The sequence below is a fragment of the Brassica napus genome, chromosome C9, assembly GCF_020379485.1.
Source record: "Brassica napus cultivar Da-Ae chromosome C9, Da-Ae, whole genome shotgun sequence".
NCBI lineage: Eukaryota > Viridiplantae > Streptophyta > Magnoliopsida > Brassicales > Brassicaceae > Brassica > Brassica napus.
The window spans coordinates 10,530,439-10,600,927 of NC_063452.1; the positions used below are offsets into that span (position 1 = coordinate 10,530,439).

The 70,489-nt window shown below is 36.6% G+C and overlaps 8 protein-coding genes and 1 long non-coding RNA gene across 11 annotated transcripts; 4 read left to right on the forward strand and 5 right to left on the reverse strand.

Moving 5' to 3' along the window:
• Positions 1–1,664: 1,664 nt before the first annotated feature.
• Positions 1,665–2,438, reverse strand: LOC111212920. The gene is made up of 2 exons (XR_002663168.2): positions 2,135–2,438; positions 1,665–1,975 (listed from the first exon to the last, which is right to left on the reverse strand). It is a non-coding gene; the product is annotated as an uncharacterized LOC111212920 (long non-coding RNA).
• Positions 2,439–6,008: 3,570 nt separating this feature from the next.
• On the forward strand, positions 6,009–12,037 carry LOC111212922 (protein SCAR4). Its single transcript, XM_022714560.2, has 9 exons — positions 6,009–6,582; positions 6,757–6,923; positions 8,554–8,677; positions 8,791–8,902; positions 9,015–9,079; positions 9,190–11,272; positions 11,368–11,454; positions 11,548–11,661; positions 11,750–12,037. Exons 1-9 carry the CDS (start codon positions 6,434–6,436, stop codon positions 11,798–11,800), a joined length of 2,952 nt encoding a protein of 983 aa, XP_022570281.2. The 5' UTR covers positions 6,009–6,433; the 3' UTR covers positions 11,801–12,037.
• A 141-nt stretch (positions 12,038–12,178) lies between these two features.
• Positions 12,179–15,228, forward strand: LOC111212921 (4-coumarate--CoA ligase-like 1). The gene is made up of 6 exons (XM_022714559.1): positions 12,179–12,310; positions 12,432–12,761; positions 13,298–13,876; positions 14,047–14,391; positions 14,694–14,761; positions 14,853–15,228. The coding sequence occupies exons 1-6, from the start codon at positions 12,230–12,232 to the stop codon at positions 15,079–15,081; spliced, it is 1,632 nt and encodes a 543-aa protein (XP_022570280.1). The 5' UTR covers positions 12,179–12,229; the 3' UTR covers positions 15,082–15,228.
• A 425-nt stretch (positions 15,229–15,653) lies between these two features.
• LOC111212923 (metacaspase-5-like) lies at positions 15,654–17,513 on the forward strand. Its single transcript, XM_022714561.2, has 2 exons — positions 15,654–16,740; positions 16,817–17,513. Exons 1-2 carry the CDS (start codon positions 16,353–16,355, stop codon positions 17,440–17,442), a joined length of 1,014 nt encoding a protein of 337 aa, XP_022570282.1. The 5' UTR covers positions 15,654–16,352; the 3' UTR covers positions 17,443–17,513.
• A 910-nt stretch (positions 17,514–18,423) lies between these two features.
• LOC125593389 lies at positions 18,424–21,324 on the reverse strand. Its single transcript, XM_048769947.1, has 2 exons — positions 18,987–21,324; positions 18,424–18,897 (listed from the first exon to the last, which is right to left on the reverse strand). Exons 1-2 carry the CDS (start codon positions 19,212–19,214, stop codon positions 18,784–18,786), a joined length of 342 nt encoding a protein of 113 aa, XP_048625904.1. The 5' UTR covers positions 19,215–21,324; the 3' UTR covers positions 18,424–18,783.
• Positions 21,325–21,688: 364 nt separating this feature from the next.
• On the reverse strand, positions 21,689–25,029 carry LOC111205623. Its single transcript, XM_022701736.2, has 5 exons — positions 23,340–25,029; positions 22,708–23,239; positions 22,536–22,635; positions 22,060–22,449; positions 21,689–21,980 (listed from the first exon to the last, which is right to left on the reverse strand). The coding sequence occupies exons 1-5, from the start codon at positions 24,955–24,957 to the stop codon at positions 21,774–21,776; spliced, it is 2,847 nt and encodes a 948-aa protein (XP_022557457.2). The 5' UTR covers positions 24,958–25,029; the 3' UTR covers positions 21,689–21,773.
• Positions 25,030–31,830: 6,801 nt separating this feature from the next.
• Positions 31,831–32,844, reverse strand: LOC111205876 (zinc finger A20 and AN1 domain-containing stress-associated protein 1). Of its 2 annotated transcripts, none has more exons than XM_022702227.2 (2): positions 32,638–32,844; positions 31,831–32,519 (listed from the first exon to the last, which is right to left on the reverse strand). In XM_022702227.2, the coding sequence occupies exon 2, from the start codon at positions 32,504–32,506 to the stop codon at positions 32,081–32,083; it is 426 nt and encodes a 141-aa protein (XP_022557948.2). In that variant the 5' UTR covers positions 32,507–32,519; positions 32,638–32,844; the 3' UTR covers positions 31,831–32,080. The 2 variants fall into 2 exon arrangements, with proteins under 2 accessions (XP_022557948.2, XP_022557949.2); XM_022702228.2 differs by having other exon boundaries at positions 31,831–32,536; positions 32,638–32,723.
• Positions 32,845–32,961: 117 nt separating this feature from the next.
• Positions 32,962–34,003, reverse strand: LOC106368861 (copper chaperone for superoxide dismutase, chloroplastic/cytosolic). 2 transcript variants are annotated; one of them, XM_013808924.3, is made up of 3 exons: positions 33,730–34,003; positions 33,424–33,644; positions 32,962–33,331 (listed from the first exon to the last, which is right to left on the reverse strand). In XM_013808924.3, exons 1-3 carry the CDS (start codon positions 33,923–33,925, stop codon positions 33,089–33,091), a joined length of 660 nt encoding a protein of 219 aa, XP_013664378.2. In that variant the 5' UTR covers positions 33,926–34,003; the 3' UTR covers positions 32,962–33,088. The 2 variants fall into 2 exon arrangements, with proteins under 2 accessions (XP_013664378.2, XP_013664379.2); XM_013808925.3 differs by having other exon boundaries at positions 33,424–33,638; positions 33,730–33,974.
• Positions 34,004–55,613: 21,610 nt separating this feature from the next.
• On the forward strand, positions 55,614–59,241 carry LOC106436626 (transcription factor bHLH125). Its single transcript, XM_013877584.3, has 3 exons — positions 55,614–56,014; positions 58,117–58,515; positions 58,945–59,241. Exons 1-3 carry the CDS (start codon positions 55,700–55,702, stop codon positions 59,002–59,004), a joined length of 774 nt encoding a protein of 257 aa, XP_013733038.1. The 5' UTR covers positions 55,614–55,699; the 3' UTR covers positions 59,005–59,241.
• The last annotated feature ends 11,248 nt before the right edge of the window (positions 59,242–70,489 follow it).

Below are 70,489 nucleotides of genomic sequence, written 5' to 3' on the forward strand. Positions count from 1 at the left end.
GTTTGTCCATTCTTAGCCAAGGTCGAGATCCATACACCCTAGAAAAATCTTAACTTTACTTTTCCCTTCGAAAAAATTAGAACCCGTAAGTGTTGGAATTGATCCTAAGTTAGCAGATAAAGTAGCTGAAAAGAGAACAAAATCCGAATAAATTACTCACTATCCGAAGAAATCAATAATAAATTTTAACTGATTATACTTCCCATCCAAGATACCAAATGTAACATCAATATCAAGTCTTTGGAAAGTAATATCGACTACTAGCGGTACTCTTGTTGTAATGATCAAATACTGATAACAATTCATGATAAACAATACACCTTCCTTTGGGCCGATTTATCATTCACATGTTAAAATCCATATAATCGTCACGTATTCACCATCACAGGTGTATGTTAAATTCGGCCAAACATCAAAACTTCCTTTGCGCCGATTTGACATCCGCATAAATATTGCACATACGTATATATGTAAACCCGGCCAAATACAACCTTCTTTTGGGCTGACTAAATATTCACATGAATTTACATACATATTTCCTTTAATAATTCTCTTAAAAAATCTTATTAAGAGAGGTCTTCCTTTGGACTGACATCTTAATTTAATTAATTAATTAAATTATTAACGATGCATAATCAAATTTATTAATTGATTTGAAACTGAATTTTATTCTTGCGCATACAAAGAACTAGAGGTCTATGAGCTCTTTATGCAAGAATACTGAAGCGGGAGAGTGGTTAGAGACATGACAGTGGGTGCCAACTTTCACACGTTACCTAGTTTCGAAATCCACCTAATGCGCTTTTTAACTTAATTAAAAGTTAGACGGGCCTAGCTTAAAGTTTGTTCCAAACTGGCCCAACTGATTTAAAACATAAGAAACTGGGCCAGACTAATTAAATTTGCAGGCCCATAAAAATTAATTAAATTAGAAACTGGTTACGGGCCAAATAACAAAACAAGCCTACCACGAATTAATCTCTAACCTAGGGTTTTCAGGATAACGTCAGACATGTTTTCTCAGCCGCCAAGACCCAAAAACGGATCTGAGAACAGTTCTGGAAAAAGTTGTTCCTTCAAAAATTCCAAAAATTTTCAAAATTTTTTTTAGAAAGTCATAACTTTATGTACAATATTTTTCAAAAATAAATCCATCAACTTTATTTAAATCTGAATTTAAATGTTTTTCACTAGATAACAACCAAAGATCTAGATCTAAACATGCCCAAAAATTCAGATCTAACACAGATCCCAAAATACTTTATTTATCTTAAACCTTAGAAAAAAAAATCAGATTCATTAATCTAATATTTTTACACAATAATAAAATCCGAATTTATATTATAAACTTTAAATAAATTCGGATTTCTTTTAGATCCAAACAGAAAATCAACATGCTGCTATGATACCAATTGTTAGATTAATTCTTTATGATTCATCAATATGAATCATTTAACCATATGATTCTCTGATTGAATAAACATAAGCGGAAGCGTACCTGATGTATCCATTACTTAAAGATCTGAAATTAGGGAATGGATCTTCCAAAGCAAACCCTACGTGACTTTATTTCTCTATTGATGAGATATAGAGAGATTCTGTATTTTCGGCTAGGATTGTCTTGGGAACCATAACCCTCTTTATATAGAGAATTAATTTCTAGTTTAGCCCTTCATTAAACTAGAAATTACTTAAGGTATCCACATATAAATATTTCATAACAATTATGCCCAAATCATTACTTTATTCACAATAGTGACCACTTAAATAGGCTAATTGATTAATGACCCTATCATATTTATTCCTTATCATATGTGACCCCACCAAATGATCTTACACTTCTATCTCCTCTGCTGTCAGGCTTCTTATGCCTCCTCCGCCATCAGGCTTCTTATATCTCCTCTGCTGTCAAGCTTCTTCTGCCTCCTCTCCCCCCCCATCTGTTTCCTATCCCCTTCTTGTTTTAAATCTGCATCTGAAAAAAGGAAAAACACTGAGAATATAGAAAATAAAAATAAAAAGAGTAATCAGGTAGAGAAGTGGTGAACGAGGAGGTGCAGGTGTTGGTTGTTGAGACAGTTTAGATTCACGGAGACAGATTGAGAGATAGAGGAGAAAAAAATGTGTTTTTTACCTTAGTGCATTTTGGTCTGTTAGATTCACTTTTATCGATGGTTGTGGTTAAACATAGCATGATCCGAGCCCTTGTATCTAATAGGCTGCTATGTTGACCAATCAGATCTTATGTATTTGATTTCCTATTTTTTCCATTGATTTCCTATTCTAATTTGTTTTTAATATATATAATATTTATGAAAATTTCGTAATTAAAGAATTATTTTGAGAACAAATAAGACTTATATTTAAAATTCTAAACTTTATTTTTCTTTTGGTAAAATATATTTTAAACTTTGTGACTGATATTTAATTAGGTATAGAAAATAGAGTTAAGGGTTTGTGAAATTGAGTTTAGTGTTTAATTTAAAATAGGGGTTAGTTTAAAATTTGAAACTGAAGTTTGGAAAAAAATATATTTAAAACTTAAATATAAGATTTAGAGTATAGATATAAGAATTAGAGTTTGGGATATAGGGTTTGAGGATTATATTTAAGATTTTATATTAAGTTTTGAATGTGAGTATATATTAATTATTATATTTTATAATTAAAATTAGTTAAGAGTTTAGAAGTTAGTTTTTATACTTTAGGGTATGAAAGGAAATAGGCTTTATATGCTATATGTTTAAAGTTTTGGATTAAGATTTGAAAAATAGATTTGAAAATTTCGATCTTTTATAGATATTAATTTAATGAATATTATAACTGAAAAGGTATTTTAAAATTAAGGCTTAAGGTTTTTAATTTATGATATGGAGTATATATATGTATATATATAGTATTTGAGGTTTATAGTTAGGTGTATATAGTGTTTGGAGTTTAGATTTAAGATTTGAGTTTAAGTTATGAAAAACTTCAAATCATGAATTTAGTTTTAAAGATTTGAGGTTAAAATATTGTGTGTTTTAGGTTTGGGTGAAGATTTTAGGGTTTAAAGTTCCATTTAGGGTTTAGGGTATCATATAGTCACGGAAAATTTGTGGCAAATTCATGGCTATTTGCAGTCATGTTTTAATATGTGACTTTTTTAGTCACGTTTTTAATTTCGTGATAATTTCGTGACATTTTTAGTCACGTTTTCCACTTTGTGACAATTTCGGGAGTAACTAAAAAATAGTCACGTTTCTTCATGACCATTTCGTGTTTATAAGCATTTTTTCTACTAGTGAGTGTAAATCGGAAGTACCTTGTACGTCAAAATTTCAAAAATAATTGTTTTCAAAACTGTAAAAATGAGTTTTTAGCCAACTCGAGTTTTTTCTCGAAAACAGAAAATGAGTTTTCTCGCCGAAACTAGAAAATCGATTTTTTCTGCCAGTACTAAAAAATCATTTTTTTCGCCAGAAATAAAAAATCGATTTTATCCGCCAAAACTACAAAATCAAAATTTTCCACCAAAACCAAAAATTTGATTTTTTTTTTCTGCCAAAACCGTAAAATCGAGATTTTCCGCAAAATCTAGGAACTCTAATTTTCCACCAAAGCTGCGAAAATGAGTTTTTTCGCCAAAACCGGAAATTTTAATTTCTCGCCAAAACCAGAAAATCAAGTTTTTCGCTAAAACCAAAAAATCGAGTTTTCCAGCCAAAACTGAAAAATTAACTTTTTCCGTCAAAACCGCAATATTAAGTTTTCCAGCAAAATCGTAAAATTTTCTGCTAAAAACGCAAAATCTTGTTTTTTTGTTGAACTTGAAAAATCTTATTTTTCGCCATAACCGTAAAAGTTAAATTTTCCGTAAAATCTTGATTTCAAAATTCCCAAAACAGCAAAACATTGTTTGAGTATATTATATATTTTTAATGAAATTATTATAATTATGTAAATCACATGCTAATATTATTTACTTGTGTTTTAAAAGATTTTATAAAATGGGCTAACTCTGAACTAACCTTAATCCAGCTCTTCAAACATGTTTAGTTTTAAAATATGATTAGTGCTAGAATAGGGTTGGGTTTATATTTTATAGGCCGGATGGGCTAAAAACCCCCTTTATAACATCCCAAAATTCAAGCATATTGTCTTTCATAGAAAGCATTGAAAATCTTGGGTTTCGTCAAAAACAAGAGTAGGAACGCAAATTTTACAATAAGATAAACCGAATAGCTATACAATATTTTATGTTACAAAAAAAAAATACAATATTTACATATAAATCAATAAAAATTCATAATACAAATACAAAAACTTTAGGAAAAAAACACTCGTACGAACATAAAGTGAAGAACCATAAGGAAAGCTTATGTAAATACCTCATTGTATGACAGTTCATGTTTTTCCAAAATCCCATGATATAATTGCAGAACAAAATCTGTAGGAGTTGTTTTGTTGTGATGTAGAAGCTCATGTTGCTTTGTATTTGCTTTTATGATAGAGTTTATTGAAGATTTGTTTGCATTTTTGTGAATATTGGGTGTTTTCATCTCACCTTCATTATTTAACAAGATAAATTAAAAGTAAATAATATAGATTCAGAGGACTATCGTGGATCTACCAATCTATATAAAGGATGTCAAAATGAGTTATAACTTATGAACTAGCTCAGCTCAGCTTGATTTTTCATAATCATGAGTTATATTTTTTAGGTTCATTTAATAAATGAATTTAATGAACAAACTTAAATTAAATCACGAGTTATATGAACGATCTTTAATGAACATGAACCAACTCATGAGCTTGATCATTTTTATACTTAAAATTATATATATCATATGTAAATAAGATAATTTCTATATGATCATATTTATCTTCTAAAATTAAAATGTAAATCCAAATTTTTTTAGATATATATAGAATATGTAAAAGAAAATTTTATATACCCATCATCTATCTTTAAATTTAGATGTAAAACAAAATATTCCTAAGAGACAATTTATAAATTACTCGTAATTATCTTACTTAATATTTTGTTTTACATTTAAATTTTATAAAACATAGATAAGTAATATAGAAATCATACTTTTAATATTATAAAACTTAATAAAACTTATTTTAAAATTTTATTTTATGATAATTAATTTTTTATATTAGATCGCGAGCTATCTCGTTTAGCTCATGATCTTGATGATCTAAGTTCAAGTTTTTACATATTGAAGCTCATCTAATAAATGAACTGAGCTGAGCTAACTCATGATCTAAGCTCACTATGAGCTGAGCTGAGCTGAGCAAGCTAGCTCATTTTTACACGTTATATATAAGGAGCATGTCACAAACACAAGCCTATGCCGTTGTAGTGTTTGGTGATCTTTTTTCACCGGCTTCAAAACCAACCTACGATGCGTTCCGCATAACCCTGCTAATTCTCAAGGTCAAAAAGATCTCATCTAATCCAATTGGGTCAAGTAATGGGCTGCAACACTTAGTATTTCTTTAACTGGGCTCAAGTCAAGTTAATCAGGCCTAATCATGTAGAGCTTTCCACCTCGACCATTCAATTTCAAATGGTCGTCATATGACGTTTGGCTTTCTAATGACACAAGCACGAATCATGCTCATCATCACTCATTAGGATAACGTTAACAATGTACCAACTATACTTTATACTAGAGACAAAGTTAAACGTAGTAATCATATAATCTTTCCTTGGAAGCGTAGGTGATACCACTTTCGTGATGCTTTTTAACTACAGTACCAAATCATTTTCCTTTTCAATAAAATACACAAATTAGACAGTCTCGTGACTTAACAAGTAACTCCATATACACTATATATGTATAAACGACTTTATGCTAATACTCCGATGGCATCTACAACCCATACCTATTTTTTCTTTTATAATTCCTATAAAAATATAGTAACTCTATTATAAGATAAGTTTTGTTCCAATAGTTTACTTTAATAGAATTATTTTATTTTTGTGGGAATTTTAAAGGAAAAAATAAGTTTGGGTTGGAGATGGTTTTAACCGTTAATTAAAATAATGTATATATGTCTGTTAGGAAGTCTGGTCATTCGATCTTTAATTAATTTAAAATAAATTCACACTTCTGATTACTATTCGTAATGAAGACAAAAATGTTTATAATAAAAAAACTTAGGTGAAGGTTGCTGTAACCATTGAGCTAACTGATCTCAACCACAGCCACTTGAAGACAAATAATTCGTGACAAATATATAATTACGTTGCAATAATTATAATAGATGCGTTTTATTACCTCTTATGATTCTAAGCAAAGTTTGTCGCTCTGTAAGCAAGCCGAGAGATACTACTTATTTGTACACTTATAAGTTTTATCAGTCTACCACGGAAGTTGAAGCATCTCGTTAATTGTTTCGTTTTAAAGTAATACGATTGTTCTCGGAGGTAGAAGCACTAATGACGTTGACGAGATACCAGATACGGAACGAATACGGCTTGGCGGATAAGGAGATCTACAGCGATAAGGAAGATGCTGAAGTTTTGCTCGAAGGTTCATCAATGGCCGGACTCGTCGGCCTTTTGCGCCAGCTTGGCGACCTCGCTGAGTAAGTTTCTTTCTTCCTATTGGCTATGAGGTGCCATTTGAGAGACCATTGGAGCTTTGTTTTTTTATCATTTTAGTATTTATCTAAGATATATTACTCATGATTATTTGAAACCAATGTTTCAACTCTGTCCTTACTTTCACATTTATGTCTCTATTCATACTATATAATAAGGTTTGCTGGTGAAGTGTTCAATAATCTGCATGAAGAACTAATGACAACTGCAGCTCGAGGACAAGGTTTGGCAGTTCGTCTTCAACAGCTTGAAGCAGAAGTTCCCAACTCAGTTGAGATACCTATTCTGTCTCAAACCGATCATTCAACTTTCTTTTACGATCCAGGCAAGTGATCTTACTTTGGCTTATATCCCCTGTATATTAATTGAGAAACATTTGAAAAGATGTAACTTCAATTTTGTAATAATTAAAAAAGACCTCTTGCTTATGTGTCAATCAATTAGGTAGTTAATTAGTCATACGTGTCAACCTCACATTGAAATTGAAAAACATGATGGTCCAATTCGATTTTTATATCTCATTAGAAACATTTAATACCAACTATATGATATCATATGATATTAACTAAAGCAAGGTGGCTATTTATTATATATTATTTCCTTAGATAAAACCTACGAAATTACTTAATGTGATTATGATATATATAGTAATTAATGATTTTAAATAATGAAGATTTGCTAATAATCTGTATGCTTTATATCATTTTTGTTTAATTTTTTACTATTAAAATAAATTACACAATTACATTGATCATATATTAAAAATTTAGATATTTTTGTATATGTTGTATTTTGAATTTTTCAAAACGAGTACAAATTACTAAAACTATTAAAAGTCTCACATAAACTTTTGTGATCAATGTTTTATTTTTTTTCTATAATAAGATACAATGATAATAAAAACATATAAATAAATAATTTTATTTTAATAGGTGTTTATGTTAATATATATATATATATATATATATATACTTCATATCGTTTAAATTTAATTATATATCATATATGATAGATAGGATTGATTGTTTTGATTTATTTATTCTAAAATGATTGCGAATAAACAAGAGCGGTCATTTAATTTATATGTGCAAGCCAATTTATTACATAATAGTAACTGATTTCTTAGTTATTTAATATATAATTATTATTTTATTATTTCATAATATGCAGAAAGATATAAAATAAGTATTTATTCTGCACAAGGCGCACATACCTAAGTATGTATCTCTTTAATAATTTTGAATCTTAAACATTTTCTAAATCTCAGGCCAAAATAAAATAAAAAAATGAGAATAAACTCAAAAAACAATATTTATATCGAGCAATAACCAAAACGACACAAAAATGAGAAAATATCGAAGATAGATAGGATTGACACGTGGACGTAAACTTCTCATAACCATAATTAACTTTTAAATTGCTAAATCATGATATAAAACCGAACTGACATAGTTTCATTGTAACCAAATAGTAGACATGAGATTTTTCGGCCTAAACGTTAGGTTTTTATGCGATAAATAATTTTTTGACCCAAAATATTTTTTAAAATGGGATCAGTTCATTAGTAAAAAAATTATGTAATTAACAAAAAAAGTTAAAAAAAATTTTTTAAGAGCCAAATATATTAATTCGATCAGTAATATAATTTTTTTTCCATACGATATTTCTTAAATAATTTTTATATAAATTTACCATGCGCAAGGCGCAGGTCTTATCCTAGTATAGTGTTATTGCGCAGGTCTTATCCTAGTATAGTATTATAAGAGCTATGAGGTGTTATGTTGATGGTATAATCATTTTATTTCATTCAAGGCAAATGGAAATTTTGTGTGGAATTGATGAGCTAAGTCATTGCACATCATTTTAAAATGTCAATTCAGCCTATTCTAGTGTATTGATATTGTTGATATTATTAGACTCCAGGCATAGGATTGATAGGTCATGCAATATTTCAGGATTGGAATGGCATTCTACTTTGAAAACAGAAGAACATCTAATTTCTCCACACAAGTTGCCTCATTGTATAATTGATTCATATGAGGAATGCCGTGGTCCGCCGCAGCTCTACCTTCTTGACAAGTACAATTTTCAGTAGATTCAAGGAAGTTTCAGAATTTTTCATTATAGGAAAACTTGGCTCACAAGTTTTTTTTTTGTCTTTTTTGTCATTTTTTCTGCTGTCTTTAATTAAGGTTTGATGTTGATGGGTCTGGATCATGCTTGAAGCGTTACTCTGACTCATCTTTGTTGAAGACGCTTGCTGCATCACAACTCAGCAAAGATGAGAGACCAAGCAAACCAAAGGTATTCTCTATTCATGTAACACATTTTTCTTATTCTGTATTTACTTAACTACTCTTGTCACTGGAATGCATAATTTGTGTATATTATGTGGTACAATATTTTTCATCTACAGAAGAAAGCATCACACATTAGTAATGGAGAGAGAACACTTGGGGATTCACAAACATCACATGCTAAGTGAGCACTCATGCTTTATGTTTAGTTTTGTCTCAAGTCACTACTGTTTCTCAAGTTCATATGATCAACTCTTTGATTTGGTGACACAATCTGCTTTTTGGATGGTACAGGTTGAATCAGCTCTTCTTAATGGACCATGCTGAAGATCCAGAAATCACAGTTAAACTAAAGAGAAGACATCTGAATGTACCTCCTCCAATTAACTCAAGCTATGGGACTGGTTACATGGAGAAGTTCGTGAAGAATTCTTTGCCCTACTGTGAAAGAGTTCATGAGACACTGGATCAGTCATCTTCAGCAATGGAAACTGATGAAGTTACAACATGCAACGTACGAGTAGACCTATCAACACCTTCTTTGGTTTATCCAAGCAATGGAGAGACTAGAAAAGAGAGGGAAATGGAAGCCATTGCTGATGATGAAAGAGAGGGAGGAGGAGCAATAGTTTGTGTAGAAAGAAGCTCTTCTGTGAACAATGACACATATGCACCACCTGCTTCCACAGATACGGAAGCAGACAAAGATGATGTGACTCAAACAGGGGTCCTGGCTTCTAATGTTTTGCACCACTCAACGGAGGAAGGAGCATCTGAAGGTGGGACCAAAGATGTTCAAACAAATGACGTTGAGGATGATCATTCTCAACATATTTTCAGTGTGGAGACTGGATCTGAGATCTCTTTAACCGGTTTAGTGGAAGACCAGTTCTCTTCCATAACCAATCAGGAGACAGAGAAAGAGCCTGATTGTCATCAAATTCAAAATCAGCATATTAGCACATTTGACAACTTTGAAGATTTATCTCTGGATGTTGATGCAGTACGTGACAGTGCTGTCCCAAGAGAAGATGAAATTATCTCACAAGATGGATATTCCGTGAATACCGAAGACGCTGGACACGTTTCAACTCTTGAAATCAGTTCAGAAGTTGAAACAATGATGTTAGATACTCCAAAAGATGTTCATACAGGAAACATAACCCCCTCGGCCTCATCTTGTCAAGAAGACACATTAGCCGACTCTGATGTAGCTGAGATATCATCAGATTCTGGAAAAGAGGATCCACAACCCATGTCTATCATTGCAGATGGGAGCAGTGAGCTTGAGGTACAGATTCTTGATACTCAAAGTGGCGGTACTGTATTTGCAGGTGATAACCAGGCCAGGCTGAACGATAAGGTCAGTGAGACCGTACCCGAAGTAGACTTGGAAACTATTGGTGATGCACATGAATGTCTTCCAGGTACTCAAGAATGTTTTTCACCTGAGTATCACATACAGACACATAGCCAAGGAGGGCAAGAGAGTCAATCTGAAACAGACTCAGAAAATACAACAGCAGAAGCAGCAGCCGAGTCTCTTCCTCCACAAGATGTTCCTCTTGGTGTTCAGTGTTCAACTTCAGAGGAAACACTAACATGCAACGAAAATGAAGCTGAAGTAGAAGCTCTTAATGCACCACACCAAGGTGATATCACATCATTAAATGGTAATTATATCCCTGAGTCTGTTCTCTCCATGGATCCGACTGATCAAGAAAATTGCTTGGATGTGCCTATGGCTCCCTTCTCCACGTCCCTCCATGTAACACCTCAGGAAGATCTTGAAATAACGCCTCCTCTCCCGCCTCTTCCTCCAACACAATGGTGGATGGGGAAGCTGGTTGATTCTGTTAAACAAACAGAAACTCAGTTCTCTCCAGTGCCATACAATGGGAACAACAGTTTCTACATTCACAGGGATGAAAACACACATAATGGATTAGTTCAAGGGACCGAGGCACAAGATCAGTCAGAAGCCTCAGTTACAGCAGATGAAAGCCACAATACTGATGTTGATCCAGTTGAAGCAGTGTTAATTTCAGCAAAAACTACTCTGAATGAACAATCTAAAGCAACCGAGGAGGAACAGTATCATTCAGAATCAGTTGCTTGGGAGTCACTACTCACACCTGAAGCTACACCAGAGGCAGAATCAATCCAAGGATTAGAAGCACTTGAGTGGTTTAGTCAGAACTTAAAAGAGCATACCAATCCTAACCTTACAAAGCTAGAAGAGAAACCTCAGCTTGATCATCCACTAGAACCACCAGGAGGAACAGAAGGAGATAATAAATCATATGAAAAGAATGAGAAAGTTGAGAAGCTTCCAAGAGACAAGGAGTCTCTTGTTCTTGGCATCGATAGAAGCATGGTGATTAATTACCTTAAATTTTATATCTCTATGGTTAGTTCAGTATTTATCTCTCTGACGTTAATCACTTGACTTTTTTTTTTGTTTAATTACAGTTGAGGAAGGTGTCTGAAAGAAACAGGACACAACTTGGAGCTCGAGTGGATGAGAATGATTCACTACTGGAGATCATACGCAGCAAGGTCAAACGCTCTATACTTATCTTCTTCTTTTTTTTTTCCTTTTGACTTCACTTAGTTTAGTATAAACCAATAACTGATAAAATGCATTAGCAGTCATTCAACTTGAGACCAGCAGATGCATCGGTGAGACACAACTTTCAAGTAGCTGCTCCCATAACCAACTTGAAGGTCGCTGCAATTCTAGAGAAAGCCAATAGTCTTCGCCATGTCTCTCTCTAACCTTATTTGGTTTAATTTGGAAAATTACATGTATAAAAATGAGAAAAAAGTTATTGATGTGTTAATTTTTATTTAGGCAATGGCGGGAAGCGACGACGATCACGATTCAGATAGCTGGAGTGAGTGAATGAGTCTCCATGCATGTAACCTGTAGATGACATATTGATCATACACATACACAATACATTTTTGTAATTTGTATAGAAGAAGTGTTAGCTTCTTCTCAGATTGAATTTTTTTTTTGTATCTCGTAATGTTTTTATTGCTCTCTTTCATACATATGCAATGTATGTCACTCTCAGTTTTTTACTTTCTTTATTGAAAATTTTCAGTTAATGAATAATTCGTCGTTCTAAGAACAACATTTCTGTGACTCAACAAAACTTCACCTATGTCTAAGAAAGGCAAAGAAGGACTAACCACTACTTTCCTCTTAATTACCAATATTGGTTTGTACACACATATGATATGACATGACATATGAACATTAGAAAATATCCTCCTATTTATAATAACTCTTTTGTAAGAACTCAAATCGAATTCAACTCATCTGAAAATGGAAGCTCGAAAGCAAGACAATGAACACATTTTCCGCAGTCTATATCCATCTGTGCCCATTCCCGACAAGCTTACACTGGTATGGATTTGAATTTGTTATTTTTTGAACAAAGAAAAACTCTTTGAATATGAGTATGTGGGCTTGGATTCGGTTTGTTTGACTATCCTAATGAGAAATACTTAATTTATTATGTGTTAAGCCTGAGTTTGTGCTCCAAGGAGTAGAAGAATTCACAGAGAATGTGGCGTTCGTAGAAGCTGTGACCGGTAAATCCGTCACGTACGGTGATGTAGTGAGAGACACAAAGAGGCTAGCCAAAGCGTTGACCTCACTTGGACTAAGGAAAGGTCAAGTAATGGTTGTGGTTCTACCAAATGTCGCCGAGTATGGGATTATTGCCCTTGGCATTATGTCCGCCGGTGGAGTTTTCTCTGGCGCTAATCCGACGGCTCTTGTCTCCGAGATCAAGAAGCAAGTTGAAGCTTCTGGTGCTAGTGGAATCATCACTGATTCTACTAACTTCGAAAAGGTAAAATACATGGGGTACTTTGTATGATTGTGTCTGTGCATATAAATGTTTAATTTTGTTCATGGTGAAATGTTGGTTTGGTTCACCATGGTGAAATCTTATTCTTGAAAATTTAAATATCTTCTATACTTTTATTTATTTCAAATTCGGGTTTGGTATAGTTTTTGTCTGAATTCAGTTTGAATTTGGACGTAAAATTACTAAAATACGATTTAAATAATATATGCAATATACTTGGTTGTGTTGTTAAAAAAATGCAATATACTTGGTTGATTCTGTTTGGTTGGACTAGATTAAGGTTTAGACCTGGTTTTTGGTTATATGTATTACTGAAGTTTTATGTGTATATATCATTTGTCAATTTGGTTCCTAAATTGAATAAATTAAATATATGTTTGATCGTAATTGTTCAAGCTCCATGAATTTAAAGACCAGTCCTAACTGGTCGGTTTAAGATTTGAGTTCTCTTTCCGGTATCTATTTTGGTTCTATTAAAATCTACTAACCCGCCTATAACATGTACTTATTTTGGACAGGTGAAGGCTTTGGGTTTACCAGTAATAGTGTTAGGTGAAGAGAAGATCGAAGGAGCAGTGAACTGGAAAGATCTTCTAGAAGCAGGAGACAGATCTGGAGATAACAATAGAGAGAAGATTCTTCAGACAGATCTATGTGCACTTCCTTTCTCTTCAGGCACAACAGGATTACAAAAGGGAGTGATGCTCACACATCGCAACCTAATAGCAAATCTTTGCTCTACTCTCTTCAGCGTCCGGTCTGAAATGATCGGCCAGATCGTGACTCTTGGTTTGATTCCGTTCTTTCACATTTACGGTATCGTTGGAATCTGTTGTGCTACAATGAAGAATAAAGGCAAAGTTGTTGCTATGAGTCGGTATGATCTAAGGCTTTTCTTGAATGCTTTGATTACTCATGAGGTCTTGTTTGCGCCTATTGTTCCACCTATTATATTGAATCTTGTCAAGAATCCGATCGTCGATGAGTTTGATCTTTCTAAGCTTAAACTCCGTTCTGTTATGACTGCTGCCGCTCCCTTAGCCCCCGAGCTTCTCACTGCCTTTGAAGCCAAGTTTCCTAATGTTCAAGTCCAAGAGGCAAGTTCAAAAGACCTAAAACCTTTTATGTTTTTGTTGTTCTTTTTTATTTTATTTATTATTATTAGCTATGAGGAATTCGAGCCAGGGCACAACGGAACCAAGTCCTTGTGTTTGGTCCTTTTTTGTTATTGTTGTTTTCAATCTAGGTTTCATTAATGTGTTAATAGGCTTACGGATTAACGGAGCATAGCTGCATTACTTTAACTCACGGTGATCCTGATAAAGGACAAGGAATCGCGAAACGAAACTCTGTCGGATTTATACTTCCGAATCTCGAGGTGAAGTTCATAGATCCTGACACTGGCCGGTCGCTTCCGAAGAACACTTCTGGTGAGCTCTGTGTGAGGAGCCAGTGTGTGATGCAAGGTTACTTCGAGAACAAGGAAGAGACGGAGAAGACGATCGATGAAGAAGGTTGGCTTCACACTGGAGATGTAGGTTACATTGATGATGATGGAGACATTTTCATCGTTGATCGCATCAAAGAACTTATCAAATACAAGGGCTTTCAGGTAACTTGATTCACAATTAATCTTAGCTTGGTTTTCTTTTCCGGTTATTTCCGGTTTGAGAATGTTATACTGAACTCCGTTTTTGGTCCAGATTGGATTTTCATATTTTTGTGCAGTTTTATTTGGGATCAAAAAGTTAATCAACGTCTCATTATGCCTTTAATTGTTTATTTGTGTCTACTAAAATTTTACGTATATGTGTTTGCAACAGTTAAAACCTTAAAGTTGGTTTGGTTATGGATCAGTCTTGTCTAAGTAAATCATTTACATGTCTAAAAACAGAGTTGTTTATTTTCCGGCAGGTGGCTCCGGCGGAGCTTGAAGCTATTCTACTCACTCATCCATCAGTTGAAGACGTAGCCGTCGTGCCGTGAGTATATATATTGCCTTCTAATTATTAAAAATTTGAAGAATGGTTAATTAATTAAAATAAATAATTTGGAATAAAATAATGAGCAAAGGTTACCGGACGAGGAAGCGGGAGAGATTCCGGTGGCTTGTGTTGTGATGAATCCAAAAGCGAAAGAGAAAGAAGAAGACATCCTTAGCTTTGTTGCGGCAAATGTGGCTCACTACAAGAAGATCAGAGCCGTCCATTTTGTGGATTCAATTCCCAAGTCTCTCTCTGGTAAAATCATGAGGAGGCTTCTCAGAGACAACATCCTCAGCATCAAGAAAACGCTATTCTAAGTGGTTGATTAACGGTTTGGTTATCCATTAATTAGTCGCTTAATTTAATCTTCTTTTATTAAGAATGTTTTACTATCAACGTTTTCAACGTTTCTGATGTTTAACGGAGTAGACAAAACTAATAACACACCAAGAACATTCTACCTAGTTTGTTAGACTAGCTCCAATTAATGTATCAATCTCTACCAGAAAATATAAAACGAGTCCGTAGAAGGGCAAATCTCCAAAATACCACATTTCTAAATTTATATCACAAAAATAACACTCAAAAACTAAAATGACCAAAATAGCACCTTTCTAAGTTTATCCTTTGAAAATTTTAATTTTTTTATTTTTCAAAATTTGAAATCTTATCCCAAAACTTCATTTCTCAACTCTAAACCCTAAACCCTAAACCCTAAACTCTAAATCCTAAACCCTAAATTCTAAACCCTAAACTCTAAAACCTAAACCCTAAACCCTAAACCCTAAACTCTAAACCCTAAACCCTAAACCCTAAATCCTAAACCCCACCCTTTAACTCTAAACCTTAAGTTTGTGACTTTTGATAAAACATTAAGTTCTATTTTTGTGACTTTTGACCTTGAGTGCTAGTTTGAGAACAAAAACTTGATTTAGTGCTATTTTTGTCTTTTTCTCTTCGTGGAAACCAATACAAAATTTAAAGAAAGATTAATCGAAATTTTATAGTATTCACAAATGTTCTTTAGAACCATGTGATAGATTAACGGTTTAGAAGTGAATAAAGATCAATAAAATCCATTCGTATAAACTACCTACGATAATTTCATGTGTTGTTTAATTATTTTCTTAGACTATTACAGAACAAAGACTCCACCAAATCCAAATCAGTACACAAACGTGTTCGTGACCAGCTTGTTTTCCTTGCACTCAATTTACAAATCATAAACCCATTTAATCGTTTTTTTTCTTTTACAGAAAGGCATTTAAGAACATAGAAAATAAGAAAACCAATTATGGCCGAACCACATGCAAAGTTGGCTAAACAAAATAAAATATGTTACAGCTCAAACGGAACCTCTCGGTTACCAATAAAAGACTATAGTAAACAAAATACAGCTCATCCAGCATTGTCTGTTTGATTTTTATAATCATCATTTCACGTTTAGTCCGTGGTAAGAATACATAAATAAATAAGCCATTAACAAAACAAAATTTGAAAACGAAAATTAGAAGCATCTTTCATCAATATAAAGGTTGACTTATAACATCGTGAACAATCAAAACATCTTACGATAAATTTATCCAAAATGATAAGAAGATTCACAACACAAATCATCAAATCATCACCAATGGTGAAGAAAGCAGTACTGATTGGGATCAACTACCCAGGAACCGAGGGAGAGTTACGTGGCTGCGTCAATGACGTCAAGCGAATGCACAGATGCCTCGTTGACCGGTTCGGATTCTCAGAGGAAAACATCACCGAGCTGATTGATACCGACAAGTCCAAGATCCAACCCACTGGTAAGAACATACGACAGGCATTGTCGGAGCTTGTGGGATCGGCTAACCCTGGAGATGTGCTCTTCGTACACTACAGTGGACACGGTGTGAGGCTGCCTCCGGAGACTGGTGAAGACGATGATACTGGTTTCGATGAGTGTATTGTTCCCTGTGATATGAACAACATCACTGGTACGTAGTTTTCTAATGTTGTTTTTTATCTTTGGTCAGAGAACACAAACCAACTAAAATGTTTTTTTTTTTTCAGATGATGAAATCAGGGAGATTGTTGATAAAGTGCCTGAAGACTGCTCCATTACAATCGTCTCGGACTCTTGTCATAGTGGTGGTCTCATTGACGCAACCAAGGAGCAGATAGGAGAGAGCACCAAGAAGGCGGGGAAAGCAGTAAAGACTACTGAGGAGATTGAACAAGAAGAGAGGAGGAACGGAGTCCATGTGGTAAACAGATCTCTGTCTCTGGAGAGTATGATCAATATGCTAAAGCAAGAAACAGGAAAGGATGATATAGAGGTGGGGAGTATCAGGAGGTCTCTTCTCCATGCGTTTGGAGAAGATGCATCTCCAAAAGTGCAGGAAACTGAAGGCCTCAAGGCGGTGACGAAGAAACAAGTGGTGAGAAAGAAAGACAAGGGCATTTTGCTTAGTGGATGTCAGACTGATCAGACTTCAGGAGATGTACGCACCAAGGGACAAGCCTATGGAGCATTCAGCGATGCAATACAGATAATACTTGATGAGACAAAAGGAAAGAAGATCACAAACAAAGAACTGGTTTTAGGTGTGAGAGAGCTTCTTGAGTATGAATGTTATCCTCAACAACCGGGGCTGTATTGCAGTGATAGTAATGCTGATGCTCCATTCATATGCTGAAAATGAATTTTCAGATTTAGTTTCTTTAAAGTGTTTTGGAGTTTGTTGTTGAATGAAGTTTGTGTGTTGTGTTTTTCATTACAAATAAATAATTCATTTTAATATAATCTCTTTCATCAGCCAATTTTTCAATCAATTCATCTTTCTCTGGCTGCAATAAGTACCCAAAACACAAGGACATGTCCAACTGAGCTGACACAAACTAAGCTCAAGAAAGAGTGAGAAGCCACAACATCCAAAACATGGTGGTTCGCATCTCCAAACCTATTTTTATTTTTACCTCTATAATAGTATTTACAAGTAAAATTGCTCTAACTACACTTTCTCTAATAAAAATTGCTATTTAGAAAGAAATTGCATTTTTTTTTTTTACCATATATTTAGAGGTTGCTATTTTTTTTTTCCAGCAAACATCTATTCTATTACTCAAACTTGAGGTGGTCTGGGCCTGACCGGAATAGAACAACCAATAAAACATAAAGATCTATGAAAAGAACGTGCATTCCTAACTAGTGAATCTGCAATCTCATTTTGCGTCCTTGAGAAGTAGCTGATCTTGAAGTCCGAAAAACACAACCGAAGAGTTTCACTACAAGAAAACTGCGCGATACCGATGGACAAATCCGTCATAATCTCGTCGGGAAAGCCGCATACCGATGGAATACCGACGAAAAATGTCCGTCGGTATCATCTCGTCGGTATGCTGATATTCGTCGGAAATTTGTCGGTAAATACCGAGAAACATATTTCGTCGGCAAATACCGACGAACGTATTCCGTCGGTTTTTTTCTAAAATTTCCGACGCTGCATATCCGTCGGTATTTATAGAGAATACCGACGAAGAGAATTCGTCGGAAATTTCAGAAAATACCGACAAAGGGTGTTCATCGGAATATTCAGAAAATACCGACGAAAAAGTCCGTCGGTAACTGAAAATAAAACCGACGACTTTATTCCGTCGGAATTTCATGAAAATACCGATGGATCTTATTCGTCGGAAAAATGTAGAAATTCCGACGGATAACTCTATCCGTCGGTATTCCTTTTTTAATTAAAGAAAACAATTTTTATAATTCTTAATTTAATTTCAGGAAAAAATTGATAATTTAGAATTTAAAAACATTATAGATATATAAATTCAACATTATTATACATTAAAGTTATAAAAAGTTTTTGAAAATTAAAAAACAACTAAAAGTCTTCACCGAATCGGGTCCTAAACTTCTGCAACAAGGTCTGGGTGAGAACATTGTTTTCCTCCATAGTCGTTCGGTTTTGCTGCAGCTCAACCCGGATTTCAGCATTGTCCTTCTTCAGAAACTCAATCACCGTATCCTTGGTCTAAATCTGCTCCATAAGCTCATCAACGAGTGGATAGTGAGCTGAAGAAGAAGAAGAAGCCCCTCCGGTCGAACGAGCCAATCCAACATAACGGCCCTTTTTCTTTGGAACAGCCTGAATGAGAAATAACAAATACATATCACACACATACGCACGCACACACACATATCACACATACATAGCAAAAAGAAATTAGAATGTACCTCGAGAACAAGGTTGTTGAGTTGCTCTACGGTTAAGGAGTTGGAAGATGCAGAATCGCCTTCTTCACACATAGAAGCTTGAGTCGCGAGGAGATCCACTTTTCGATTTTCCACAACCTGGATTACGCCCTTAATAAGTCCATCCTGAATCTCCCCAGTCTTCTTGTTGGTATAGGCGTTCTTCATCAGGGTAAAATCATCTACGGGAACTCCACCGTTTTCCTTCATCTAAAAACAATATATTTAGTATCACATATTTAAAAATGAATAAGAAAATCAGATTAGAAACTTACTAGCTGAAGTGCTCGGGTCTGTAAACTTGTTGCCCCTAAGTTGTGGACAAACATCCCTTTCCCGCCACGCCCGCTACACCGATTTTGCGAGTTGATTGTCGACAAAGACTTTGTCTCATCTTTCGTCCAATGAGCACACAAATCCCGCCAAACGTCTGGGTTGATGTGCTTCGGGACCTCGCCAACATCGAATTTTTGCTTCCACTCATTGATCCGCTTGGTGTAGTGCGAAGCTGCTTTGCGGCGGAAAACAATTTTCACTTGTTCTGTAATCCCTGATTCCCAAGTGAACTCTTGCTGCAAAATAAATACAAATTTTTTTTTAGAAAGTTACAATTGTAGAAATTTTTTTTATAATATTAAAAATTGACAACGTATACCGCAAATTGCCGAAACCAAATTTCTTGATCTTCGTCAGGCATGTCATAGAAAGTTGGATAACCACGCTTTAGCATCGTGTACTCCATCCTAAGAAGGCTGTTGGTGATACCATTGCCAGACAAATCAAACCTACGAAATAAAACCAAACACAATTAAATGTAAAAGATGAATATAAAATGAAAGAACCTTTTAAAACAAATACTTACCAAGTGGTGTTTGGGACAATAAGATAATTTGGATCAAGGCGCTGAAGCGATTCTCGGCCAGGTTGCCTAACTAACTCCGCAACAGTCATCGTAGTAGGCAATCCTCCTCCTCTTGAACTTTGAGAAGGGCCGGAAGCTACAGAAGGGGGGGTGCGGGCTGCTAGAGGGGTGGGGGCTGCTGGAGGAGTGGTAGCTGCAACTGGGCTACTAGCGGGTGACGTACTCTGAGTACTCTGAGTGACTGAAGAAGTACCCCGGCGAGAACGACGTCTAAGTATAAGAGGAGGTGGTTCATCCCTACAAAAAAAACATTAGTAAGCTTTTTTATTATTTAGAAACGTTTTATAATTAAAATATTTTTATAATAATTAAAATGTGTTTTATAATTTATTTAACGAATTTTTATAATGAAAAAAATATTTTTTATACCATATGCTGATTTTTTTATAAATAAAAACGATTTTTATATAATTAAAAACATTTTATTAAAAAAAAACTTTATAACTTCAATAACTTCAAAATCTATAACTTCAATCACACAAATCCTAAATCAAAACTTCAATCCCGGCCCTAAACTAACTCCCAAATCCCTAATCAATCTCAAAATCACATAAACCCTAAAACTAACATTGTAACCTTTAAAATCCCATGAGCAAAGTTAAAGGAATTGAAAATCTTACATGACTGGGTGAAAGAGGAGGTCGAATTTGGGGGATTTAGCCGGAAATCGCGAGGGAGGAGGAGGGAATCGCCGGAAATCGCGAGGGAGGAGGAGGGGTTGGGCGGAGAGAGAGAAAAAAGGGGAAAAAATGAGGAAAAAGAAGAGATTTTCTCTTATGTATTCATTTAACAAACTGACGGATTACCGACGGGTTTTTTCCGTCGGTATTTAATATACCCGTCGGAAATCCGTCGGTTTTTTAATATTGGCGGTTCGCTGAAACTTTGCGCGGTACAGCTTCACCTGGGTAATTTTCTAAATACCGACGACCATTTCCGTCTGTTCTTCGTCGGTATAGTTAATTCCGTCGGTTATTTGTCGGAATATTCCGACGAGATACCGACGGATTACGGTTTAGAGTTTACACAGGGTGTCGAAATTATTTATATTTGTTATACGACTTTCTAAAACCGATATATTATGTTATATAATCATAAAACATTCTAAAAAAATGTTATAAATTTATTTGAGTGTTACAACTTCTGAGAACTGGCACAAGCCAACTTAAAAGTGTATGATGTTGTTCGAACGGTTTTGATTGAATGATTATATATATGTCATGTTCAAAGTTTTAAAACTGTGAGAATACAATGGGTAGATTTGTTGTCTGATGTTATATATGATATTTAATACAACTGTAAAAAAAACATACCTGTAAGAAACCGAAACTCTAAATTGATAATGTCCGTCGGTATTCCGTCGGTATTTACCGACGCATTTCCGACGAACCCTTAGAATTTGAGGGTTTTGTCGGAAATGCGTCGGTAAATACCGACGGAATACCGACGAATCCCTAGAATTTGAGGGGTTCGTCGGTATTCCGTCGGTATTTACCGACGCATTTCCGACAAAACCCTCAAATTCTAAGGGTTCGTCGGAAATGCGTCGGTAAATACCGACGGAATACCGACGGACATTATCAATTTAGAGTTTCAGTTTGATTTTTGTTTTACAAATCTCACCATTGTATTCTCACAGTTTTAAAACTTTGAACATGACATATATATAACCATTCAATCAAAACCGTATATAATCAATCAATCAAAACCGTTAGATTTTTAAATCAACAAATCTAATTTATTTTTTTTTAATTTTAAAGTATACAACGTTTCAAACCCATAATTTGTTTTTAGAAGAAATCTACAATGTTTAAAAGTAATTTGCATATACATTCATAAAAGAGTATCTACTCTGCATCTGAGGAATTATCTGATGATGAACATGATGAATCTGAATCGTCTTCGTCAAACTCTCCAATCTCGCCGTCCTCTTCGGTTAATTGTTGTTGTAGTGGATCAAATACTCCTTGTACTCGGCTTCTGAGATTTATTGACATGACAACGATCCAAGGATCGTTCCTTTGCCTAATCCGCGGATAACGAATATAGCAAACCTGAAAAATTATAAATTATATAAGTCGAAGTAATTATATATGATTACTTCCGATGGAAAATATATTTCAACATACATACCTGGTCAGCTTGTGAAGCAAGAATGAATGGATCGTAAAAATCCAGTCGTCGTCGCGAATGTACAGATGTAACACCGAATGCGTCAGTGCTTACTCCGCGACCAACAACGTTGTCGTACCACTCACAGTTGAAGACAATACATCTCATGCCAATCATTCCCGGGTACTGAATTTCCAAAATCTCGCGTACGTTACCGTAGTACACATCGTCTCCGGATGACGAAGAAACCCCACAATCAACTGTTCTCCTTACAGTATTTTCCTTAAGAACTCTGAATGCATATCCTCGAGTGCAATATCTCGGATATGACTTCGCAACAAACTTTGGACCACAAACTATCTCACGTAACCAATCTTTAGGTGGGTGCCCAGTAGCTAAACAATGGCTTACCTATAAAAACAAAAAAAATGTTTTCTTTCATTAAAAGATAATAAGTAAAATGATTAGTTACCACTAATTACTGAGTAGACACTTACATAATCAGAAAGCCATGTTGCAAAGTTGTTTTGCTTGAGTTGTTCGAGTTGTTCTTCGGTCGCATCCGGGTACTTTAAGCGCATCTCTGCCAAGTAAATACTGTAAAAAACACAAAATGTTAGATATGTGTCAAAAATATTGCAAATAATTCATAGTTTTAAATCTATGTACCTCTCATATTCAAGAATGTCTTCGCAGTTTGTAAGCAAATATGTGTGCAAATGAGCATGCTCAGCCACTGTAAGTATCCGGTCCGTTGACTTTCCACTATGTCGTCCAATTTGTGTAAACATGTTTGGCACATAAACATAATAAGTTGCCCTTTCACCTCTATCATCATGCCGTGCAGGTCTTCGACTTTTTGTTCGAACTTCTGATGGAAAGTAGTATTCAGCAAAGTTTGAGGTTTCCTCATTGATGCACTGAAACACTATTGATCCCTCCACCTTGCTTAAATTCTTGACCTTCTTCTTCAGATGAAACATAAACCGTTCGTACAAATACATCCACCTGTACTGCACGGGACCACCGAGTGCCGCTTCTCTCGCAAGATGAATAGCAAGATGCTCCATAACATCAAAAAATGATGGAGGAAATATCTTCTCGAGGTTGCAAAGGATCACCGGTATTTTAACTTCCAAATTGCGAATACCATCTGATGTGAGTGATCTCGAGCATAAATCACGGAAGAAAGCACTTATCCCTACATACACGAAGAAAACAAATTCCATAAGCATATATATATATATAAGCATTAAAAAATAATATGACAATTAATTTAACTATGTTAAATTTTAAAGTACCTGCGATTGCTTCGTGGACATTTCGTGGCAATAGTGCGGAAAACGCAAAAGGAAGGAGGCGCTGCATCATTACATGACAATCATGGCTCTTCAAGCCAGTAAACTTCCCTTCACTTTTGTCAACACAATTACGCAAACTTGATGCATAACCGTCTGGAAATTTAACACTGTGTGTTATCCAATCAAAAAACTCTTCTTTTGCAGTTGCATCCAGTCGATATATGGGAATAGGACCTTTACCGTGCTCATCAACATGAAGTTCGGGACGAGCACAAATATCAACCAAATCCAGTCTTGACTTCAAGTTATCCTTCGTCTTGCCTTGGACATCAAGGATGGTGTTCATCAAATTGTCGAAAAAGTTCTTCTCAATATGCATGACATCTAAACAGTGCCGCAACAAATGAGTCTCCCAATAGGGCAAATCCCAGAAGATACTTTTCTTATGCCAATTATGATTTTCCCCTACACCATAAATCGGTTCATGTCCGTTTCCACCCACGTCTGGCGTTCTATCTGCACCAAAATCTCTTAATTGTTCCTTCAACTTTTTGCCACTTACTTCTTCAGGTGGACTGTCAAACACCCTCTTGTTCTTTGTAAACAATGTCTTACTCTTACGATATGGATGATCGTGTGGTAGAAATCTCCTGTGACAGTCAAACCAACACGTTTTCCGACCATTTTTTAGTTGGAAAGCATCTGTGTTGTCTTGGCAATAAGGACATGATAGCCTCCCATGCGTGGTCCATCCAGATAACATACCATATGCTGGAAAATCACTTATTGTCCACATAAGTACTGCTCGCATCTGAAAATTCTCTTTCCGCGAAACATCGTATGTATGAACACCGTGCTCCCATAATAATTGCAGCTCATATATCAATGGCTGAAGAAACACATCCAGTGATCTCTTAGGATGATCTGGCCCGGGAACGAGAATTGAGAGGAACAAAAACTCCCGTCGCATACACAAATGTGGTGGTAAGTTGTAAGGTGTCAAGATTACCGGCCACAATGAATATTGTCTTCCATGCTTTCCAAATGGGCTGAAACCATCTGTGCATAATGCAAGATACACATTTCTTACCTCAGATGCAAATTCTGGATATGTTGATTGAAAATGCTTCCACGCCTCTGCATCGGAAGGATGTGTTATCTCACCATTTGTTAAGTGCTCTGCATGCCATCTCATTGGTTCTGCTGTTCGTTCAGACTGATATAACCTCTTTAATCTTTCAGTCAACGGCAAATACCACATTCGTTTGTATGGCACCGGAACTCTTCCACTCGTATCCTGATAACGAGGTTTCTGACAGAATTTACAATTCTCCCTGTTCTCATCTGCTCTCCAGTAAATCATGCAGTTATCGATGCATACATCTATCACCTGATATGGTAAGCCAAGACCAGCGACCAATTTTTGAACCTCATAATATGAGCCAGGTGCAAGATTATCTTCAGGTAGAACATCTCTAACAAAATCTGCAATCGCATCCACACATTCTTCACCCAAATTATAGCCAGTCTTAAGCGTCATCAATCGACTTGCGGATGATAAAGGTGAATGCCCATCTTTACATCCTTGATACAATGGCTGCTTAGCTGCATCTAACATTTCAAAAAATCTTCTCGCTTCTAGATTGGGTTGTTCTCGTTCTCCTTCCTCTTCACATGGGAAATTTTTTAAATTGGGTTGTTCTTGTCTATCTCCTTCCTCTTCACCCGACGGTAAATTTTCTCCATATGCATCATATACCATCTGAACAGTCCCTACCCCAAAATCTATATTTGTGGTAGGTTCATCTAACCTATCGGCAATTTGAGGTTCGCTACTACTACCATACTCAAATCTTTCTCCATGAAGATACCAAATCTTATAACCACGTGTAAATCCTTTCAAATATAAATGACTCCATACTTCCATTTTTTTGACACGGATATTATTCTTACAAGTAGAACATGGACATAATAAATACTTACTTGTTCTTGCTTCCGGTTGACTTTGAACCACCCCCATGAATTCTTGAATACCACGTGCGTATTCCTCCTTAAGTAAATTTGTATTTGGATCCATATGAGGTTGATCTAACCAAGAACGAAAATTATAAGGAGTACCCATAATTTATATTGTTTTTTTGTGATTTGAATGAATGAAGGAGAGGTCGTATTTATAATGAATCTGGAAAACTTCCCGACGGAAAATATTCGTCGGTATTCCGTCGGGAATCATAACGGTTAAATTAACGTACAAAACCCGTCGGTGTTCCGTCGGTAATTTAAACAAATAACTAACGGCTACATAATTCGTCGGTATTTCGTCGGGAAGTGCAACGGCTGCAAATTCGTCGGTATTCCATCGGGAAGTGAAACGTCTGTTCAATCCGTCGGTATTCCGTCGGAATATACCGACGGAATTCTGACCGAATTCCAAAATTGTCGGTACTGCATCGGTATTTCGTCGGTATGTGTCAATTTTTTGCAACAGTCATATTTTTGTCAGTTTTTTTTCGGTTTTCTGTCGGTTTTCTGTCGGGATCGTATGACCAAATACCGACGAAAGTATTCTGTCAGGATTTTCCGACGCAGTTCCAACGAATTTGCCGAAATAGATTTCCGACAAGTTTTCGTCGGAATTCCGTTGGAAAATCCTGACCGATTTTTTTTCGGTCGGTTTTTCCGTCGGTATTGTCCGCGTTTTCTTGTAGTGTTTGAATGATTTCCAGCTCAGTTGAGAAGTTGAGCTAAGCTTGTGGCTCTTCTATCATTGCAATCAGTGATGCAGCGTGGTTCATCCTTTTCCTATTTAGTTTTGGTATTACTTTCCTTTAAACGTTAACTTTAAGAGATATGTTAGTTTTCCTTTATTTTAGGAGATTAGAATAAGACTTAAGGATATAATGTTAGATCATAATCCCTAAGGACTTAGGTCTTTTCTTATTGATATATATAGTGATCTCTAGGCTTTGTAAAGAGGCAATATTATCAATTTATAAAACAGAAGCTTTGCTTTTAATCCCTTGTTTACGGCTCGATCATTGGTGATCTCAACGCATTCAAGTTCGTAGATCTCTTGGGAATTTTCAGACTAAACAATTGCATCTACACCCTATCGGTTACTCTATCAGTTGGTATCAGAGCCAGCCGTTTAGATTTCTCAATCTAAACCTTGCGATCATGGCACCACGAAAACTTTCCGACGAACAACTCGAAGAAATTCGTCTTATGCTTGAGACGTTTACAGCCGGTCTACAAGCGGCCTTACAAACTTCTGTAACCACCGCCCTACAGACGGCGTTACATGAGAATTGCATCCAGCAAGCGGCTCAGGGAGCCAACCCACAGAATCAACGAAATCAACAGGAGGCTAGAGAGGAAGAATCAGATGATGAAGGTCTAGCTGAGAACGTGTTTGCTGAACACACCATCAATCAACAAGGACGGCGTGGTGATAACAATAACGACCACCGTAATGCGCATGGTGCTGAACACGACCAGCGACCAATTCAAAACCGTTGGGAGACCAGTTTTCGTTCCGAACTTCCTGAATTCCATGGTACCCTCAACCCGGAAGATTTTATCGATTGGGCAAACATAGTCGAGGAGATTATGGACTTTCATCAAGTTCCGGATGATGTTAGGGTCTTGCTCGTTGCAACTCGATTCAAAGGACGTGCGATGGCTTGGTGGCAACAACTCAAGGAATCACGACGTCAAGATAACAAACCTCGTATCAACACATGGGAGCGATTGACCAAACACATGCGACATGCCTTCCTACCATTCAACTATGAACGAACCTTGTATAACAAACTACAAAACTTGAGACAAGGAACGCGCACGGTTGATGAATATGCTACAGAATTCTTCTACATGACAGCGAGAATGACATCGGGTGAAACTGAGAAACAACTCATCTCACGCTTCACTGGAGGATTACGAGGCCAATTACAAGTCGCCTTGGCTCAATTCAATCCTACTTCTGTTTCGGAGGCTCATCAACGCGCCATCTCCATGGAAAGTCAACTTCGGCCGTCATGGAACTCAAACTCACGAACTCGCTTTAACCACTCAAGCGACAACGCAACAACCACACCAACCGATGGAGCCAGTGCACGAACAGAGCCTGCTAAAACAGGCCAGAACTCGGACACTATCGCCAACTCTCGGCCAGCTCGTACCAATGCCCTTCGCTGTTTCACTTGTGGAGAGCGAGGGCACATCCAAACTGCGTGCCCCAAACAAGTTAAACGTGGTCTGGTTATACAAGAAGGTGATGAGGAAGAACCAGTGTACGACAATTACGATACAGAGCATTATGAGACCACAGACGAATTACATGGTGATACGGGCCTCAGCTTAGTGCTTCGTCGCAACTGTCTCCTTCCCAGAGCACCACAAGAGTCGTGGCTACGTTCTAATCTGTTTCGATCTACCTGCACTATCAATGGCAAAGTATGCAAACTAATTATTGACTCGGGAAGTTTTTCTAATGTCATCTCCACCGATGCCATGAAGAAACTGGGTCTAGATATCAAACCACACCCGTCACCTTACACACTCACCTGGCTCAACAATGGTAATGAGATCAAAGTTTCCCAGCACGTGTCTCTCTCATTTTCCATTGGCCACTACAAGGATTCGACAACTTTTGATGTCGTTCCTATGGACGCGTGTCATATATTACTTGGACGACCGTGGCAGTTTGACCGTGATGCAGTCCATCGGGGAAAAGCAAACACGTACAGCTTCGTGTTCGGGGATCGCACAATCACTTTGCTTCCCTCAAAGGAGCAACCGGAACCAAGCACTCGTACTAAGCAAGAGTCTTCACCCGTTGCCTCCACTCAAACTCTGTTAACCATTCCTAAAGCAGAACTCGAGGAGCATGTCAGCAACGGCGAGTTACTTTGGGCACTTGTTGCTTCACCAGCGTCGACAATACCATCCTTCACAACGCCTCCACTACTCGACGATGTGCTTCATAAATTCAGTGACGTCTTCCCTGATGAACTCCCCAGCGATTTGCCACCACTGAGAGACATTCAACATCACATTGACTTAGTGCCTAACGCAGTGCTTCCTAATAGGCCGCTCTATCGTATGAGTCCGCAGGAACATGACGAACTTAGACGCCAAGTAGAAGAACTTCTCGCTAAAGGTCACGTAAAAGAGAGCTTGAGTGCAGCAGCTGTCCCAGCATTGCTTATTCCTAAAAAAGACGGTATGTGGCGTATGTGTGTTGATAGTCGTGCAATTAACAAAATAACAGTACGCTATCGTTTTCCTATACCGCGTTTAGATGACCTTTAGGATCAAATCGGACGCGCCACCCTGTTCACTAAACTCGACCTTAAAATGGGATACCATCAAATAAGGATTCGACCAGGTGATGAATGGAAGACAGCGTTCAAAACTCGGGAGGGACTTTTTGAATGGACTGTTATGCCGTTTGGGTTATCGAATGCTCTGAGCACCTTTATGCGAGTTATGAATCAAGCCCTACGACCATTCATTGGCAAGTTTGTCGTTGTTTACTTTGACGACATATTAATCTTCAGCAACGATATCACAAGCCACTTGGCTCATCTACACGACGTTCTAAGTGTTCTCTGACGCGAAAAACTTTATGCAGCTCGTCACAAATGCATTTTTGCTGTCGATCATGTTCTTTTCCTAGGCTATATCGTCTCTAGTCAAGGACTTAGGGTCGATCCAGAAAAGGTCGAAGCAATCAAATCCTGGCCAACTCCTCGTACGATCAGTGAGGTTTGTAGCTTTCATGGTTTGGCTTCATTCTATTGACGGTTTGTTCCCCACTAACGGACTGCATGAAAGGTGTGTCTTTCTCATAGACTCCCGAAGCCAATGCCGCGTTCGAAGAGCTAAAGAACCGGCTGGTGTCGGCTCAAATTCTAGCTCTCCCTGACTTTACTCAAGTATTTGAGTTACATTCTGATGCTTGTAAACTCGGCATAGGCGCTGTTCTCAGTCAACGTGGCCGACCAGTGGTGTTTTACAGTGAAAAAATCGCGGGATCTCGTGCTCGTTATAGTACTTATGATGTGGAGTTTTATGCCATCGTCCAAGCTATAAAACATTGGCGACATTATCTCTACCATCAGGATTTCATACTTTATACAGATCATGATGCTTTGAAACATCTCGGTAGCCAAGACAAGATTTCTTCTCGTCATGCATCTTGGGTTGCTTTCCTTCAGCAGTTTACGTTCGTGATCAAACACCAATCTGGTAAGACAAACAAGGTCGCCGATGCCCTGAGTCGAAGACATTCCCTCGTTGCCATGCTACATGTCTCCGTCCCTGGCTTCTCGGTTTTACCAGACCTGTACGAGACAGATCCTTATTTTGGGTCTGTCTGGGCGTCTCTACATAATGGTGCTCGGTCAGAGTTTGTGCTCCATGACGGCTATATCTTTCATGGTCCCCGTCTATGCATTCCCGAGAGTAGTCTTCGGTTACAACTCATCAGAGAATTGCATGAAGAAGGTCATGCAGGAAGAGATCGTACTCTTCAATTGGTTTCGGATGCTTACTTTTGGCCTTCTTTGCGAAGGGATGTTGGTATATTTGTTCAAAGGTGTGTGGTGTGTCAACAATCTAAAGGCCATGCGACCAACAGTGGTCTTTACCTTCCCCTTCCGATTCCTACTCAGCCATGGACAGACATTAGTATGGACTTTGTGTTGGGTCTTCCCCGTACTCAACGTGGGAATGATTCGATTTTTGTGGTCGTGGATCATTTTTCTAAAATGGCGCATTTTATGCCGTGCAAAAAGACTACTGACACGGTCCAGGTTGCAGGACTATTCTTTCGTGAGATTTATCGTTTACATGGACTTCCTTTGTCAATTGTGTCGGATAGAGACTCGCGCTTCCTGAGTCACTTCTGGAGATCTCTGTGGCGTCTCTTGCGTACTAGCCTCGACATGAGCTCTGCTTATCATCCACAGTCTGATGGCCAGACCGAAGTTACTAATCGAACACTTGGAGACATGCTTCGCTGTTTGGTGATGGATAACATTTGGTCGTGGGATTCCATTTTGTGCAAAGTAGAATTTGCTCATAATCATGCTGTCAACCGTAGCACTCGCTTCAGTCCTTTCCGCATTGTTTATGGCATCGTGCCGCGTGGGCCATCTGATCTTGGCCTTGCTCCTGACACAACTCGGGACCATGGGGAGGCGATTGATTTTGTGGCTACAGTTACGGACATTCACGCTCAAGTTCATGATAATTTACAATTGTCTTCGGCAAAGTACAAGGTTGATGCAGATCGTCATCGTCGCAATGTGCAGTTCAAGGCTGGCGATCGTGTGTGGGCAGTCCTTACTCGTGAACGTTTTTCACCTGGCGAATACAACAAGTTGAAGTCTCGTAAAGTGGGTCCTTTAACGGTGCTTGAGAAGATCAACGATAACGCTTACCGCCTTCAACTACCTCCTTCAGCTTGTTATTCAGATGTATTCAATGTCAAACATCTCATCCCTTTTGTGGCAAAGGATGAAACTGAAGATCCGAGGTCAGATCTTTCTCTACCCCGGGTGACCTGATGCAGCGTGGTTCATCCTTTTCCTATTTAGTTTTGGTGTTACTTTCCTTTAAACATTATCTTTAAGAGATATGTTAGTTTTCCTTTATTTTAGGAGATTAGAATAAGACTTAAGGATATAATGTTAGATCATAATCCCTAAGGACTTAGGTCTTTTCTTATTGATATATATAGTGATCTCTAGGCTTTGTAAAGAGGCAATATTATCAATTTATAAAACAGAAGCTTTGCTTTTAATCCCTTGTTTACGGCTAGATCATTGGTGATCTCAACACATTCAAGTTCGTAGATCTCTTGGGAATTCTTAGACTAAACAATTGCATCTACACCCTATCGGTTACTCTATCAATCAGGTTCTTGCAATCTGTCCCAAATCTCTGACATATCGAGTGTTGTATCATATTTTCCATTGCCCATTTTAGCACTTCCAGTTCTGAGTGTAACGCTGTCTCACACCTCCTTAAGTTCTTTGTCCCCATAAGTTGGATCTTCTCCATGCTATCCTTTCAGACCCATCTCATTCCACTAAACTGAGCTGTGGAGGTCCATGAACCATCCACCGTACAAATATTGCCCAAGTTTAAAGCATGTGTTTCTTCAGCAAGTTGTCCTTGTGGAGGAACAGGTATAGTTTCCCTCGCATTATACCAAGCTTGGCATTCACTCTCTACATACCTGACTAGTTCCAATGGGTCTCTGTCTATGCCTCTGAACAATTTATCATTTATGGCTTTCCAGATGTATCAAATTATCAAAGGATAAGGATCTCTATCTTCTTCTGGTTTCATAATATTATTCTTCCTCCAAAAAAGGTAGTTTATATTACAGGAAAAGTTTGAGAGCTCGACGGTGTTGATGATAATGCCCATGCTTGTAAGATCGGTAGGTATTCAAAGATCGCAAGGACATTAGAGCATATTTCACTTTTGTTATAGATTTCATATAACTCAGACGTAAGAATATCAAAATACATCGGGGATTGTCTAAAAAAACAACCGACCTAATCCACAATGAGGCCAGTACACAGAACTCACACACACATTTCTATGAACAGTTCTTTTATTAAAGAACAACCTCCACCAAAACCAAATCAATAGCAACGACACAAACCGATCTAACATATCCCTAGAGCAATCAAACCGTATAACCATTCAGATTACTCTTTTACTTAGAATCTCTTGACCTTTTCACCATTCACCAAGGGATTAGCTTTGGTAATCGCATCTCTTCCTTGTCCTCTGAAATCGAACTCGCATTCGTAATTCTCGGGATATCTATGGTCTCCGCAGAATGTACTCCCACACTTGCACTTAAACCCCATCAAGCCCACTTTCTTGTTACAGCTCAAGCACCTCCTCGTCTTGGCACTAGTCTGCGGAGCCGTTTCACTGCTCTTTGATGATGATGACGACGCAAGAGCAGATTCAAGGGAGGTTTCGGGTTCGAAGGAGGCTTCTTGGGTGACTCTGAGGTCGTGATAGCATTTGGAGCAGAGGTTCATGCTAGCAGCTGTTCCGAAGAATCCGCAGCCATTGAGGCAGAGCTTTGGCTCAGACTGGGAGAAGCTTGTACTCTCGTTTTGCTCGGAACCCATTTTTTAAATTATTCTGCAACACCATTAAAACTTTGAATTGAAGAAGAGATAATAAGTTGACCCACAGAAAAAGAAGATTAGCCTTTGAATTAGGGGTTTTGGCATAGAAACAGAATCAGAAGAAACTTTACCCGATCGAAATCTCGGCCGCCGGAAAATATGGAATTTTGTAATTGACTTGATTTGGAAAATATGAAGAAGGAGATATCTTCAAGGTTGTCTATCATCCAAGTTCACTAAAAAATAAATATTTTTTTACTATTCCAGGTTCACTAAAAATAAATTGAAATAAAACTTTAACTCTATTTTGGAATAACTTCGAAAAAAAATATATATACTGGATATGCTATTGTAAGCAATGACTGTAATGTTTCGGTGAACCTTTTGGATAAATTTAGTTCGGAAAGACGTTTATAATTCTTTTGATCAGTTGAGAACTCAAGACAAATGAAAAGAGTACACAAATCCACTAGATCTTTATTGAATATATTCACAGAACATAGGTGAAGGAAAAGAAAATTGTAAACAAACAATTTTTGGATCTGCATTCAGAATTTAGAATATATATTTTTTTATGGCCACTCAGTAAACAGTAGCTTCCCAAACGGTGGTTCCATCACAAGAACAAAGCTTTCTGCAACTCTCTCCTACTTCTCCGCTTCTAGCAACAACAGCAGCAGTAATCCCCTGTAACGACCTATCCTCTGTTTCATAAACCACAACAGCTCGTCCAATCAGATCCGTTACCTTCATCTTCTCTTTCGTTACCGTATATAACGCTTCTCCATTTTGGTCTGCCTCCAACGTTCCTAGGTCGCCTGGTAGCTATATATATATAACAAACATGGCAAATTTTATATCATCAATCAATTATTTTATTTTAAATTGTCCCCGGTTTGGATTGGTTCGGTTCAAACCTGTGTGGCGGTTTGATCATCTTGTAAAGGATTGTATATATTCCCTGTAGAAGCTGCTCCTTTTGTGAGATCTCCATACTCATTGATACACCAACTGTGTTTTCCTGGAGACAACCCGCCAAAACTGGCTTCAATTCTTACGATTTCCATGGAAATTTGAACGAATCGAACCACCCCGAAGATGTTTGGGCCTTTGAATTCTGATACTGCAGTAGCTGAAACTAAAAAAAAAATGCAATCCAACCAAACCAATGTTATATGGTAAACCGAGTAATTATTGATAAGAAGATGTCTAAAAGCACAAACCTTGAGGAACACACGCCATGGGAGACCTAGCAAAGATTCTCGTATAACCCCAACGAAGTCTAGGCGAAGATCGGTGAGAAGATGGAAAGGGGAATGTCTGAGGTTTGGTAGAGGAGAAAGAATGGAGTGAAATCTCGGTCGGAGTCGCAGATGCAGCTCGTGGGATCGTTGCCACTGACCTCAGAAATGACATCATTGCCTTGTGTTCAGAGCTCGTACTTATATTTGTATTACGTTATGTTAGTACATCTTATGTAACCAATCATCAAGTTAGTACAGAAGTTGATAGTACGAAAGGACACTACACTTTTTGTAACTACTAAAATGAGAAGTACAATGGTTCTAATTGGTGTCAAGTTACGCTGATAGTACAGATTTTTCATCTTTTTTTCGACTATTTTTCATCTTTTTATGTGACCAATCGTAGAGTTTAGTACAAAATTTTAGTACAAATTAAGAAGATTACTCAAAAAGGACAGATTTTTCATCTTTTTTTAGACTATTTTTCATCTTTTTATGTGACCAATCGTAGAGTTTAGTACAAAATTTTAGTACAAATTAAGAAGATTACCCAAAAAGGAACTACGAGAATAGGCAGTACAAATAACGGTACAAAAGAAAGTGGATATAGGTAACAAATGGTGATGTAGTACAGATCTATAGATTGTACGAAATACAGCAGAATAAAACAAATGGTACAGAGAGTCAGAGACTAGAGACCAATAATAGTAATACAAAATGATGGTACAAATATGAGCATTATATGAGCATTATAACCAAAAAAAAATCATTTAGAACAAAAATTTCAATAAAAAAATCATAAATTAGTACCTAATTTGCATGATTAAATTAAATTTTCTGGTAATAATATACATTTCAACCCAAAATTAAAATTACCAACACACTTAACTAATAAGAAGTATAGTAAAAAAAAAATATATCACACTAGAATAAAAATAGAGATTTTTTTATTTTAGAAACTGATAACAATAATTTTGTTGCGAAATATCTAAAATTATTAGATACATCACATAAGAACATAAACTAAAATACAAAGAAACGTAACTAATATGAAAAATACAAAGTAAAAATCCACCCATAACATATCAGCATTTTTCGAAACAATTAATAATAATTTGTTATTTAACTCTAACAAATATACAGATGATTAAAAATATCGCATGTAACACATCTCTATAACACGGCTCTGGTTATAACATGTGTTCGGAAACTGCTAGACGTAACGCATGCGGGCAGGACCTAGCGTCGAATCACAAATCGGAGATAATGCAGCAGATTAATCAGCACTTTATTTTGGTTATCTATAATATATTTTAGTTAATATTCCGTAAAGTAGTCATGGCATAGCGGTTCGCGTCCTTTAGTTGAACCAAACATCCCGAGTTTGATGCCCGTAGAGTCTATTTTGACTCTCTTTTACATTTTTTTCTTTAATGAAGGATAAGAATGTCATTTACCATTCGTTTTCCCCTTTGGTATTTCTGTTTTTCTGCAACTGAAACGCGACGGCTGTGTAAATTTACGTTTCTAGAAGCTTCAATCATTGGGTTTACATTTTTTTTTCTCAATCTTCGTAGATATTCGGGGAGATAAATCGATTTATAACTTGAATTCATTAAAAACTTAAAAAAATTCCAGATCTGATTTTCTAGCCGAATAGCTTCAATCCGCCACGCTTGGTCACCGTTGAACGTTTACTCGGCCGCTAAATCGGCTAGGGCTAGCGGCCAAGTTTTAGAACATGACTTAACATTGATTTAATTTGAGTTGCGGATCTAATTTATAGATAACTAAAAAATGGTACCAGTCATATATTAAGTTTGAAAGTGTTTAGTTGGGATGTAGATATCTTTTTAACTCTCAGACAATGGAAGATCGTGAAAAAAAATCTTGTAGCGGTTAATTACGGCGACAATTCTTAGATCATTCTTAGATTTTTCTGTTACCTCCACCTCAGTTTATACTTTGCATAGTTATTTTCTGATGATGATCACTTTTTCTAGGTGGCGCCAGTGCTCTGTGCAATTTAGGCTCTTGTTTATGCGGAATTTCGTGTTTACCACTTTCATAGTACCATTATTCATATTTACCACTGGTAAAAATACATTTTCAAATATATATTTTTCATTAACTGACAAAATAGTCTTATATCTTTGTTCTATATATATAATAAATAATTATTTAAATAAATAAAAATTAAATAAATTAAAATAAAATTTATTTTTTTTCGAATTATACTATTTCAAATTCAATTTTTTTTTTATTTTTTCTTACAAATTTCTTTTTGAAAATCGAAAATTATGTTTGAAACTATTTTTTTTTTAAAATATATATTTTTAAGTATTTATTTATATATTTATTAGAATCCTAAATTTCACATTCCAAAAACCTTATTCCACCCCTCAACTCTAAACCTTAAGTTTATCCTATGAGTATAAATGTCTTTTACCAATCATTAAAAATGGAGATAATAGTGGTTAGTGTAAACATGAAAAATAGTATGAATGTGGTATTTGTGATGGATAGTTTCATCATTTGCATAACTTTTTTGAAGAAATCCACACACCTCTTTTATTGATTTAAATATTTAATTGTAAGTGAAATATCTATTAAGAATTGATTGACCATCGCTCGCGCCGCTAGGGTTTGGCGACATGATTGGCGATTCTGAGATCTGGTTCTCCTCCACTTCCGACATGCCCTCCCCGGCTTTCTGAAACCTCTCTCCGGACTCCTGGTGCACAAGGGAGACTACACAACACTCCTTGTGCCCCCTGCTCTTCGCTCGTCAGATCTCACGATTCTCTCTCTCTGGCTTCTTTGCCAAGTAACGCAATATTCACGCAATATTCGCTTTCTGTTTTAAGGCAAGCCTCTCCTAAACCGACCATACCAAAACCCTAAGATCACTCTGCATCTATAAATCTGCCGCACCTCTCTCAAGCACACACCGCAACTCCCTAGGCCTTACAAATCTTAATCTTGATTTATTTTCTCTAGTTTCTACTAAGTTTTTCATTCCAACTCTCACTATGAGTCAATCGTCTCTGATCGTCCGTAAGGGAGGTCCCTCCAATGGTGATCGACGTCCTTTGAACTCTAAAGATGATATCATCCGTATTCCGGACTGTGATATCAATGACGCCAAGGAAAGATTTCGTCTCACTCTAATTGGGCGGGTCTTTCACGTTCGTGGGCGCAGTATCGACGCTCTAATCAACCTCCTCCCCCGCCCTCGTATCTGGAACGTAGAAGGAAGAGTCCGTGGACTCAACCTGGGGAACGGTCGGTTCCAGTTTGATTTCGACAATGAAGCGGACCTACATATGGTTTTAAACAAGCGTCCCTGCCACTTCAACCAATGGAGTTTCGCACTGGAACGTTGGGAACCTTTCACTAGTTAAACTTTTCCAAACACAATTCCCTTTTGGATAAGTGTAACAGGAGTCCCAGTTCATTTCTGGAATGATAAAACCTTCACGGAGATCTCTAATGCGCTTGGTAAGAAAATCTGCATTGATGCAAAGAAAGCGAGAATTCAAGTCTCCATCGCAGCTGACAAGCCCCTGCAGTTTGAACGCCGAATAGGCTTCCCAAATGGAGATATTGGGAAAGTAACTCTTACATATGACGGTCTTCATCGCCACTGTTTTACCTGCAAGCTTATCTTCCATGATGAAAATATTTGCCCCCTCTTAACGCCAGAGGAAAGGGAGCACAAAAGAAAGCAAAGGCTGGATAGCCATGCTAACAATGATCAATCAAAACTCCCTATCTATGGCTCTCAAGGTTTTAACTCCAGGAACTCCCTGAAAAGACCCCGATCCCCTCTTAATGGGAAACACCACAGTCCTTCACCAACCTCAAGAAACAGAGAGCTTTACCAACATGAAAAACGAAGGAAGAGCATGGCCTCAGCCTTCTCAACTCGTGAGGCACGAGATCGCAAAAGCTCCAGTAGACAGGATAACAGGCAATCACACCAAGGTATAGAAGTATGGAGTCGACTAGAAATCCTAACCAGAAGGGGAGATGCCCAAAGAGGACCCAACTACGACCCCCCGTCCCGAAACACACACCGTAAGGATGCGCCGCGCCCCAACAACAACTCTACCCTTGAATGGCGTCCAAGACGCAACGTTGAGGACTCTAGGAACAAATCCAAAATTAACGGGGCGCCTCATCAAACTGAGTATGACCGTATGGAAAGGTCTCGCGATACTTTTGACTCCCAAAAGACAATATCTGACAACCGAGCATCCCTGGAATAAGGAGAACTTGCTGCGAATCGCATATCAGAAGCTGCAATTGCTAATGCAGAGGAAGAAAGGATCCGACGCCTCAAAGGCAAAGCTGTGGACATAGACGTACCCACGACTCAAACCAAGGCTACACGTTCAACACCTCTGGAACATCGAGGCACAAACCTGATCATTTCTGAGCAACCCTCGGAGACACCCCTGCCTACACGTCAAGCCCAAAGGTATGATCCATCTCCCATGGAACAAGGAGGTAAATTCCTAGAACTAGAGACTGGAATAGATCAGGATTTAATGGCGCCTCTAACTGATCTTGAGATAGCTGAGGTAGATAACTTAGTCCTTGAAACGGAACGCCTTGAGATGGCTGAGAATGAGATGGCTGAGAATACGATAGATGAGAATATGATCGATATTGATAATGATGATCTTCTTGGAGATTCTCCTGACCTTGATGCAGAAAAAATCGAGGCAATATCTCAACTCTCTCCAGCTAATGCTGAGTACAAGGAGTCAGCATCTATAGGACAGCACCTTGCACTCGCCAAGGCAACCGCAACATCCCAGGAACCCGCCCAAAAGAACTTGTCTGACGCTTACGTCCCAAAAGGCTTGCTCAAGAAAAAGGCCCCCGCTCCCCCGACATAAAAGGAGCGAATGCATCGAAGAAACTTCAGGCGCTCAACACCCGTGCTTCTCCAAAGAAGAAGGCATCAATGGGTAAAAGACAAACATCTTCTTCGACTATGGTCCCTCGCTTTGAGGTGTTTCCTTCTGCTTCACGCAAAAAATCTGTGTCCCTTTCAGGTTCGGTGGTGTCCAAGAAACCACCCAGTAAGAAGATATGAGTGCAATAGCTTGGAACTGTCAGGGCGCCGGAGCCTATCTGACAAAGCAACATCTCCGGGAACTGCATCGTTGTTTTCTTCCTCCTTTTCTTTTTCTCTCTGAGACAAAAAACAATTACTCTTTTCTTCAAGATTTTCAGTTTGAGTTTGGTTATAATAAATTGTTCACCGTGGAACCCGAGGGTAGAAGCGGTGGACTAGCACTTTTTTATTTTGATTCTTTTGATGTTACTATTCTGTTTTCCAATAATCGCATGATCGATATTGAAGCCACCATAGAAGGGCACAAGGTCTTTATTACTTTTGTATATGGTGATCCGGTCGTTGAGTACCGAGAAAATGTATGGGAACGCCTTACGCGTATGAGCTTAACAAGGTCAGGACCATGGCTGATGCTAGGAGACTTTAACGAGATAACCAGCAACCTGGAAAAGAAAGGAGGTAGGAGACGACCTGATTCCTCCTACCTACCCTTTTTGAACATGCTGGCAAATTGTGGGATGATCGACTTTCCCTACAACGGAAACCCCCTCTCCTGGGTCGGCAATAGAGCATCTGGAAAAGTTCAATGCAGGTTAGATCGAGCAGTAGGAAATGAAGACTGGCATCACTATTTCTCCCACTCAAATGTGGAGTATCTCCGCCTTTGGGGTAGCGATCATCGCCCCATCCTCACACGATTTCTGTCGGTGAAGAAACAAGGCAAGAGAGCTTTTAAATTCGATAAGAGATGGATTGGTAAAAATGGCTTTCGGGATTATATACTCCAGGGATGGAATGACCCAACGTTCTTCAGCAAGGACGACCTCCATGAACGAATAGCCCATTGCCGTAAATTCATCTCTCGTTGGAAGCACGACAACCCCTCCAACGCTGCAAAAAAGATAGAAGAAATCAAAAGCCAGCTAGAGCAAGCTCAAGTTGACGACGACTACTCACAAGATGCTATCTTAAGTTTAAAATGGAACCTCTGTACCGCTTTTAGAGATGAGGAGCTCTAATGGAAGCAAAAAAGTCGAGCTAATTGGCTGCGAGAAGGTGACCAGAATACTAAATTTTTCCATGCTACTACAAAGCAACGGAGGGCTAGAAACCGAGTGATAAAGCTTCGGAAGGCAAACGGCCTATGAGCGGAAACCAAAAAATATATCGAAGAAGTGGCAACAGGATACTTTCAAACGCTCTTCACCACCTCGGAGCCTTCCGACTTTGCTGAATCCCTCAAATACATTACCGGAAAAGTTACCCCGGCCATGAATGATGCTCTAACAAGAATTCCATCAGATGATGAGATCCGTAAAGCTGTGTTCGACATAAACCCTGACAAAGCCTCTGGCCCCGACGGAATGATAAGCCTCTTCTTCCAAAAGAATTGGGGTATCACGGCAGAAGTGGTAAGCCAAACGGTCAAAGATTTCTTTCAGCACAGCGTCCTAGATCCTCGCTTGAACCAGACGAATATTTGCCTCATTCCAAAGACTGAGCGCCCTAGCGAGATGTACGAATTCCGTCCAATCAGTCTATGCAATGTAAGCTACAAGATCATCTCCAAAATCATGAGTAAACGTCTAACGAGATGTCTGCCCAGCTTAATCTCGGAGACCCAATCAGCCTTTGTGGCTAGACGACTAATTATAGACAACATACTGGTAGCACACAAAGTGTTTCATGCCCTGAGAACGAACCTAAGTTGCAAAGCTAAATTCGTAGCAATCAAAACGGATATGAGCAAAGCCTTCGACAGAGTTGAATGGTCTTTTCTCGAAGCACTTCTACTCAAATTGGGCTTCTCGGCCATATGGGTATCTTGGGTAAAACTCTGCATCACCTCGGTATCTTATCAAGTACTCCTAAATGGAGAACCAAAGGGTAGTATTTCTCCTTCGAGAGGCATCAGGCAAGGCGATCCACTCTCCCCCTTTCTCTTCATCATCCTCACGGAAGCTCTCATCTCACAAATTCAGGGAGCTGAGAGGGAGGGCAGGATCATAGGTCTGAAGATTGCAAGAGGTAGCCCACCAATCTCGCACCTCTTGTTCGCAGATGATAGCCTTTTCTTCTGCAGAGCCGAAGTCTCGCAATGTACGGAGCTTATGAAGATCATCCATACATACGGTTGCTCCTCAGGACAGCAACTAAATGTAGATAAATCCTCAATTCTGTTCGGTAACAAGGTCCCACCTGACTTAAAAACAGAGATCAAGCAGGCCCTGGGTATTACAAAGGAAGGCGGCATGGGAGTCTACCTCGGCCTACCTGAGAAGATCTGTGGAAGCAAAAAACAGGCCTTTGCTTTCATCCAAGAACACTTACAGAATCGTATCAATTCCTGGTCTGCCAAATTGCTCTCCAAAGGTGGAAAAGAAGTCTTGATAAAGTTAGTCGCACAAGCTCTCCTGACCTACGTTATGTCATGCTTCCTCCTACCACAAGAGATCATTCGAAAGCTCAGCAGCGCGATATCTCGCATCTGGTGGAGCACAAAAAATTATAATCGCGGACTTCATTAGATTGCCTGGAAGAAAATTTGCACACCAGAAGATAAGGGAGGCTTAGGTTTCCGGGATTTCAAAAATTTTAATCTCGCATTACTTGCGAAGCAGCTCTGGAGACTCATACACTACCCAAACTCTCTCCTGGCACGTGTCCTCAAAGGAAGATATTATTGCCTCTCAAACCCGATAGAGGTCAACAAGGCGAGCAACCCCTCCTATGTCTGGAAAAGTCTCATGGCTGCTCAACCTCTACTGAAAGCTGGACTCCGTAAATCGATTGGAGCTGGGCAAAATACTTTAGTCTGGTCAGATCCATGGATCCCGACGATACCGGCACGACCAGCAATCCCGTGTGGCCCATCTTTCAACCCCTCCATGCGGGTAAGCGACCTTATTGATCCTAGCACAAACAAGTGGAAACACGATCTCTTAAGAGAACTGGTAGTTCCAGAAGACATTCCACACATTCAAAGTCTCAAATCGACGCTTTCTCCCCGGGCCATAAACTACTGTTGGAACCTCACCAAATCAGGGATGTACTCTGTAAAAACTGGATATGCTTTGGCCATGGAATCAATGGAGTACACGGAAGCGGCACAAGTTCTCGAACCCAGCATAACAACCTTACAAGCGAAAGTATGGACACTCAAGACTACCAAAAAGATTAAACACTTCATATGGCAAACGATCTCTAACTGTGTACCAGTATGTAGCTCGCTCTCCGATCGCCACTGTGGCACATATCGAGCATGTCCAAGATGCGGCGCAGAGGAAGAGACTCGCAACCATTTGCTCTTTGAGTGTCCACCCTCCGTCCAAGCCTGGGCCCTTGCGGACATACCGCATCCTCCGAGGCTATTCCCGAGCGACTCAATATATAGTAACCTGAACCATGTCCTATGGCGCGCAAAGGAATATGCGATCCCGGATACTATCAGTACGACTGTCGCATGGATAATATGGTACATATGGAAAGCTCGCAACGACAAGGCTTTCAACGGCAAGGACATCTCCCCGCTATAGACCATCCAAATTGCCCGAGCAGAAGCCGAAAGTTGGCGCACAGCTCAGATCATCGAACAACCCCAAGAAGGCGCAGACGGTAAAGCCCCCCCCCCCCCCCCGACCCTCCACCTCAAAACCCTGGTCCTAAATGCTTGATTAACGCCTCCTGGCACAAGGAAAATGATTTTTTTGGTGGGGGAATGGTCCTAACGACCGAGGATGGGATGACGACTTACGGTTCTTTTGCCATTAACCGAGTCTTAACCCCCTTACATGCAGAGTTCCAAAATCTACTGTGGGCCATGAAATCCTCCATTCAGTTAGACCATAGTTCCATGACCTTCAAGACAGACTGCCTCCAGCTAGTCAATCTCCTTGAAGAAGACGACGAAGACAAATGGCCATCCTTGTTGGCTGAATTTGATGAGTTTCATCTTATTCGTTCTATATTTACTTTTTGCTCCATATCTTTTACTCCTCGCTCTCTGAACTTCTGAGCCGATCGCCTTGCAAAAGGAGCTCGCTCTCGAGGTCTCTCTTTTTTCCATGTAAACACTCAGCTCCCAAGCTGGTTGGCTCATGAGGCCAACCTCTTGGTAGTCACTTAATAAAATATGGAGTTTTCGATGTAAAAAAAAGAAAGAATGTGGTATTTGTGGCAATTTCCCACTTTTCATTCATCTCTGTAGAGATTTTGACAAGTTTTTAAGCTTAAATATGAGCTTAAATATATAGGGTTCACATTTGTTTGGATCAGGTTTTCGAGTATATCTAAACCTTCTTTTTATTGGATCTGTTTAGATGTTTTTGATACAAATTTCTAATATAACATTAATTACATTTGGTTAATTTTGTAATGAAAAGAACATAGAATGCGGATCTTATCCTAATATATCATTAATTCATCATTACCTACAAATTTGTATGTGCAGTAATATCGATATGGGCATGCAACTAAGGGACCGCTTTAACAAAATGTCAGACCTAATCCTGACATTTAAAGTATTAAATACAAAACCTTGACTTCACTAACAATTATTGCAAACCATTTAATGGGTTTTTGAGTGTCCACGTTCTCGTCTGCAAAGATCGCCGTTACACCCCGTCACTCCCCTTATTATTGGGCGTTAAATTCATATATCAAATACAAAATATGTCTGAATCTCCTTTTCCCTACATTGACTAATCATGATAAATATTTAAATATAAACTAGATTTGATCCACGCGTCCGTGCAGATAATTTTTTTCATTTTATAAATATATTTGTTATATACAATAAAATAACAATCTCAAATAATCAAATAAAAAACTTCCTACAAAATATGTTTTTTCTTTAATTTATACATTTTGCATATAATACATTTTTAAAATTTAATATTTTTTAAGATAATTTTTGTTTACATGTTGCGTTTAGAAAACATACTTTAACATATATCATTTTAGTATTATATGAGATTTATAAGTAAAAACAATGGCCAAACAAAATAAACGTTATCCCAGATCATACTGTTGAAATCTCGTGCAAGTTTAGTCGTATTAGTCATTCCGTATGAAACTGAATTTACTGTTTAATTTCCTTTAATGGTTTGGAATTTGATAATGTTATTTACTTTGTTTGTATACTTTTGTTTTATATTCCTTCCATTTTTAACATATAACATTTTTGAACTAAACACCTAAATTAAGAAAAAAATTACTATTTACATTTTCTAAACAAAGATTTTATTAACTATTCGTCTAATCACAATTAAACCAATAATAATATATATTGCAGAATACTATTGATCATAAAACATAAAATTGTTAATGAATTTTATATTGAGAATTAATAACATCGTCTGATTTGGAACAAACAAATTTCTCTAAAAGGTTAAATATTGAAAACGAAATGATTCAATATAAATACTAGATTCATGTTTTATCATTCAACATAAATATTTGTTGGGGGATTCAATATAAATACTAGATAAGGTATATCTCTGAAAAACCTTAAAATGAGTTTTTATGACCAAGAGTACACAAATAAGGAAATGACCAAAATATTTTCATTAAATAGGTAAAAGACTCTTCCACCTTTAATTTATAAATATAAATAATTATTTAAATATATAATAATAAAAAAAATCTAAAAATATTTTTTTAATTCAAACTTTTTTGTTTTTTCAAGCTTTTTTTTCTTTTTTGAAATCCAAAAATTCCTTTTGATATTATTTTTAAATTATTATTTTAAACTTTAAATATTAATTAATTAATTTATTAAATCATAAATCCACCACCTCCCCAAACTCCACCCACAAATCTAAACCCAAAATCTAGATTAGTTAATCTAAAGGTATAAGTATATTTTTCTTTCTTTGATGAAATATTTTGGTCGTTTTGATCTTTAAGTGCTATATTTATGAAAAAAAAATTTAGTGTTATCCTAGAGAATTTCTCTATTAGACATGTCCATTATATTTGTAGGTATCATATAATTATGCATATAAATCTATTATCATAGTTGATATGAAGGAATTTTCTAAAAAAACCTAAAGTATAACAACACAAGCATCGTAGAATAGAACGGCAGGCTGGAAAATGTGCTAAGCACCACGTATTCTAAACTTACCATCTCAGATATCTCCGTTTGTGTGGTCAAGCGACATAAGTTTCTACTTCTTTATTGCGAGTAACCAGTTTTGTCTGATGTCGGTGAACAGACTCCAGAGGATTAATTGGTTAGATTTCAATCTGCCCGCTGGATACCTTTAGATCATGAAAAACCCTAGAATATATATCGTCCACTACAAGAAAACGCATTTATAATGACGCCGATTTTCGTGGTTATTTTGTCGTAAAATAGAGTTTACGACGAATTAACTACGAAAGCCATTTCCTCATTAAACGTTCATCTTAACGTATATTTCCTCGCTAATTCGTCATAAACTTACGAGGAAAGGTTTCATCGTAAAGTTGGGGTCAATAATTTCGTCGTAAAAGCCATGTAAACGATTTCCTCGTAAAAGCCACGTAAACTATTTTCTCGTAAAAGCCACGTAAATATTTTCGTCGTAAAGTATACGTAAATCGTTTCCTCGTAAAGTACACGTAAATCGTTTCCTCGTAAAGTACACGTAAACATTTTCCTCGTAAAGTTGACGCTCAATTTTTTCATTCTTTACACGTAAAATTTACGACGAATCTACGTATCTTTCATGGTAAATTCCTGGTTAACAATTTTCAGTTTCCTCGTTAAGTAGACGTAAATATAGAGGAATAAAGAAATTAATGTGTAATATATTACCTACAATTGTTTCATGTACTTTTGTTGGAAGTAGCTCCGCAAATGCAAAGGGAAGTAGTCGTTGCATTAAGACATGACAATCATGACTCTTGATCCCAGAGAACGTTTGACCTTTTTTAACACATCTAAAGAGATTTGAAACATACCCGTGGGGAACTTCAGTTCTGATGCCACCCAATTGAACAACACCGAATTTTGTTCTGATGACAACCTGAATATCAGAACGGAAACTTGTCCATTTCTTTTTATATGTAACTCACTTCTTGAGCAAATATCAGGTTAGTCCAACCTCGATTTTTTGCTGTCTTTTGTCTTCCCTTGGACACTTGATATTGTATTCACGATGTTCTCAAAAAAATTCTTCTCTATATGCATCACATCGAGGTTGTGGCGCAAAAGAAGATCCTTCCAATATGACAACTTCCAAAATATACTCTTCTTGTGCCGGTTGTGTTGAACTCCGTAATAATCAGGCATATTACCGGGAACATGCCAATTACCACTACAACGTATTGTTTCTTGAGCTCCGTAGTAATCAATTTGCGCTTCAATTTGCTCTCTAGTTAATATGGAGGAGGATTGTCTCTCACAACCCTTTTGCGCCTAAACAATGTATTGTTTCTTCGGTACGGATGGTTGATGGGAAGAAATCGACGGTGACAATCGAACCAACTTGTCTTCCTACCATTCTTCAATTGAAATGCATCTGTCATTCCATTACAATATGGACAAGATAATCTCCCATGGGTAGTCCATCCATACAACATCCCATAAGCAGGAAAGTCACTTATGGTCCACAAAAGCATCATTCACATCGTAAAATTCGTCTTCGTTGAGAAATCATACGTCCTCACCCCTGTTGACCACAAATATTTCAACTCTTTTATTAGTGGTTGTAGAAAAACATCCACATACCTTTTTGGATGTTTTGGACCAGGTATTAATATGGTCAAGAATAGAAACTCCCGTTGCATGCACATCTCCGGTGGCAGGTTGTATGGCGTAAGAAACACTGGACACAATGAATATTATCTCTCTGGCATTCCAAATGGACTAAATCCATCTGTGCATAATCCAAGATACACATTTCGGCTATTGCTAGCGAAATCTGGATGTACTTTGTTAAAATGTTTTCAAGCTCTTGCATCTGATGGACGAGTCATCTCACCATCCGTCTGAGTATGCTCGGCATGCCATCTCATCCCTCCAGCAGTTTGCTCAGATTGGTACAATCTTTTCAATCTGTCTTTAATGGGTAGATACCTCATCCTTTGGTATGGTACCCTATTACGTCCTCGTCCTTGCGGCTTGAAACGTGGCTTCTTGCAGAATCGACATTCTTCTAACTTCTCATCATCTCCCCAATAGATCATGCAATTGTTAATGCAAACGTCTATCATCTCTGAAGGTAACTCAAGACTATAAACCAATTACTGAATCTCATAATAAGAATCAGCTGACACATTATCTTCCAGCAAATACTTTTTAAACAAGTCTGTCCATGCATTCATGCAACTTTCAGATAGATTGTGACCATTTTTAATATTCATCATTCTAGCAGCCAACGAGAATTTAGAGAGACCTTCTCTACAACCACTGTAAATGGCTGATTCACAGCATCTAACATTTCATAAAACTTTTTTTCATCTATATTAGGTTCTTCAACTTCATCATGAGCTACAAATGCATCATCTACCATATCATGAACCCTATCACAATCTACCATTTGCTCCTCCTGATGGTAACTATGTTCGTTATGCAAATGATCAACTGGTTCATCCTGAAAATTGTTATTACTACTACTAGCTTCATTCCCATAATTATAACCCTCTTCATGATGAAACATGATATAGTAATGTGGCGTGAAACCTCTTTTTATTAAATTTTTCCATACATTTTCACGAGTTGCCAATTTTGAATTGTTGCATTTTCGATAACGACAGAACGTCTTACCGCTTTCCTGAGCGAGCGGTGTAGAATCTGCTTGATGCATAAATGTCTCCAGCCCTTCGAGATATTCTTTCGTCACTCTCCCGTTAGCATATCTGTGCGTATACATCCACCTCCGAAACTCGATAAAATTTCTATCACCCGACATTTTTTTCTTTCACGTTTTTAGTTTTTTTTCTTTTTGGTGTGTTTGAAGTGAAAGACAAAGAACATATTTATAGGAAATTTTCGAAACTGGTAGGTGAAATTTGACTAGGAATTTACGAGGAAATATAGTTAGTTAGCCGAAACAAAAAACGTGTTACAACTAAAATGTTGGTGTACTCGAGATATAGACGGTAAATTGACGTAAAATATTTCGTCGTAAAGTCCTCGTTATATTTTCGTCCACTTTACGATGAAACATTTTTCCTCGTAAAAACCACGTCAATTTGCGTCGTTTTTACAACAAAACTTTATTATCGTTATTTTACAACGAAATTACGTTGATTTGTTTTTTCGTAAAAAGGACGTAATTTTACGAGGACCTTTTTTCCTCGATATTTTTCATCGTTAAAATTGTGTGTTTCTTGTAGTGATCACGAAATACAAAGAGTACTTTTTCGAAAAAAGAAACCTATGGAACAAAGAAAGATTGGATATATATGTACTTTCAGTTGAACCGAAAAGTCACTAATTAAGTGAAATACTATTTTTCATATCTACTCTAGATACTATTAATTATGGAAAAAATACACGTTTATTTTCACTCTACATTTTGGTAGAGTAATTTTTTACTCCATGTTCTTTTCTCTCTTGTTATAAAAGAGATGTTGTGTAAGCTTATTATTACTCATGACCAGAGATCTATATTTATACAAGTATTAGACCGTCTTATTTAGATCGTCATAAGAGAAAAGGAAATCATATTCATAATAGGAATAGGAAATAGTACTTATCCTAAATACATATGGAAAAAGATAAACATCAAGTATAGATAAATGTAAACTCTCATTCGCCTAAGTCATTAGCGAATAGGCCGGATGGATAGCTGATGGGCCGGACGCTTTGGGCCTGATATGGGTCGATCACCACTTGGTTTATAACACTCCCCCTTGATCTACACATCCGGTTCAGGGCTTGTAACATGCTTAATGTTGCATCATTAAAACCTTTCCAGGAAAACCCAGTGGGACAAAACCATGGATAAGGAAAAAGAGTACAACACATGAACTCCCCCTGACTTGTACCCACGTGTATGTTCTTCAAGTTGGCGCATGGACAATTTGATAGTTTAGCTTCATGGGCGCCAAGTCTTGAGCTGGTCCTTTAATTGGCACGTCCCAAACTGATAGATAAATTTCATGGACGTGTGGTTGGTGTAGACATGGTGAAGAAGTCGGCTGACATATCATATGACTGAACTTGTAGTCCTTTGAGCTTTTTGAACGTTGATGTAGGAATAGCTCTTGCCGAATTGTAACTTGAGTTATCATGTAACTCACATATCTTCTGGAACTTCATTAAGATATGGTCAAGACGTGCATCTTTGCAGCTGACCACTCTATGTCCTGGTCGGACCGATGGCACTCAACCAGTACTCGGATGGACCTCTAATCTGCGATCAAACTTTACTCGCAAGTCCTCTCATGTCCCACGGATCCTCTAGTCACATGGCTTTGCCATACCGTGGACACTTTAATATATATTGAGTCATCGACCCAAACACATACAAATCACTTGGCTTCTCACGGACATGCCTTCGTCCATTCGAACATACATCACCCGTATGTGCTAATAGCTTATCCATTATAGCCGATCTTTCTTCATTGGTCGATCCATGTTGAGTTATAGACCTTGTCTATACTCGTCCATACCCCATGAGTGTATAAGGTCATATCATTAATAATCATTGCTGCAATGAGTTTTATAATCTCATCAAACTATGGATCTGCAGTCAAATACACTCAAGGACCTTTATACATGATTATCGATCTTTCTTGCCTTCAGCAATGCCATATCCATTTGACCTCGACCAGACATACTTCTGCTCACTCTCTTGGACCATTATGGTTTCCTTTTATCCACTGATATAAACATAATGGCGTGTGCTTACATTTCAGTCCCATACTATAATCTTATTACTTGAAAAACATTGCAGTCCACACTTTCTTTGATGGCATCTCATGACCTACTTGCAGTGCTGATTTATTATAAACACAAGGGATTTCTTTTATAAGAATATATGGACTGACTTGGATTGTTCTTTATCGAACTCCTTCACTAAGTTTTACTTAGTCTTATCATATTCAATGCAGCTGCTTTTGCTTCAGTCCATGAACAGCTTAGGAACAATGCTGTTCTTTGAGAACTTCTTTTCTCATCTTTCTGGTACCTTTATTTTCTTTATCCAGTGATCAATATACTGCTTACTACATCATTATTTCTTTTGTTTCCAGACTTCATCAATTTCGAGTTTGTGTAGTAGCATCCACCACATAGGAGCATATTTTCTTATAATCTGTTCCTTTGGTCTCTATGAGTATCCTTGTGTAACAAGCCATTCTTTGAATGCTGTAAGTAGTAATGTGAACGACCTCTTGACTACTTGGTCACGTTCCACATCTCACGATTTTCTTTCCCTCACAAGACCCATTTATCCACTGGTCTATATCATCAGATGGCGTTTCTATATATTTGGCCAATACACCCATCTCTTCTTTAAACTCTTTAAACCTCACGTTTTCTTTTAATCTGATCTTTATTCTTTATGATTACTCTTACGTGGGTTCATGATCCTCGCTTTATATCTTTAAAATCAAGTGCTACTTTCTTTTATGAGCTCTCTTATATGTAAATACATCATTGGTGTTAACACTCTTATGTAGTTCCATAGTGTTCCAGACATGATCTAATAGATTTGAGATCGTATTATCCAGGACCTTTACTACCTTGCAGTTTGGCGTCCCAAACTACATGGTTTGGTACCTTAGATGTTTAGCTGGCCAGCCTTATCTCTCTATCTGGACTGGTTTCCTTTGAACTTGGATTTGTATCATTCTATGCACCTTTCATTTCTTTCTGAGGTTTCTTATCTTTTAGAACTTATTGGTCTATCTTGTATAGACACTGTAGCAACTTGATTGTGTCTCTTAGGACATCAAATTCGTGGTGCTAGGCTGGTATGACTTAGTCATTCTTTTCTTTTCGGGTCAATGTGTCTGGCATCTAGTTCTGCTAGCTTTTGTATCATTTGATCACATTCTTTTGACGTCTTAAATCATATTTTCTAGTCCGAGGATCTTGCCAAGACAATGATGGTAAATACCATTCTATTTCTCTTATTCTCTTTTACCAGCTTATTTCTTTCTCCCCCTGATGTTGGATAGTCGGATTCATCAGTCATGCTATCCGTGTACCTGGCCATAATTTGATCACCCATATTTGGCACAAGGTCTTTAAAAACGTGGGAGAAAGACATGTTCCTATCCAACATATATTCCCAATCTTTTTCTCATCCTCTTCTGAGGTTCCATCCTAGACGGCACATATGTATGTGGTGGTTTATTCAAAATCTCTTAGGATGGTATATGTCCAGTTTATGACCCGTATTCATTCTGAGATGGAATTATCTATGCTCACTTATATGGCCTGATGCATATTAACCTTACACATGTAAATCTTTGTGTCCCCAAGCATTAGGTAGTGGCCTTTGTAGTATAAAGAATTCGGCCAAGTCTTACTATGGTCATAGACCATGTCACATGGAATTTGTAGTATGTTCATGGATCACAATTTGTCCTCACTCCCCCTCATGGACATACTATAATCACGTGGTACTTGGGACAATAGAGCCTAATGAGTTTCCCTTGTGTACAGCTTACACAACGTGAGATTTTATGGGATAACTCTTTGTGCCTTTTGAAATATGTGCATCAATTTTAAAAGACCTGGATGGATAATCCAGTTATGCCATAAAGTGTATAAAATTTCGTGGGTATACAGGTTACCATGGCTTTTGCCTTTATCATACTGATCATTGGCATAGTCTAGATCAGTAGAGTATGTAGGTATAGTCTTGACCACTTTCTTATAAGGCTTTAGGCGATTTTCTTATAATCTGAAAGGAACTTTTGTTTCCTTTGCCCATTGGTTCAATGTGGAAACCATTCATGCTCAAGTCTTTATAACTCAATGGGTCTGTTATTGGGTGAATAAATATGTGCCCCTTTAGGCAATGTCGTGGTCTATAATAGACTGACTATATTTTTATTAAGTTTTCATTGTCATTTATCAATCAAGAAATAATCAAGCAAATCAAACATGATAACTAAAACAACTCTTATTATTGCTATAAAATTGTAAATGACAAGCAAATCAAAGCAAAACATAAAATATCGAAATCTCGTTTCTTTAGTCAATGTATAAGCCGGCCTCACAATCCATATATTTCCACACGGCTTCCTTGGATTCCTCCTTATCATTTTTAGCTTCATTGGCTTCAGGAGGTCTCATCTCACTGTTTCGTTGCTCAATGTATCTTTTCTGAAGTTTTTCAAATCTGCTAATGGTATCTATAACTTTCTGCTCTCTTTGCTCAGTTGCCAATAGGCATGACAATAGGTCATTATAGGTGGTGAAACCCTTAGCCTTATGTGATAACAACAGATCCTTTGGATGGAATGTGGAATTGGTTTTATATAGTAAATCCTCATTTGTTACCACTTCACCACATAGTTCAAGACTATAGGCGATTTTCATTAGAGCAGAATTATATTCGTCCATGGATTCAAAATCCTGGAACCTGAGAATCTTCCATTCATTCATGGCTTTTCGCCATAATGCCATTGAGTATCTGGAATTTAGTTTTGTCCAAAGGTCACAAGGATCCTCAATATTTAAGTATTGATCTCTCAGATCCTCAGTGAGATGATAGCGCATAATTGTTATGGCTCTATGCTTTTCACTTTCAATTGCATTATTGCCATCAATGATACATTTCCCGAGTCCTCTAGACTTCAGGGCAACTGAAGTGTTCATTACCCATTCTAGGTAATTATCTCCAGAGAGATTTAGGGCAGCATAATCCGAAGGCTCAAATTTCGACATCTGAAACATATTATTAATCAGTTCAAGATGCAACCGAGTCAATCAATGCATACGGTTTCACAAGTCTCTCGACCAAACTACCCGACCATGGTGCGAGAAAAACAAGTATGCGAAGTCTATATGATGCTTTAGGCCACACGGCCTTATAAAATTGTGATGCAACAACCCTAGAGGTCGGATTTTATATCTGAATGCAATCAAAGCATCAATCATAACAACAATCATATTCATGCCGATTTTTAATCAATGTGAGACCAGGTCAATAATTCTTATGTTTTACTTTTCTTAAAACATTTAGTATGATCAAGTAATCAGAATAATAATGCAAGTATCATCAGATCATACTAGGGTTTCAAGGCCCATTTTTTCGGTTTGATTTTATCAATATCAAACTTTACAAAAGAATTAAATCAGATCAATCAGTCAATTTTAGAAATTCTCTAGCAATCCTAACAGTAAAAGAAAATTTTCTAGCAAGTAGAAAAGAAAATTTCAGGAAAAAGAAAATTTTCTACTTTTAGCAAAAAGGAAATTCACAATTCTGGACAGATTATGGTTTTAATCAAAACTAGCAATTTTCCTAATCAGTTCATTCGATATTCAAACAATTAATCACAATATGGAAACTTGTTTATCAATCGATTTATGCAAAAAAGAAAATTAGGGTTTTTAGCAATTTAACAATTTTAAGATCAAATTCGATTATAAACAGTTCTATTTACTCAAATAATCATCAAAGATAATTCAAGGTTTTAATCTAGCAACCTAAACCTCAGATACATCAAAATCAATCAATCAAAACAGTCGGATCAATTTAGGTTTTGATATTTCAGATTTTCAAAACATCATAAAGGAAACGGATCATATAATTTAGATTTAGGGTTTCAATGCCCTTATTGATCAATCAATATTCTAGCAACCCTAACAGTCATTGATCTATCAACTTAACAGGAAAACAATCTAACCAAAACTTAGTCGGATCAATTTAGGTTTTTGATATTTCAGATTTTCAAAGCATCATAAAGGAAACGGATCATATAATTTAGATTTAGGGTTTCAATGCCCTTACTGATCAATCAATGTTCTAGCAACCCTAACAGCCATTGATCTATCAACTTAACAGGAAAGCAATCTAACCAAAACTTAGTTCCATATGTTAGGGTTTCTATTATCCTAGATTAGGGTTATTCAAATTTTAATGGTTAAGATCTTTATCAATCAACCAAATTCAGTGTAGGTTCTTTTAAGTTTCGAGTTTTACCTTTAGAAACTTATGGAGTGTAGATTTGGACCACCAAAGAGAGAAGGAGGCCGCGAGCTGATCGTTCTTCGAGTCGGATCGCTGACGGGCTGCTTGCTTGGTCGGATCACGAACAAGGAAGAAGGAGAACGTATGGTTTACTTGATCATGTCTAGAAAGAGCTAATGTAGCAGAGCGTGATGGCGCGTTAGTGATCGGATCGACAAGCAGTTTGCAGCGTCTGATTCGTCTCGGCGAGAGCTTCAATTTGATATATTGCTCGTCGTCTGGGTCCTCACGGTTTGGGAGAACGATCTCTTTGAAGTTCCGCCGTAATTAGGGTTTTGTGATATTCGGCTGAGTTTAAGGAATTTCGTGGGGGCTTAGGGTTAGAGGCTATCGTGCTGATAACGTGTTATAAAAGAGATGATGTGTAAGCTTATTATTACTCATGACCAGAGGTCTATATTTATACAAGTATTAGACCGTTTTATTTAGACCGTTTTATTTAGACCGTCATTAGAGAAAATGAAATCATATTCCTAATAGGAATAGGAAATAGTACTTATCCTAAATACATATGGAAAAGGATAAACATCAAGTATAGATAAATGTAAACTCTCATTCGCCTAAATCATTAGCGAATAGGCCGGATGGATATCTGATGGACCGGACGGTTTGGGTCTGATATGGGTCGATCACCGCTTGGTTTATAACATCTCTCATTTTTCGCTATTTGTTTTTCTCTCTTTTTCACCACTTTTTTTTACTCCATTTTACTTTCATGTTACCAATCACGCTCGTTGTATATCAGAAGTTAATTCGGGTAGAAAATTGGGCGGTGTATAATGAAGCTGAGATGTATTTTCAAGCACATTTAAAACATATGTTCCCATCTTTCATTTTACCAATCACGCTCGTTGTATATCAGAAATTAATTCGGGTAGAAAATTGGGCGGTGTATAATGAAGCTGAGATGTATTTTCAAGCACATTTAAAACATATGTCCCCATCTCCTTTTCCTTTTGACGTGATTATTCAATAGCCACTAAGTGAACAGCCCGAAGGTTTATTTAATAATATTATCAACATTTAATCCCAACTACTCATATCCCCTGTTTCAGAAACGCGCTAGGTGCTAGTCAGACGGTCGGGTTGGACCTAGCGCCTAAAGAGAAAATCGTAGATTAATCGGAAATTATGCGGAGCGAAATTTTTAAATGGTTTACTATGTTATAAAACATGTTAATCTTTAATTGTGTATAACATTAATACATTTTCATGTTTAAGATTGTATAAAACACACAAATAGAATATATAAACTTAATATAGTGTAATTTTCGTCAAAATTATGAATATAAATGATATTTATAAAATTTTAGATCAAATAAACAAATAAAAATATTATTTAAAATAAAATAAAAAAAAATGAAAAAAATAGATTAAGCGGCCGCCTAGGTGGCTAGGCGGTCATTTAGACGGTCTAGGCGGAAAAAATCGGATATCCGATTTTTTAAACCGATTTGACATAAATCAGGGTGGAAAAGTGACGCGTAGCGCCTAGGCTGAACAGGGCTCATATCTTATACGGAGATCTTTAATAAAACCAATCACTAACCTGTCATCACATCTGTCATATCAAAGGAAAGAAGAAAGAGTTAAATCTTGGAGCCAACTATAAAGAGACGCACAAGTAAGGAAGTCACAAACTACAACAAAATCAAACCAAAAGCACACCTAACATCTAAATTCTAAGATTATATATTTTCACCAAGAAAAGATGGACTTTGAGACTTCAATGTTCATGCCTGATTTAACTGACGAAGATGGATTACTGTTTTCTGATTCTTTTCTTCTTTCGCCGTTAATAGCATACCAAAACCATGATGTTTGCAATCAAATCACAGACAAAAATGGTGCAAGCAATAAGAAACGAAGTTTGTGTGATACATATGTCGCAAGTGAAGCCAACAATGGGGATGATGATCGAGAAAGCAAGAAGATGAAACACAGAGCCATTGAAAGGCAAAGAAGATTTGAAGTTTCATCTCTTTTCAAAAGTCTAAGATCTCTTTTGCCACTTCAATATATCCAGGTAGCTATTTAAAAGATTTTTTTTTATCTGATTGTCTTAACACCTATTTTTATTTTCTTTTGTCAAAAAATATTTCATTTTATATTTTTAGTCCATATCTTTATTGCGTGTGCTAGGAAAACAAAGATTTAGCAGTTAATTTAATTTAAAACCAGATTTCGATATAAATTTGTATTTTTGTATGATATAAATTTGTATTTTTGTTTGTGTATCTATATTTAAATGTTACACATTAAGCATTCGGTGTTCTGAAACCTAATCCAAACCCGCGGCAAAACCGGTGACCCTATCTGTAATCTGGTTTGGTTTTCAAAAAAAAAATTGTTATTTGAAAATTCTATAAAATCCGAAAAACCCCTAAAATCTGGGACCTGACTACTGGTTAAACCGATGGATGACCCATTATGTAATACAATTTGACTTAAATTGTCATATTAAAGTATTCTAATTCATGAATATTTAGATGAACGGTGGATATATTATGAATATGATTCTCCAATTTTACAAAATTTAGCCATTCAAATTTTAGTCAAACCAAACTATGATTTTGTTGTAAGCATAATGGATCAATATTTGAGAGGATGCATAATAAAATAGAAATAGATTTGAGCATCAACGATTCCTATATGGTTATTACAGTTTAGTGATTTAAGTTTGAAATAAATACAATCGTTATTTTTTTTTTAGTTTACTTTTATGGTTCACATGTTATTATCTTTTTTCTATTTTTGGTTTATTTTTAATTTAATTTTAAATTAAATTTAATTTTAAATTAAATTTAATTATTCTAACTAGAAATTTAAATATTTATTAATTTTAGCTTTATTATATATTTTATTATATATCTAATAATATTTTTTATTATTAGATTTGGATCCGCACTTCCAAGCGCGGGATTGATTTTTATTCAAAAACTTATTTACTGAAATTAGAAATCTTACACATATGCATTTTTCATAAAAACATTTTTAAAGTGCATATAATTAAATTAAAAAGTACATGAATATAATTTTATAAAAATAAGATAATTCATTTATATAACCCGCCTCCTATCAATTTTATTTATATTAGCAAAAAGTATTTTTAATTGTTATGTTGGTAACAATTTATTTTATTATTACATTTTCAGCATTATTATATAAATTAACTATTTTCATTCAACCCGTTTTATACTTGATAAATATATGAAATTATTTATTAGTTTATATATCTTACTTTAATATTTTTTTCAATAAGTTGAAGTATGTTGTAAAATTCATGAATATATTTTATTCTGTTATTTTATATTTTATAAAATAGTTAATAAATGGATTAAGTTACTTTATATTCATTAATTGGTGTAGTAATTTAATTATGAATATAAATTTTGTATATTTAAATATTATAGAAATGTCATTTCTTATTATATAAATGAAAAAGAATTAATAATATTTTTTAATTATAGTTTATATTAATTATGATTTTTATTATTAAAAAGAAATATATATTTACATTTTAAATGAAAGATATTATTAAAATGTAATCTTACAAAAAGATACTTAAAATATCTTTTTAGATATCTTATTTTGATAATATTAAATTAATTAGTTCGACATGGTATATATTTAATAATAAATAAATTACTTGTATAGGAAATAATAAAAAATAAATAAATGTAATGGTTCAACCTAAGACTATTTGTGAGTAGATAAAAAGTTCTTCTGTTTTAATAGTATTGATATTAACTATAGTGTAACCTATATATAACCTTAGTTTTGCAAGATAGTTAGTTATAATTCATTTTTTTATAAATTTATACATATTTAAATCCTTTACCTTCATTGATAAATCAGTATACGATTTTGACACTAGTAAAATTTTAGTATATAGTTACGCTAGTTTACATATTTTTATAACTTCGTTGGTAGTTAAAGATAAAAAATGAAGTTTCTGTCCAGATTAAGTAAATTTTTTCCATTGGCAATTTGGGATCCGGCTTTGATTAAACATCCTCTCCAACTGATTAATCTTGTTTTTCTTCTCAAAACTATCTAATTTAACTACACTCTTAAATCAGATAATTACAATTTATTGTACAAGTGACCTTATCGTTTACTATGCAGGGCAAGCGTTCGACAGCAGATCACGTTTCTCAAGCAGTTAACTATATCAAAGACTTACAAAACAAGATTAAAAAACTCAATGAAAAAAAAGATCGGTTAAAAAAATCCTTACCGAGTACACTTACGGCTCATCCAACTACAGAGGAATGCACTAGTAGTTTATCATCATCATTGTCAACATCGTCATCGAGATGCTCATGTGTAGGGGACAAACACATTACGGTTATGGTCATGCCTTGTTTTGTGGGTATCGAGATCATCATAAGTTGTTGCCTTGAAAGAAACAAGTCTTGTCTCTCGATTGCTCTTCAAATCTTGGCTCAAGAAGAAAGGCTTAGTGTTGTTAGTTGCCTCTCAACTAGGCTGCAACAGAGATTCGTACACACCATTGTTTCTCAGGTAAAATTGTAACTAAAAGTTATCATATAGTATAGTTTTTAACATCTTTTTTATTTCTACATAATTTTATTTGTTTCAGAAACTATCATTTTTAGTTTTACTTAAAACCATTTATGTAGTAAATAAAACCAGTATTGAATAATTTAATTTTTAACTATTAGCTTTTGTATAGAGTAGTTGTTTTTTATACCATTTATTGGTGTTGGTTTCCACAAATCAAAATTGCGACACATTTTTCCGTAATATTCAACTTAAATAACATATAATTTCCGAGTATTTCTTATAATATCTGTAAATCCAACATTTATATTTAAACTACACATGCTATAGTCATAATATTAGTGAAACTCAGTAGGCTATGAACACAAAACTAATACATATCTTGTATATAAAAACTAATACCAATATATTATGGTTTCGAATTTTCAGGTCGGGAGTGGGATAAAGATCAATATTTCGGAGCTTAAAGACAAAATAGTGAGTATGTAGCCAGAAAGGAATATGTAGGCGAACTTTAATGTATATTGTATTTGTGTTATTAGTTATTAAGATCATGTTCCTTAAGTATTACGGTTAAATTGTTGAGTGCCTAGAGTTAAGGCTTTTTTTCAAAATGCTTTCTCTTATGTTTAATATTTTATGTATTAATACTAATTTGGAAAAATTACTTCTTAAATAAAAGTTGACAATAAAAATTAAAGAAAAGTAATGTTTTTTATACCCGCACTATGAGAATGGTGAGATTTGAGTTATAGAGAGTAGAGACAATAAGAGAATACGAGAGAGATGAAGTAACCAGAAAATTACGAAGAAAATGATTAATTTAACTTAAAGACATTAGTTTTGATAAAAAAAAAATAATAATAAATAAAAAAAAACTTAAAGACATCAGTTACAAGAGAATGTTTAAAGATACTAGCAGCTTCTCTTTTTGTAACACTAAATAGTATACTAGAAGCTACAATAAACTATTAATAAAAAAGGACGGGTGAGCAGATATATCGACATAAGAGTATCTCCAATATATTACTCTATTTTCTACTCCAAAAAAGAGTAACTCCAAAATGGAGTTGAGTTTTACTCCAATGTATTACTCCATTTCCTACTCCAAAATAGAATATTTTTAATATATTATGTTTTATGTTAAGAAAAAATTAGTAATATCATCTTTCATTTATACTATTTGCAAAATAGTTCATTTTCATATGTATGATCTTTTATGTTTTATATCATATATCTTTTGTATGATGCTTATCTTTTATTTTTTATATGTATGGTCTTTTATGTTTTATATTATATATATTTTGTTGCATAAAATAGTTCATTAGATGTATATTTATATAATTAAGAAATATTAACAGTAATTTTTATAATATATATAGTAAAATAATATTTATATATTTATTTATAATAATATTTTATTAAAAACGAAAATATTTAAATATGGAAGACCATTTTATAGATAAAAAATTTTAACTCAATTTTGGAGTAATGAGTTGGTTTACTCCATATTTGGAGTAATCATATCTATTACTCCATTTTGGAGTGGGTTTTGGAATAGGGTTAGAGATGATTTTACTGTAAAATGGAGTTTGAAGTGGGTTTTGGAGTAGGGTTGGAGATGTCCCAAGAGACAACCGACTAGAGATGAGATTTGGCTAATAGATCTGGATAAGAGTGTTTCTTTTCTCCGACAACTCTATTTTCAAATTTGAAATGGTCGGCCTTCGCTAACAATCGCTCTTTACCTGTGAAGGTCAAAGGAAGTCTTCTAGAAGGTGTAAACTGATTTTTGGTCGAATCACTTCTCTTCTCTGCATTCCAAGTAGTTTACACTCAAAGTTTGGCTAATTTTAGTGAGTCTGGTGAAGTTTGGTGAAGCCTGGTCAACTCTTCATTTTTATCTTTGTATTTTTTTCTGTTTTTATTCCGACATTACCCTTTAATCTTGACCAAAGGAGAACATTTAACAAGTTTGGATCCAAAAATAATTGCCATACTAAAAACTTGTGTAGAAAACTTCTTTGAGATAAAACCATCGCTTAGAAAAAAGAACGCAAATACTCTCAACCTAGGGATTCACCAGTGATTTTATAAACCTTATGATCATGCTTATGCTTGGGGATTAATAAACTCTGTATCATAGTTTTTTGGGTGACAAATCAAACGCCACTCTTTCTTATTATACAATCTTCAAAATTGGAAACTACTTTAGATTAAACTATTTCTTACAAAATAATTAAAATATTTTATAAATTTTAATTAAATTATACATTTGACTAATAAAAATTGGAAACTATTTTAAGCAATCTTAAACATAGGAGTTCGTTTTAGTTTGAGTATTTTTATTATGGATATATTGGGTGATAAATATATATATAAAATAAAGCTATAAATATTAGCAAAACTGGTTTTAATAATGGTAAGATATAATATTTATAGTTCATTAAAAGTATATTTAGTTATACTATTTAGAGTAAAACATTTCTTGTGAATTATTTTGGAGAAAGCATGTCATATAAGAAAATATTGAGTTACTTTTAAAATTTTATAGATTTGTTTTTCTATGTAGTTTGATATAAAATAAAGAAAGTGTAAATTAAAATTAAACCAAAATATATGCAACATAAATAAAACATCTCAGTAATATTAAATTATGTAATTTTGTAGTTCATTCAAATATATTTTAGTTCATGTTATTTAAATTATATTTATTCATATGGGAAAATAGCTTTATATAGAGAAAATATTTTTATTACGTTAAATTTTATATGATATATTATGTCATTTAAGATTATTTTTTAAAATGGAGTCTTACTTTTAATGTTAAAATTTTTGTGATCTGTCTTTTTTTATGAAATAATATTAGGTATATATATATTTTCGTTTTTAAATTTGTTAATTGTTCCCTTTAATAATTTTTTTATTATATATGTTATTTGGAAAGAATTTAAATAAAAAGGAAACTAAAATTAAAAAAAGGTTTAATTATGGGAAGTAGATACAATATTTCAATTCTTTTATGATAACTTTGTAATTAACTGTTATAAAAATTAACGTGAATGTGGTAGGAAAGGGAATTCTCAAATGTGATCTCTGTAAAGAAAAAGAGAGAGTTCTAGAGAGAGAGAAAAAACAGGGGCTATCGTTTCAGCTTTCCGGCCGACGGTTTTGGCTCTCCTAGCCACCGTCGGTCGGGATCTTGATATCACTCAAATTATCTTAAGGAGTGATTTATACTCTCTCAAATAAGTGATCGAGTTGTAGTACTTAGTGATCGAATTCATAGGGAGCTAGGGAAGCAAATAAATCTAATCATTTTGATTAAGCTAGGTTGATTTAATGATTAAATGTAAATAGCAGGTTTGTGAGCAATGTAATTGCTCGATTGATTGATTTGGGGTTTGATGGAAGGATGGTTGCTAGACTTAGGGTTTCTATTCAGGAAACTTGGGATTATAATCCTATAGATGTCTAATGAGTTGCATGCATGATAATGTAAAGCTCAACTATCAAATCAACAAGTCCATCAGCTATCGCATGTTTGGACTCGTCTATTAACTAGATCTAATGATCTCAACTGTCGTATGTCGATCAATTAGAAAGTGTCGATCGATGATCCTAGGGCAAGTTCTAGGTAGCTAATCTAGAGACAGGCATTAATGAACAATCCTAATGACAATTACCACAACTCAGCAATCTATAGTTGGGGCTAATCCCTCATCCTATATGAACCCTAAACCTAACGGGTGGATCTATTCAGACATGAAGTTGTCACAGAAAATCATAGAAAGAATAAATATAAAATAGAAAGCAATAGAATATAAAAACCAAAGGAGTTACAAAATTACTCTCAAGGAGTTCCTCTCTTCTCTCATAACTTGGAACTATGAAAATAAAGCTTAGCCGTCAGCAATGGCTTAGAAACACACATAAATAGGGTTTTAGGTCGTCCAAGGGTATTCTGGTAATTTGTGGTTACTTCTAGACTTCATTCGGTCATAAAATATGCTCAGCCCATATTCTGACATCACTTTCGACCGACACCAATGCTGTTACATCGATCGACAGTCCTTGATCTCCTCGACAGCTTCCTTTCGCGAGGCAGACTGACCACTCTTCAGTAAATTGTGCATAACGTCTGCTACAGGATGCTGATTGACCTCATACCAGCGGCATTGGAAAGCTAACTCAAACCTACATCTTGTGTCAAAAGATGCGATCAATCTAACGGTGGAAAGATCTCCATCCATAGCTAGACATCTGACGCGTTTGTGCAGTTTTGCACCTCAAAAGGCTCCAAAATCACCATATTTCTCCAGAACGTACCTGAACCTGTAAATACTCTAAATAGACTCTATATAATAGTAATTAGTTATTAAAACACCTATATACCATGACTAATAATGGGTAAATCCATGGTATATCAACTCCCCCAAACTTACCATTTTGCTTGTCTTGAAGCAAAACAGACAGGCAGTCTCTCTGAATGAGGTTTGAAAACAGCAGTGACTCACATGATTTAAAACTTAGAATCACCACCTCTACAATATTTCAATCCACATCTAAGAAGTCCTAATAACAAAAGCACATTATACCATATCCTAGCTTAGCAACCAAATTTACCTAGCCAACAACTTAGCAAATCCTGTCTGACATTCACCTCTACCAACCTCATTTCTTAACATAAATAAAAGTGCATGCTTTACCTTGGGAGTATCGATCACATGATGCAAGGATTTTCAAACAAGTATCTCGATCTGCAGGTAAACAATAGTTTATTTCCTCTCTCTCTACTAATTTTTCCCCTAGTCAAAGTCTGCTTTATTGCAAGATCATTGACCAAGGTTGGACAAGCTTCCATGAATCAAGCTTTAATGGTTTTAGCCACCAAATCATATTCACTTCTTTTTGACGTATATCCTAGTATTCTTTGTGAACCAAGCCTTAATGGTTGTAGCCACCAAGTCCTGTTCGAATCCTTTACATATAGAATTCTTATGAATCAAGCCTTAATGGTTGTAGCCACCAAGTCCTGTTCGAATTCTTTTCCTAAATTATAATCTATAATTATATATATATAATTTTTATAATCTAAATTTCGAAATAGAGAGAGAGAGAGAGAGAGTGACATATCTACACAAGGCTTTACCTTCCATACTTGTTTGGAGAATCTGATCCCATGTATGCCAAGCCCCAAGACAAGCAGTTGTGTCAGGTTTAGTGTTGGAGGTCTGCTTTGGTTCCTTCAAACAACCTCAGCAAGTGTGAATAGTTGACAGGTTGATCCACTTTAGTATCTTGAGTACTATCTGCAATCAGTACGTCTAGAATGGTGCTAAAGAGTGGTTAGATAACAAGCAAAAATCTAATAAGATCATTATCTCATTCTTGATTCAATAAAACTTTTTAAAAACATTTAATAAAGACTCATGATCACACTAATATCAGGAAGCATCCCCCCAGACTTAAATTACACTGTCCCTAGTGTATATCTAGTCGGAGTTATGGTGAGAAATAATCATAAGTACATAATTTAACAAGTATGAACGATGACCTGCTCAGTGTCGATTGACACAATGAAGTGACAACCGATCGTTGTTGATGGAGTGTTGTCGACTGATAGCGATGTGGTCTCAACGGTCGATGGCTAGAGCAATCATTCGACACAATAAAGAGACAATCGATCGTTGGATCTGAAGTGCTGTCGATCGATATCGAGCTGGTCTCATCGGTTGATGTGCTGAGGAATCGTCTACTCGGATCTGGTGTCTTTTTTTTTATCATACTAAAACACAATATAAGTTGAACCTCCCCCAGATTTAAATAACACTATCTCTAGTGTTATACAGTCTAAGATTGGTGGGGAAATAAATCATAAGGACAATATGTAACAAGGAAAAACGGTATACATGACTTTGAACTGAGTGCCGACCAACACAGTTAAGTGGCGATCGATACTCTTGAAGCTCTGTCGATCGACACAATTAAGTGGCGATCGATCGATGCTAGTTGATACGCCTTAGAAAGGATCACTCGACCGGTAAGGAAAGATATGGACTCGATCGGAAAGGAAGGAGAACTGATGGGATGAACAGTGACACAAAGAGTTGCGGATGGCCCAATGATACTACCAGGGTGCTTGATTGTCGCCTGATATGACTCACAGGTCCGACAAGGAAGCAAACTCAATCTGTTGCCGGATATGAAGCACCGGTCCAACAAGAAAGAGGCGTTTGTTTGGAGCTAACCACACCAAAGAAACTAAGAAATGTTCTTGACAAAGAACAGAGAGAATACACTCAAAAGAGAAAAAAATGGAATGCTTTTATTAAGAGAAGTGTTTACATATTTATACTACTTGAGGAATAGAAAGAGACATAAGAATATTTTAATGATAGACTTAGTAAATCGAATCTGACTAGAATTTTGAAAGACATTGTATTAAACTCTTAAATTCCAGATCTGGTCAAAGATGACTCTTCGGCTAACGTCCAGGTTCGTCTGAACCAAGTGGTTCCTTCGCGGTAAGGAGCAGGACGGGCGTGGCGTGTTCCGGACAGTCAGCCGGGTAAGGCTCATGCGCCAACTTGGTTCTAGCACGACCAAAGTCCTTGGACAGTTGTAGAATCTGTGCCTTAGAGAAATTTTGATCATCAAAGTTCAAGAACTGATCATACTGGCCGGCTGATCCATCAGTACGTTCGTCGGGACACTCGGCTCGGATCAGACGGACCAAAAGGGAAAGACTATGGTCTGTCTCGGTTTCCACTCGATCAAACTGAGTTCTGGCTTGACCATCAGTCTTGGCTTGGCGAGTTGGTCGCGGAAGACGAGCTCCAGTACGGTCGGTTCAGTCATCTGGACGTGGTTCCAGCCTTAGCTCATTTCCGGATGCTCGCGGGTTGATCCGGTACACGGCTCGGTCTGTCTGTCTGGAACGGTCGGCTGCTTGAACCTTAGTTGGAATGATCTGATCGTCCTGAGCTCCATCCTGGCCTGGTTCCATGTACTGATCTATGTACTGGGGCGCATCATACTCTCCCTCTTCAAAAGGATTTGTCCTCAAATCCATTGTACATATATCAAAAGAAAAGAACTCAGATACAAAAGAATTAAAATTCCAGGGAAATTCAGTGAATGAAAAGATTGGACAGAAACTTCCTTGGAGTTTTGAAATCGTTTTCATCAAGTAATTCCAAGTCCTTTGGCGTCCATCATTGCTTGCTCTCCTTGGAAAATGATCATGCTTATCCTGTTCATTCAAAACAACTAGAGAAACCACATCAAATCTGATAAAGAAATAATCAACGGGTTTCTCTATCCTTAAGACATCAAAAACATGATCCAAATTCTTAGGATAATCATCAAGCACGTGGGCAAGCATCAAGCAAGTAAACTGATCACCAAAAATTGGTTTATCAATTTTAAAATTAGGCCAAGCTGTGAAACGGTTAGGGAAAGAAAGAGACAATGCCAAATCTAAAAAATTCTCATCATGAACAAAATCAAATTGATTCTTTGGCCTAAGTAATTTTGGTTCATGCATTTTTCTACACCAAATCTCTTTCAAAGCACATCTTAAATAAAACAATTCATGAAAAGGTTTAAGCAAAACGTTTTTCAACCAAGTAAAGATGTGTTTTCTTTTGAAAATTCTCGGATTCAAAACGTTTTCATGATGAGCTGAGACAATCAACCCATGATCCTTACAGTGATTTTGGTTTGGACAGGAGGTTGACTGAGGCAACACCTTTGGTTCATGGAGGATCAGTTTTGGCTCAGGACGCTTTTTTCTTGGGCATGAATCTCCTTTAGAAGTCTGGTACTCGCGGATAAACAGACTGGAGAACCTCCGGTTTGGAAAATTCATATTTGCTTCCTCCGTGAAGCTTGGAAAAGTGATTCCAAGCCTCAGTGAATCCTTGGTGAGTTGGCTTTCCAGGAAAATTGGATTCAAGACAAAAGACCTTCTGAATGTTGAGATATCCTTTTTGTACTGAACCCCTGTCGCTGGCATCTCCAAGGTAGCCGGTTTGGACAACAAAGCTTCTCCAAATCTCAGGCTGTTGGCCACGGTTAATGCTTTCATTTCTCAACGGCTGAACCTGTCTTTCCTGGATATTCAAAACAAATACTAAAAGACCAGGATCATATGTGCAAGACAAGTACTTGTTTAATTCAAAAATCAAGATCTCTTTTCTAAGAACAAGTAGCACACATTTCAGCCTTTCAAGATGCACATCAAAGTAAACATTGTAGACCAGAATGATGTCAAGGCATGCTACAATATTACTCATTTTCAGAACATGCCTATCCTTCTCAACATCTGAACACAAAAGAGTAAGTTCAGTTTGAACAACATCTATCAAATGATCTAGACGATTGTCAAAGAAGGTGTTGTAGACCAAGATGTCATTAAAACTCAAAACAACACAATTATCATGAAACGATCTCAGAAGATGCAAAGTTCTATTAGTTTCAGAACATACAAGATCAGGCTGCAAAACAGAATCGCAAAAATCAAGATCACAAAAATCAGTTTGTTTCAAATCAAGTTCAAGAGATTTTTCAAAATGATCAAAGCCTTTGCTATGCTTTAAGAACTGATCAAAACTCAAAATAAATTCAGAACTGATGCCATTGCCTTTTTGAAAACATTTTTGATCAAGAAGTTTCTCAGGTTTAAACAATTTAAATGAATTAATCATGTTTTCAAAAACAGATTTTGAAACATAAAAATCTTTCATCTTGTCAAGACCAAAACGAATCACATCATGAGAACTGATCTTTACAAACATATTAGGCAAAGAATTAATCAAATCAGATTTCTCACAGTGCTCTTGAAGATCATGAGACAAAGAGGCAGGAGTTGTGTCGGGATCAAAGCATAGATGGCAATCCATGACGATGGAGGTGATGCTTGTTGCTTCCTCATCAAAGACTGGGCCAGGTTCGTCCTCCTCATCAAAGATAGGACCTAGATCCTCATCCAAGGGGTTTCTAGTGTCAAGACGTGGTCCTTGATATGGATAGTCCAACGACTCTTCCTCAAAAACCTGTTGAGACAAAACAAGACTACTCGGATGCTCCGGTTGCAAAACAGTTAGTTCTAAAATAGTCTGTTCATTATCATTCATAAACTCAGATTCAAGAAAAGGAAGATCACAATTTTTCTCACAAGAAAACAAGCTTTCAATTGGTTCTTCATCAGATTCATCAAAGATGGGTAAAAAATCTGAAAAATCTTTAAACTCTTCAACATGGGTTTAAGATTTACCTTTAGGGTTTTCACTGATGAACAATAGTGGCTCAGCTACAGGTGCACCGGTCCAACAAGAAAGAGGCGTTTGTTTGGAGCTAACCACATCAAAGAAACTAAGAAATTTTATTGACAAAGAACAGAGAGAATACACTCAAAAGAGAAAGAAAAATAGAATGCTTTTACTAAGAGAAGTGTTTACATATTTATACTACTTGAGGAATAGAAAGAGACATAAGAATGTTTTAATGATAGACTTAGTAAATCGAATCTGACTAGAATTTTGAAAGACATTGTATTAAACTCTTAAATTCCAGATCTGGTCAAAGATGACTCTTCGGCTAACTTCCACGTTCGTCTGAACCAAGTGGTTCCTTCGCGGTAAGGAGCAGGACGGGTGTGGCGCGTTCCGGACAGTCAGCCGGGTAAGGCTCATGCGCCAACTTGGTTCCAGAACGACCCAAGTCATTGGACAGTTGTAGAATATGTGCCTTAGAGAAATTTTGATCATCAAAGTTCAAGAACTGATCATACTGGCCGGCTGATCCATCAGTACGTTCGTCGGGACACTCGGCTCGGATCATACGGACCAAAAGGGAAAGACTATGGTCTGTCTCGGTTTCCACTCGATCAAAGTGAGTTCTGGCTTGACCATCAGTCTTGGCTTGACCATCTGTTTTGGCTTGGCGACTTGGTCGGGGAAGACGAGCTCCCACGGCTCGGTCTGTCTTTCTGGAACGCTCGGCTGCTTGAACCTTAGTTGGAATGATCTGGTCGCCCTGAGCTCCATCCTGGCCTGGTTCCATGTACTGATCCATGTACTAGGGCGCATCACTAGTGATGCTCTGTCGATCGATGCTACGCAGCCATCGTCGATCCTCGTGCAAACTCGTCTTGCTTGGATTTTTTCCTTTTACCTGACATAAATAAAACACTAAAAGTTAGTAATAGATAACTTATAAAACCAATTATAATTTTTTTCCTGATGAACAGTGACTGCAACAGTGTCGCTGCTATAGTAACCCTCGATTTTCTGTTACAGTGCGATCGATTTGTTTGCTACAGTGTCGATCGATTTGTTTGCTACAGTGTCGATCGATGCTAAAGTGTCTCTGCTAAAGTGTCTCTGCTACAGTGCGGTTGCTACAGTACCGTCGTTACTGTTCATCCGTCTTTATTTTTCTGAAATCATTAGAAAATAAAGAATCAATAATAAATGAAAATAAAACTAAATTTAAAACAAACCTAACAGTGGGTTGCCTCCCACTCAGAGCTTATTTTAAGTCATTAGCTTGACTTTGGAGATCTGATTTAGTCCGGAAGAGAATGAAAACATACTCCAAAACAAGTTTCAATGTCTGCTCTTTGAAGCTTTATCATTCTTGTGTGAAAGCCTCCTCCGTAGACTCTTGTCCTTTGTCTATCATCTCAGCAATAAGGAGTGCTCGAAGCTTTGCAAATGGCTGTGAGAAGCATCTGCTGCGCACTCTAGATTTCCTGACACCATCTGAGAAGTGAGGGATCAATGATACCTTAGGACCGTACTTGATCCTTTTTCTCTTCTTCCAATTCCTCCTCTTCTTTCCCCCGGACTTGTCTGATCGCGTTGTGGTATCTCCAGCCCTAAGATTTCCACACACATCGAATTTATTCGGCTCTTTGTAGGCGTCCAGTGTCGATCGATGGAGAAGTGGTAGTGTCGATCGATGCCGGCTTGTTGATGTCGTTCGATGGTATCTGGTCGGTGTCAATCGATGGTATCCGGTCGGTGTCGACCGATGTTGCTTCTGCTGGGCCCTTATCGACTTCATCTCTAAATCGTAACCCTCTCTGAGAAGCTTCTATGTGCTGATGATCATCCAATACCTCATTGTAAGAACTGAACTGCATGCTTCTATCAGGTGGAAATTCTGCTTTAAATACAACGCATGGAACCACAAACTTCACAAGATCGTGTATCCTCTTCACACTTTTGTGAAATCCAACAGCTTCTTCTGCGCATATAAGTGGTCTCAGATGTTTGGAGTCAGCATTGCGTGAGGCCTTAGACTCGTGCACTCTTTCCTCAGTTTGTTCCAGCTCGACTATGTATCCTGGTAGTTCATCCAACCATGGGTGTCGATCGATGATGGAGTGTGGGTGTAGATCGATGCTAACTGTTGATTGTCGATCGATGATATAGGGTGGGCGTTGATCTATGATTTGGGGTGGTTGTCGATCAATGCTAGCCTTTGGTGAAGTTTCCAGATCTTCTCTCGAAGTATGCTGCTCGTCATCAAGCTTCTTCTTCGAATTCTGATCCATATCTTCAAGCCATTCCTCTAGCTCTAAGAAGTCTTCCATAGTGACAGCTCTACTCGAATCCAAATCTCCAAGCTTTTCTCCATCCTCCAACTCCAAGAACTCTTCTAGCTCCAAGAAATCTTCCATGGTGATCTCTTTTTCTACATCTAGGTAAGGAGAACAACTTGATACATCAGTGCTCTTATGGGTCGAGGCTGCAATGTCCTGAGGACAACTCGATCTTTCAGGGATTTCGAGTGGTATCGATCGATAACAAAAGTCTGTGTCGATCGTTTCTGAAGTGCCGATGTCGATCGATTATGAGGTACTGCTGTCGATCGATGCTGAAGTCGGATCACTTGTATCAACTTCTCTCGGCTCTCCAAATCCATGTTGTTCATCCCTTTTTGTCGTAATGTCGCCAAGCAG

What these genes read in the sequence shown, in the direction of transcription:
- LOC111212923 (XM_022714561.2), top strand. Translation starts at nt 16,353, where the DNA reads ATGATAAGAAGATTCACAACACAAATCATCAAATCATCACCAATGGTG. An exon ending in TGATATGAACAACATCACTG is followed by an intron (nt 16,741 to 16,816) that starts GTACGTAGTTTT and finishes TTTTTTTTTCAG; the next exon opens with ATGATGAAATCAGGGAGATT.
- LOC111212921 (XM_022714559.1), top strand. Translation starts at nt 12,230, where the DNA reads ATGGAAGCTCGAAAGCAAGACAATGAACACATTTTCCGCAGTCTATAT. An exon ending in TTCCCGACAAGCTTACACTG is followed by an intron (nt 12,311 to 12,431) that starts GTATGGATTTGA and finishes TTATGTGTTAAG; the next exon opens with CCTGAGTTTGTGCTCCAAGG. An exon ending in CTAATGTTCAAGTCCAAGAG is followed by an intron (nt 13,877 to 14,046) that starts GCAAGTTCAAAA and finishes ATGTGTTAATAG; the next exon opens with GCTTACGGATTAACGGAGCA.
- LOC111205876 (XM_022702227.2), bottom strand. Translation starts at nt 32,506, where the DNA reads ATGGGTTCCGAGCAAAACGAGAGTACAAGCTTCTCCCAGTCTGAGCCA.
- LOC106436626 (XM_013877584.3), top strand. Translation starts at nt 55,700, where the DNA reads ATGGACTTTGAGACTTCAATGTTCATGCCTGATTTAACTGACGAAGAT. An exon ending in TGCCACTTCAATATATCCAG is followed by an intron (nt 56,015 to 58,116) that starts GTAGCTATTTAA and finishes TTTACTATGCAG; the next exon opens with GGCAAGCGTTCGACAGCAGA. An exon ending in TACACACCATTGTTTCTCAG is followed by an intron (nt 58,516 to 58,944) that starts GTAAAATTGTAA and finishes TCGAATTTTCAG; the next exon opens with GTCGGGAGTGGGATAAAGAT.
- LOC125593389 (XM_048769947.1), bottom strand. Translation starts at nt 19,214, where the DNA reads ATGAAGGAAAACGGTGGAGTTCCCGTAGATGATTTTACCCTGATGAAG. An exon ending in TCAACAACCTTGTTCTCGAG is followed by an intron (nt 18,898 to 18,986) that starts GTACATTCTAAT and finishes TTTCTCATTCAG; the next exon opens with GCTGTTCCAAAGAAAAAGGG.
- LOC111212922 (XM_022714560.2), top strand. Translation starts at nt 6,434, where the DNA reads ATGACGTTGACGAGATACCAGATACGGAACGAATACGGCTTGGCGGAT. An exon ending in TCACAAACATCACATGCTAA is followed by an intron (nt 9,080 to 9,189) that starts GTGAGCACTCAT and finishes TGGATGGTACAG; the next exon opens with GTTGAATCAGCTCTTCTTAA. An exon ending in TTGGCATCGATAGAAGCATG is followed by an intron (nt 11,273 to 11,367) that starts GTGATTAATTAC and finishes GTTTAATTACAG; the next exon opens with TTGAGGAAGGTGTCTGAAAG.
- LOC106368861 (XM_013808924.3), bottom strand. Translation starts at nt 33,925, where the DNA reads ATGATGTCATTTCTGAGGTCAGTGGCAACGATCCCACGAGCTGCATCT. An exon ending in CATGGCGTGTGTTCCTCAAG is followed by an intron (nt 33,645 to 33,729) that starts GTTTGTGCTTTT and finishes TTTTTTTTTTAG; the next exon opens with TTTCAGCTACTGCAGTATCA. An exon ending in ATGATCAAACCGCCACACAG is followed by an intron (nt 33,332 to 33,423) that starts GTTTGAACCGAA and finishes ATATATATATAG; the next exon opens with CTACCAGGCGACCTAGGAAC.
- LOC111205623 (XM_022701736.2), bottom strand. Translation starts at nt 24,957, where the DNA reads ATGTTAGATGCAGCTAAGCAGCCATTGTATCAAGGATGTAAAGATGGG. An exon ending in TGTCCACGAAGCAATCGCAG is followed by an intron (nt 23,240 to 23,339) that starts GTACTTTAAAAT and finishes TCGTGTATGTAG; the next exon opens with GGATAAGTGCTTTCTTCCGT. An exon ending in GACATTCTTGAATATGAGAG is followed by an intron (nt 22,636 to 22,707) that starts GTACATAGATTT and finishes TGTTTTTTACAG; the next exon opens with TATTTACTTGGCAGAGATGC.